General features: G+C 50.8%; 2 protein-coding genes across 2 annotated transcripts; both read left to right on the forward strand.

Moving 5' to 3' along the window:
* Positions 1-14,900: 14,900 nt before the first annotated feature.
* On the forward strand, positions 14,901-15,481 carry LOC128152400 (60S ribosomal protein L7a-like). Its single transcript, XM_052810620.1, is given in 4 exon segments — positions 14,901-15,150; positions 15,153-15,271; positions 15,274-15,404; positions 15,406-15,481. Coding segments are annotated over 4 exon segments (576 nt in total).
* Positions 15,482-55,609: 40,128 nt separating this feature from the next.
* Positions 55,610-57,873, forward strand: CITED4 (Cbp/p300 interacting transactivator with Glu/Asp rich carboxy-terminal domain 4). The gene is made up of 2 exons (XM_052811609.1): positions 55,610-55,719; positions 55,990-57,873. The coding sequence occupies exon 2, from the start codon at positions 56,002-56,004 to the stop codon at positions 56,614-56,616; it is 615 nt and encodes a 204-aa protein (XP_052667569.1). The 5' UTR covers positions 55,610-55,719; positions 55,990-56,001; the 3' UTR covers positions 56,617-57,873.
* The last annotated feature ends 4,696 nt before the right edge of the window (positions 57,874-62,569 follow it).

Here is a 62,569-nt window from a genome sequence, read left to right on the forward strand (position 1 = left end):
AGACCAATTACATGGTTTTATGGAAACGGATTTTGTCAGACTAGCATGGTGTTTCTTGAGGAGATTAAGATTGCGTGATAATGGAAAAGTGCTTCTAGGTGAATTTCTGACAGAGGTGTCTGAGTTGGTGCCACAGAACAGCTTTCAGGGATCAAGTGCACAAGCCACATTTTGCACACAGTAAATGGATGATCTCAAAACGGAATAACCACTTTGCTGTTTTCCTGGCCAGGTCTCAGCTTTTCACATTTGTTACCAGTTTCCTGGAAAAAAGTCAAATCTGGAGCACTTTCCAGGACAGGCGTAGGGCTCTGCACGCAGCCTTGATGTCCAGTCTCCCCAGAGGCCAGGACAAAAAGCCCCGCGCTGGGTTCCTCAGTGGCACTCACATCTGCAGGGATGCAGGGAGAAAAGCCACTCTCTGGGCTAGCAGGAGGTACAGAGCAGCAAATCTTTTGTTGGGACACAAGACAGATTCTTGTCGTGGTGACAGAGAGAAGACCACTGAGCCATGAATGGGGAGCATAGCTGGATGTCTGTTAGAAAAACACCATATACTTGGTCAGGTTGAAATGCTGCTTGGACCTTGGCCTGTATTAGTCTGGGCTGCAGCCACAGTACTGTAACCTTTCTGGGTGAGTGGGATGGACCCCACTGAGTGACTTGGGGCCGTACGTGAAGTGTTCAGAGGCAGCCCAGTGACTCTGGGATGGCCCCTAGGTGCTTCAGGCAGATCTCAGCAAGGCTCAGAGACTCCCAGAGGGGTTGGAGTGGGAGGCTCTAGTATTTCTCAGTTTATTAGATGTTAGATCCTGCATATAATGCTTTTTCTCATTGTCCTGGGGTCTCTCCAATAATGAAGACACTGTATAATATTTGCAGATAGAGCAATAAGTAACTGACAGACACAAGTCAGGCAGCAGCACATACCGGTTGAATACTTTCAGGAGAAACCAACAGTAAGAGGAACGTGGAGATGTGGCAGACAGCCTGGTGTCCCTCTGCATGCATTCAGTGCATCCAGCAGCCACCACCTGCCCAGATGCAGCAAGGTCCAGTTTTGGTCCATGCAGGGGCTGATGGCAGGGGACCCCTGCATGGGTGCTGAGAAGACAGGCTCAGCCCAGGATGTTGTTTATCCTCCAGGCACAGCCTTCTGTTGCACAGGTCTGCACTTATCTCCCTTGGCCTGTCTGCCCCACAGACAGCAGTAGGCTTGGCTCCATGGTCCCTCCAGTGTGGCTGACCCCAAACCTCCATCACTGCCTGGCCCAGTCTCCTCACCACAGCTGTGCTTGAAACCTCCTGGATGAAAGACCTCTGAGGCTACATGGAAGAGATGGGCCCATGTGCCATAGTGACAGTACATGGTACAGTGTGCAGGTCACCAAGGCACAGAAGTGTTAGCTGGGAGGAAACTCTGGAGATCCCCAGTCCAGCCTCCCATTTGAATGGAGGTATTGCTCTGTGTCATCCTCCATGACAGAGGATGTCACCCATGGCTTTGTTTAGCAAAATATTTGAAAGCCTTTGAAAATCTGCAGTGGCAAGAGTCCAGAGATAAAGTGGTAAATGGCAAGAGAGAAAGCATCAGCCAACCTTCCTGCAGAGATGATGGTTAACAGTTTCTGGAGCAGCTCCCCCTTCACTCCTGGGCTGTAGCACTCTGTTGCAGACTGCACTGGAGATGGGCATGGTGCCTCATGATGCTGGAGATGTCTCTGGGCAGTAAGGCAGAGCTTTGCTCTGTTAGGAGCTGTGCAGTCACTGTGGACACTCTGGAGAGACCATGGTCTGGCTCCTTGATGAAGTACACATGTATCTGGACAGATGAGGAGCCCACGGAAACCACAGGACAGTGCTGATGTACATTGGTGGTGAACTCAGCCTTAGGCACGCTCAAGGTTTTCACTGGCAGCAGGACAAAGCAAAGCATGAAAGGCAGGTTTGGCAGAGATAACAGGATTGCTGTTCTAGTGTTTTCCTCCCAGTATGAAGAACAGCACAATAGAAAGCCAAAAGTGTGAGAGGCAACTAAAGGAAACCAGTGCATGAATGACTAGCACTGGGAATGCAAGGATGCAAGGGAGACAGTCCATAGAAGGACTTGAAGGTGAAGGCAGGTACCTTGTACCTGGCAGAGCAGGGATGGAGATGTCAGGACGGATGTGAAAGAGGGATTACACACGAAAGCAGGAAGACAGCATGGTCCTTCAAGCAGTGATCTGGGTGGGTGGTAGCATGATGCTGGTCAGATGAAGAGATACGGCAGCTGTAGTAACCTGGGCACATGACAGGGAGGACACAGGCAATTGTGCTGTCAGTACATGGACAGGAGCAGAAAGGTTGCACCACTGAAATATTAGACACAAAGAACCTACAGATAAGGTACTGCCTGGACACAGGGGCTCAGGAGGAGAGCTGGGACAATCATGGCTTCCAGGGTAAAACAGGCAGGACAGAGCTGGCCCTGGTGACTGAGGGTACCCAAGGTGGTGAAGATTAAGAGCTCTGAGCAAGTGATGTTTGACTTGAGCTGGCAGCTGATCATCCTAAGTCCCCAGTCAGGGCCATTGGGACAGATCCAGTTTCTTCCCAGTGAGAGAAGGAAATCAGCACATTGCATACCCATTAATTGCTCACAACTAATGAGCCTTACGGGGTGAGAGCACAAGGTCCAGCTACTCAGAGGTCCCTGTCCCATACAAATCTGGAGCATCAAGGGAGCAGGAAGGAAGAGAAGAGGAGTAAGAGGAGGCTGAGGCAGTTGGTGTCCATTAGCCCTTTGCCCAGCCAGTTGGAACTGGTGCAAGAAAAGCACCGTTCCAAGGGGTGCATCTTGAGTCCACCTGAACCACCTTAGGGCTGTCCCCTGCCACCTGTCACTGCAGTGTGCACACCAAGGCAGAGAGGACTGTATCCTCCTGCATCCCCACCACCTTCCCCCCTTCCTGGTCCAGACTCTGCTCAGGTGCAGCTACCTGCACAAACCACTTCACAAGCAGGCTGCAGGACTGTGCTTGTGCGCTGAGGAAGGTGCCTGGTCCCGCTGGTCTGTGCCACCCAGCAGCACTCAGACACAGCCCACAGGGCCAGGCTGTGGTAGTAGAGGTGCTGCTGAAGTCTGGGCTGCGCAGGGAGAGGGGGTCTGTGCACAGACACCTGTAGACCTGAAAAGTGATGCTCCCTTTCTGACAGAAGCAGAAGGGATGTTGTGAGATACAGGCTAATTTCACAGCAGGACCCAGCATTTCCCTGTCCCCAAAAAAGAGAGGAGACAACACCAGGAGAGAAGGCAGCTGGGAGGGGTTGAAGAAACCCTTGCTTCACTCCAAAACTTTTTCCCCACAACGTCAACTGAGCAGGAAATGTTGCTAAAACCCCAGAGAATCCCAAACACCTTTGGGGTTTTCCCTTGCCAAGAGAAGTGATTCCCAGTGCAAAAAGTGTCGCAAAGGCTGGCAGCCCAGATGCTGAATGGTGCTTTCACTTCCAGATCTTGCTGCATGCCACATCCTTTAGTAATCTAGACCCTGCACAGCAGACACTTCTTCCTGGGGTTTCCAGCCAGCAAAGGTAGGAGGGGACAGACCAGACAAGTATAATTTCTCCTATTACATCCTGTGCCATGTGGATGGTAATCAGAGTTTCTTCTTGCACTGACAAAGGGAAAGAGAGGTTACTCTCAATGGGATTTTCAGCAGGGCTCAGCACCCACGTGTTGCTCACAGCATGTGATTTTTGCCCCTTGGAGTTATGGCCGTAGCCCTGACTCTGCACTAATGCACGTCCCTGCATTCACCTTTCCTTGCTGGGGGAAGGGGCTGCTCCACAACCCTACCTCCTGCAGCACCTTTTAGAGGCAGCACCCAGTTTTCTGTCTCTGTAGCTCCTGGAGTGGCTTTCACCCACTCCCCAGTTCCCAGAGGAAGGGGGACAGGAGGTGTGTCTACTGGAAGGTGTTACTGAGCACTCTTTTTATAGTCCATTTAAGTCACTTCTCATTACAGTATATGTTTATATATGCTTATAATTATATGCTCAGCACATAGATGAGCATAGATCTTTCCACTCCAAAGGCACTGCAGAAATGGCACTTGGCTAATCCACTAGCCAAGGCAATATCTGACCCCAAGCTATCCTTGCTACGGTACCTGAGCAAGCATGCTCCAGTGAGGACCTTCAGCAGCTCACAGGGGAGCAGGACGATGCATGGCAGCACCTTTGCCTGTGACCTTCTGGGATTGCATGTGACCGTGCTGTACCCAAAAGTGCTGGGGAGATGAAAACAACACAACAAGGATCCAGGTTTGGTTCTTCTTCTGCTCGTTCTGCCTTGAGCATGAGCTGGTGGTACCATGAGCACCTCACATCAGCAGCACAACTGGAAGCTGCAAGGCACAGTCCTTGCTGTGAGCAGCTGTGGGAACTGAGCTGTCAGGCTTTCACTTTGCCCTAAACATGACAGATGAATGTGCACCACCCCACAGATCACCTCCATCCTCCAGACCCCCATCCACAGCAGCCCAGCAGTGCACGCAAATTGGAGTCACCATGAGCAGACTCCTTCCCACCTTGATGTCTCCAGCACCTTCTGGAAATACCTCTTTTTTTCCTGGGCCTTCCCTGAGAGCTTTGCTGTTGGGGTACAGCTCTAGAATCAGCTCCAATTTCATGGTCTTTCTTAGCAATCAAGTGGTGGTTCGCTCCTGTGAGCAGGTCCCTAAACCAGGGTGTCTGTGCAGACAGTATTACGCACGCACACATACACACATGGCAATACAGAGCTGTTTGTACCAAGCCAGCAAAAACTCATGCCATGAATCTGCCAGCTGAAACACAGCAAAGCAGAGCTGTGAATCACTTCTCAGCTGCAGGGCTCTCAGAGAGTAACTTTTAGTACCTACAACCACATAATGAGTAAAAGCCTTGAACTGGAAATGCAAATAGACATATAATTTATATTTAATAAGGCAGTTAATGTACTGTGTGTCCAGTAAAGTACCATCCAGCTCCTATCACCCATTTATTGAGGTTACTCCACATAATAAATTCCAAATGAGTGATAATGGCTGTATTTGGAATTATATTAATAACTGTACATGCATATCTGAGGCCAGAGAGATGAGGGTATAGCAAGTGCTGCACTTGCTGTGCAGGCATGGCAGCAGGCGGGCCCATGAGTATTTTGGAAATTTTATGTAATTGCCATCAGCTCCAAATGAATGAATTAATCGACTCCCCGTGCACCCTGGCAGAGGGGACCTGCTCTCAGGCACTGAGCCAACCAACATCATGTACAACTGACTGATGTAAAGGAAAGACTTAAAGGGAAACATTTTCTGCAGTGTTTCAAAGTCTCCTACCCAGGTCTGGGTGGGAGACTTGCTTCTGAATACATCTGTGCATGTATCTGACTTCCTAGGTTGTGTGCAGTTCGGAGAAGAAAACCTGTAATTTCAGATACCCTAGAAGCAAAAATGTTTAAAGAAACCTCAGTTAAATTAAGTCCTAAGGGGAACCAGGAAATATCAAATTCAAACTGAAAATAAAGGTTTATTTTGAGCACTACCAAAAAGCTTAGAAATAAAATGGATATTCATTTTTTTAAAAAGCACAATACAGTAAATGTAATTTATTGAATGATTTGTTTCAATAATACATTTAATTTTCAGTACTTAAGTAAACACATTTTGGGGAGAAGTGCCAGATGAAAAATCTCAATTCCTTTTAAAATCTTTATGTTTCTCTAGCTCAGTGATTTGCTGTCATAGACATGGACTGAGCCTATATCACTTCTTTTGGTCATTACCAATGAAATAGGATTTCATCCCAACTATTTTTGTCTTTGTCTCCTGCACCTTTGTCCACAGCTGGCAGCTCCTGCACTGCTGCCGTTCACTCACCCACCGTTCAATTCACACATGTATGGGAAGGCACTTGCACCGCTGTGCGCACTCATATGCACTCATGCATCTTCATGGCAAGCCAAAGGGTAGGGGAGATTCTCAGCCTGAGCAGACATGAGGTCAGGAATATTTTAGGAAGGCTGATAGTCATCTTCTACCTTTACTGATGGCTACTTAGGGTCTGCAAAGCCCAAGAGTCACCCAGTTGATCAGCTCAGGGCTTTTAACCCAGGGTACATAAAGGACTTCAGAGAATTCCAGAGTTGGTAGAAAGGGTGTCTGGAGGTCTTTAGTCCAACCTGCTATCACCAACACTATAGCTTAGTTTGGTCAAGTCTTTAAAAGTCCAGGAGCCCAGGCTGAAGATGTCCTCACCCTGCAGCCCAGCTCACATCTGTTCCCATACACTGTCCCCACACAGGACAGACTGCACAGCCAGGACCTGACGTTCACCAGCTGCCGTTGGGCTGTGGGGAAAGGACAGGACGGGTTCAACTCTGCGGCTTCTAAAGGGTTAATAAAGCAGGGCCAGCCCTGCCTGCAGGAAGCACTGCTGGAGTTTTGCTATCTGCCCCTGCCAGCTCTGCTGGCCACAGGACCATATATTTCCCCAAGTCCCTGGCACACTGCTGGTGCTTTGCAGTGGATCGTCACCCCATCCCTCAGAGCTGGGTCCCTCAGAGAATCGGGAGCCAACAGGGCTACAGCCATCAAGTGTGTATTTGCTTGGGCAAGGCGGAGACCCCTCCTACCCAGAGCAACCCCCTGCATCCCCCTTTCTCAGCCCCTGCTCAAGCCCTGGCTGCCAGCCCGGCCGTAGTCCAGCACGCAGCCCCACTTGTCGCTGAGCCCTGCAAGGGCTGCTGGGCTGGCGAGGCAGGCAGATAGAAATGCAAAAGCCCAGTCTCTGCTAGCACCAGATAATAGTTCAAAAGGCAAGCATCCTTTCTCTTTGCTCTCAGTCTCCCTCTCAGTTTCTTTTAAGCACAAAACCAGCACCACACAGACACACAAAAAAAAAAAAAAAAAGAAGAAGAAGAAGAAAGGGAGCGGGGAGGAAAGAAAAGAAAGGGGCGACTTCCAGCCAGGCAATAAAATGCCATCTGTCTCCTGATGGCTCATGTGACACTGACAGACGTCCACTGCGAGCCAGAGCCAAAGGCACGGCAGCCCGTGATCCTGTCACAGCAGGAGAGGGAGCACTCCTTCCCCAGCCTCCCCTCTCTCCTGAACCCATCAAAAGTTTTTGAGCCAGGAGGAAAAATAAATCAGGCTGATCCTTGCTGCCCTTCCCGCAGGGAAACATGTCCAGGGTGGTGGTGGAGGTGGCAGTGTCAGACTTTGGAGAGGGGGCTGTCTGTGCCATGTGACTTTTCACCAGGCTGGGATCCCCTCGGATCCACCTGTTTTCCTCTCAAAAGCAGCTCCCAGAAAACAAAGGAGATGAACAGCAGGCAGCCCACCACCCCCACACAATCCAACTGCTTAATTGCCTCGAGGGAAAGAGCCTCGCTGACCCTGGGACCCTCCTAGGCTGGAAAAGCAGAGACGAAAAGGGAGTTGTATGAGACAGACGTGCTGCCGTGGCTGCCAGTGACCTGCCGTGGTCTGGCCCTGCAGACACTGCCACAAAGAGGGAAGCTGCAACTCATGTTTCCTGGGAGCACAGATGTCTCTAGATGACATAGCCACTTCCCAGAAAGAGATATGCCCCGATTCGGTCCCAGAGGAGATGGCGGGGAAGTCCCTGTGCAGTGGGTGGAAGAGGAAAAGCCCCAAATGTTCCTGATTTCCCTGGATTCCCAGCAGTGATGGTTTCAGGAGAGCAGGCCTTAGCTGGGTGTTGGAAGGTGCAACCTTCTTGCCCCACATCCCGGGCATCTCTGGCCTAGCAGAGCAGCGCAGACCCTGGGAAGCTCAGCACCCTCTGGCGAGGCTGCCCTGCGTCTGCTCATGGCACCCGCTGAGTGGTGGTCCTGGGCAGGCTGGGCACGAGGCCACGCACCTGCACAGAGGCACGACCACCCTCGTGCCAGCCGGGGCTGTGGGGCCAGCACAGCCGTGAGGTGTCCGCACAGCCCTTCTCTGGAGCACCAAGCCCACCATCAGGAGCCAGCAGTGCAGGCCGGCACACACCTCCTTCCCCATGAACCCCTTCTCGTTCCCAGCCTCACCATCCAGGCCACTGCTCGCCACCCAATACGTGGCAGGACCTCACCGGCTTGGCCAACTTGGAGCTGAGTTGCTCATCTCCTAAACCTGTCTCCTGGGAACAGAGTCACAGAAGGAGTCACCGGCCATATACAGAGCTGGGGGGATGACGTGGGGGGGTGCGGGAGACTGGCTTCCCCTGCCTGCCAAGGGACCAGCAGGATGATGCTAAGGTTCCACAACACCCTTGGACCCTTCTCCACAGCCATACCGCCCGTCAGTACTCGGGCATGGTTGGGCACCCTGTCAGGTCCTGAGGGGAGCTGGAAGTCCAGGGCAGCAGGAGGTGGACAGCTTTCACCAGCCCAACTGCAAAGTGTCAAGTCCCTTTTGCTGCTGGCACCTTCTGGAACATGCTGGGCCCCTGTCCCACCTCCAACAGCCAGACCGAAGCAGCCTGTCAGTGGCTGCTGATACCCTGGTCCTGCCAGATGAAGCCACCAGAGAAACACCACCACATTTCACACTATGTCACTCCCTGCTGCCTTTAGGGACAGCCGTGGTCATTGGCATTGCCAGAGGGATGAAAGAAAGGCTGGATACATGGCTGTCTCTTAAGGGTGGGCAGAGAAACAGCAAGATTGGCCCAGGGCAACCCAGGACAATGCCAGGCCATGGGGCACAGCGCCAGGGCAGCACCTCTCTCCCTCGCTGGCTGCAGCAGGTTGGTGCTGCCATCAGGAGAAGCCACCATGCAGAGCTGCTGCAATGAGACTCCCCAGAGCACACCATGAACTTAAGCTGTGAAGCCTGGAGGACCCTGGTGTATCGCACATGATTTGCCAAGCAGACCCGCAGCATCACCTCCCCCAGCTCCTGGTCACAGGTTTGCTGCCCACCAGCATCTTTCCACCTGTTCCTACACCGTTTCACACCAAAGGCGGTCTGTCTGGCTGCTGCAGCTATCCCTGACCCCACAGTCATCTCAGGTGACACCTTTAGTGACTCCTAGCCATGTCCTGCTCCCCTCGATGCCTGCCCTGGCTGTGCCTCCAGGGCTTTGTCAGGAGGATGGTGCATGTGTCACACAAGGGGGACCAGGGCTCAGGGCTGTCTGGGGGACAGGGAGAGCATCAGTACAGGAAGGGCTTTGAGCCAAGACAAAAATGGTCACAGGGTGCAAAAGGCCCTAGAGAGACCCTGAAGAGTTTATTATGGTAGCAGAAGAAAAAGCTCTGATTGTGTTGTGAAATGATGGTGTGGGATTTCTTGGCCTTAGCCCATGGGCTACAGGAGGGATGGAGACAGGCATTACTGCAGGTGGGGCTGGGAGGTGTGGGGCTGCCTCCACCCCAGCCCCACAGGAGCCACCGTCCAGTCCTGGGTACGGAGAAACACTCTGCAACAGCCTGGCCCTGCTGTGTTTAACCTGGCTAATGATTAGCTAGATAGGACGTGGCCATTCAAGGGCACAGGGTGAAAACAGCCCTTCTGCCTTTGCTTACACAGCACACACAGCTGGGCCATTCCCACAGCCAGCACCCAGAAAGAGCGACAGCAATGGGGGAAATGCCAGCTCGGGAGCAGCATCCAAGGGCTTGGGCTGGGAGAGCAGCCCAGAGGATGTTGCCCAACCTAGCTCTGCTGGAAACTTCCCCCAAGCAAGAGCTGACCCCAATGTACACAGTTGCGTCTCTCTGCAGAGATGTTTTTGCATCCAAAGGCGAATCCAGGGAACTGGGATCTCCCTCTTTATCCTTGTGGCATCCATCAGAACTTGAGTCAGGAGTTAATGTGAAGCTCTGGGGTCACAAAAAAGGCCTCCTTGTGTGTGTCACACTTGGAGGCCCCACAAGGTTTGCTACAACACCCTCTTACCTGCCCAGAGAGCAGGTGCTTTCTCCTCCAGTGCCAGCTGCAGCAGTTTTACAGCAAACTCCTTCCTTTCACTTCCCAGTTCAGCCTCCCACATCCCCAGGATCCTGCCTGAAGTTTGCACATGGCTGCTGTGATGAAGAGAAGGTCTTTGATCAGAGTATGATAACATCTTTGCAATGAGAGAGTGTCAAAACTCTGAGAAAATAGAGTGTGGCCATGGCTGAAGGGATCCCTGCCTACCTGAGAAACACCCCTCCTAAAATCTCATCCAAAGCCACCCTCTGACCAAAAGCTGAAGGCATCATGTTCTGTGCTTCCCCCAAACCTGACAGCAAAATGTCGGAACCAGGAGGCTGAAGAAATGGACGGACTTCTTTGCCTGAATGCACATGTGCTGCACGTGGTGGGATCAAAGGGCCAGACAACGCCGGTGTGAACCCTGCACAAGCAAGGACAAGAGACCATCAGCCCTGAGACCCTGCCTGCCCCACCTGCCCACTCCCACTGCTCCCTGGCCCCGGCACCACGCTCCTGAAGACTGGCTCTTGGCTCAGCCCACCACAGGGTCCAGCATTGTCAACCTGCTGGGTTGGCACACTGCCTGCCTGGAGCTCTGCTCTACACAAACGTGTCTGTGGGACCTATCTTAGGAGCCAGTTGGAAGGAGTAGTGCATGGCTTGTCTGTGGCACTGGAGAAGGAGGGGATGTCTCCCAGTTTTGGAGACTAAACACAGGACATGTCCTCTGATAGGTATTCCTCTCTCTTAATGTGAATGTTTTAACACTTGGACTAGCACCTAGGGGTGGGGTGGAATCTCTGTCTTTGGAGAATTTCAAAACTTGAATGGACTGGCCCTGAGAAACCTGCTGCAGATTTTCAGCCAGCTCTGCACCGAGTAGGAGGCTGGACCAGAGACCTCCAGAGGTCCCTCCGAAACTAATTCTTTCTGTGATCCTTTCAACCCCCTGAACTTTTGTTCTTTGCTGGCCAGATAAAAGAAATGGGCCCATCTGTAGATTCCTAAGGCAAGTTTGGGGGAACCCACGGACTGGATTTGACTGGCTGTAAGTACAGTTGGGTTTGTAGTGTGGGTTTTGCTTTGCATGGCTCTGGGAAAGCCAAGGCTTTACATGTCTCTCATATATTCCTCCCACTCAAGTTAGAATTATTCTTCTTGTGAAGAGGAAACCACTTAAAATGACTCTCACAAGTGCTTCTCATCAGCTTGAGTGAACAGAAAAGTGAGTATGAACTGATCTTAGTTAAATGAAGTCCACTTCAGTTGTCAATTAGGGGTTCAAAGCCACTTAATTAATACACTTCAGCTTCACCTCCATATACACAGATCCAAAGAGACACCTTCCATCCACTTTCACTGCTCAGCAATTGAACAACCCTACTCAATCCACATGATATTTGAAGACCTCGGTGAACCTCACTTAAGCCCAGATCCAAAATCCTGTTCTGATTCAGCAGACCCAGGACAATTTCCAGCATTTCATTAGCCCTTTGCTCCACACCCAGCAGCCAGCATCTGTTGAAATGGCTTAGAAGCAGCAGCAAACCCCGGGTCTAGAGATCTCATAAATTTTCATATGTTCTTGAGTTTCCAAAGCTCTCTGCTTTCTCTTCTCTCAGATCACAGAGAGCTGAACCTGCTGGAGACACATGCCCCAAATCTCCACACAACACTGGCAACCGGGGCTTCTGATTAATTTTTTTGTGTTGTTTTGGCTACAACTACCCATTCCACATCTGCCCCCTCAAAGGATGATGTTAGTCCCACTTCAAGCAAGAGATCAGACTCAAGACTTCCCAGGTCCCTTCCAGCCAACATTTGTAGGCCAACAAGTCCTGTTTCATAGCAGTGCCTGCCTTCCGAGAGTTGGGAAGTGTTTCTCTACCCCATTTTTCCTGCCAGTTCTTGGTCGTCTCTCCCAGAAATTGCCCAGCACCATCTCCTCCCTTTGCAAGTAGCAATAGCAGAGCACTAGCAAGATGTGCTTTCTTTGGGTGTGAATATGCATAGGTCTGACTTGGATGTGCAGAAGTCTGGCTGCATCTCAGATCCATACAGGTTCCTGCTTCCCACTGTGCAATGCTCAGTCTGCATGCAGTCGGCTTTCTCTGTCCCTCTGTCTCTTTTTCTCTTTCTTTCCTTCCTTCCTATAAATTCTTTCTTCCTTCTTCCTTCAAGTTCTTTCTTTCATTTACTCTTCTTTCCTTTCTTTTCCTTCCTTTCTTTCTCTTTCTTTCTTCTTTCTTACTTTCTCTTTTTTCTTCTTTCTTTCTTCCTTTTCCTCTGCATTCATTTGAATGACAAAGGTTTCTGATTACAGTCCTCCTGGGGAATCAAACAGCAAGGCTGCTGCTCACTTATGACTGACAGATTAAGATAGATAAAGGGAGAGATTTGTATATTGACTCTGTGTTTATGTAACTCATGTGCAAGGCCTGGCCAGGAGCAAAGGGGGATCTGACCCACATAAATAATAACGAGCAGCATTTTTAAACTAAATCATCTGGAAAATTCACAGACGATTCCGTTGGTTCCTTCTATTGTGTCACCGGAGGGTCATAAATAATTCAGCCTTGCTCAAATATTTATGGAAATCAATTTAGCCCTCAGTCCAACATCACCTCCCTGAGAAAACAGTTTCCTTTCGTATCTCAAGTGCAAACTGACTGCCCTCTGTCCCACCAGCCTCCCCGGGGCTGAGGGCACCTGTAACCTCCCAGCAACATGCCCAGGCGCCAGCCCAGCCAAGCTGACCCTCAGACATCTCTGGGGCCATGGGGACCACCAGGAAGATGAAGCTGCAGGTGCTCCTCCAGCACCTGCCCCCCTTCTGCTGTGACCACCCTAAGCTTCACCAAGGGGCATCTGCTCTGGCCCATGGCGGTTGTCAGCTCCAGAGACGAGGAATGGTGCTTGACAAAGCAGTGGGCATATGGAGAGCAGCTCCTGTGCAGGTGACAACCAATGCTCAGGTCAACGAACACTGCACAGGAGAGACGTTCCCTGATGTGATCAAAGGTCACAAAACAAACTCCCACAGGAGTGAGCAGCCCCGGGGAGCTCCCCACACCCGCTCCCCGGGCAAGGTCCACGGCTCTGCCATACCGGCTGAGGAGCAGCTGCTGTATGACCTGAGCCATGACCTGGCACTTGCAGCTCACTTCCTTGCCTCCTCTCTGGCTGACATATGGCGAGGATTCCCGAGACCTGCCTTCCCAAAAGCAGAGCAGCCACATGGGCTGCCCATCACAACCAGCACCCACACCAAATCCACCAGGCTTCTGGCCCTGAGCACTTCATTGATCCTTCTGGGAGCTCAGCATGTCCATGGGCTATTCCTGTATTTTGATGAAAAACCCACTTCATGGGAGCTGTGAATCTCTTCCAGCACCTTCATTTCACATAAAGAAACAGGACAAATTCCCAGGGTCAAAAAGCTGTCCCCTTCTGCACATCATCCAGGGGTGCAATATGCTCAGAGAGTGACCAGACCACCACACGGATCAAGATCAAACCACCTACCAGCTCACTCACCAGCACAGAAACTGGGGGGCAGCCATACGCAGCCCATGTCCGTATGGAGAAGCCACAGCTCCTCCAGCTTCTGTGTTCCCTCCAGCTCTTGTAAGCATTACCTCTTGGTAGGTCACTTAACTGGCCTCTCCCCAAGTTTCTGGGCCCATTTCTCTCCCCTGGTGCTCTCTGCCTGGAACAACAAGCAGAACTGTGCAAAACCATGACACAGCTGGGTTCCCATGGAACCGTGGCAGACACCAGGACACCTTGTCATGTAGGGTCCCATGTCTGTCCCAGGCAGCAGTGCAATGAACCGGGCAGACACTGGGCTGCGTGCCACTTGGGAACCTGAGGTGGCATGGCCATGTTGCAGTGAACAGGAACCCAAGGAGAAAGTATTTGTGGCGGTTTGGGAGAGATCATCCTCCTGTGTTTCCACTGGGATATTTCTTCACCAAAAGCACGAGTTCACGAGCTTTGGCTTGAGCACCCTTTGGCTGTGAGCACCTGGGGCAGGAGCCAAGCCTGGTGGGGCGAGCTCAGGGCAGACTTTCCAGAGTATGGCCAGGGTCATTGACAGCCATAGAGGTGAAACACAGATGTTCCCTCCAGCCATTCAAAGTGTTTCAGATCCCCCAATTCTTCAGGGTGAGAAACTCACTGTGCTGGAGGAGGAGGCAGAGAGAAGGTGTGACTGGCAGCCTGAGGGGCTGTAGGAGCTGGTATCATTGATGGCCAAGCTCCGCACCCTCTGGGCTGAAAGAACAGCAAAGGCACACAATCCAGTATGTGAAGAGGGTTTGTGAGCTTCTCCAGCCCTAAAACTGCATAAGAAAGGTCACAGTCTTTCTCTTTCCCAGGCCTCCACCAAGCATGCTGCATCCGAGTTTCCTGTGAGTTTCCTAATTAGACAAGGGCTGGTGTGTCCAATCCAGGGCATACACCATCTCGTGGACCCAGACTTCTGACCTCATCTATGACTAGAGCTGTGCTAGAGAAATGTTTTGCACTGGCACTTCTTTCTTGGGCTAAGGATGCTTCTCCAGGGAGCACTGAAGTGGAGACACACTCCTCAGAGCTGCCTTAGAAATCTTCCTCCAAAGCCCCTCTGCTTTTCCATGGCCTCTCATTTACAGCAAGAGAAAAGGCACAGGTCCACAGTGAGCAAAAGGCCGGGGATCCCATTGCTGCACACTCTGAACAAGGTGCTCTGGCTGGCTCTGGTAGGACACATCCCTCCAGAAGCCCTGTGGCTGTGGTAAAGGCAGAGGACCCAGCTGGGTGTAAGATCCAGTGATAATCCAGGCACCAGAAACTCAAGCTCTCTTCTGTAACACATATAACCCATCCATCCTTGCTGGCAATCAACCAGCACAGAGGAAACAGGACAAAACATCAGGCCCAACCACTCATGCATCATGTGAAATGACCGGGCTATGTCAGATTCCAGCACCAGCTCTACTCTTCACAAATGTTGGAGATCTCTGCAATTATCCAGTTCACTGGGATTTGAACAGCCAAAATCGGGTCCTAGCACTGACCCACAAACCCAAATCACAGATCAAACAACAGAAGAAGCAGAGGCTCTTGGCTTGTGTTGAGCAGAAAGCTGCAGGAAAAGGAGACACTCCAGCTGAAGAGTCACAGGTCCTCCAAGCAGGTGTGAGCACTGTCACTGCTTGGTAGAGGACAGAAAAACTCAACTTGCAGTGATGGTCCACAACGGAGACCCCACAGAACTGGTGGCCGTTTGGCATGCTCCATGAAGCAAAATGGGAGCTCCATACAGCACCATCTTGTAGGATAGAGCCAGGTGGGATGACTAGTCCATGGGAAGACTTGCACTTGTGTGGCCTTCACCCAAGTAAGCATGGAAGAGATGGGACCCCTTGTAAAGTTACTGCCACTTAACTGCATTGTCAGATATGATGGGGCCAAGATTCATAGCTCAAATAGCCAAGCTAAAGAAAACAAAGGCTAGAGAAATGACCACCAAGTTGGAATAAAATGGTACCAGTCCTCTACCATGTCTTCCGTACATAAAAGTAAACCCCAGAACAGAAAAAAAAAAAACAAATAAAACAGTGCCACAGACTAGGTACACAGAGCTTCACATCTGCTTTCCAAGGGCTTCTCCTAGGGTCATGTCTCTCAGCACAGGACTGCTAACTCCCTTCTGCTTTTCAGACTCTCCTCTTTCACCCATACAGGACAGCAATGCTGAGGCACCCTCAACACCCATGCACATCCCATGTCTGCACATCTGTAGATGCCACTAGATGAGAGCACCACTGTTGTTCCCACATATAATAGGACCAGTGATCCACATGGGACACTTGCAAGGGTTTGCATGTGCAAAACCTTTACTTCAGGTGACCCTTCCAAAATCACAACCCACTCTCTTGTCTCTGGGCTACCTCAGTTAAGCTGTGATCCCTGCTAGGGTTTCCAAGGTGCAGACAGCTTCAATGGGGAAAGGAGAAAGGGACAATGGAGCTAACCAGAGCTATTAGACCTGCCCCAGGAAAGCTGCAGCAATAGTCATGCTCTGCCTGCACACTGAAGAGCAGCATGATGCAGTTTGCCTGCAGCTCCCACCATAGGGGCATGTCTCCCCCAGCATGCCTGGGCATGGGAGACAAAGGCATCAGGATGTGCAGGATGCTACCAACATGGAAGAACTTCACTGGAAATAATTAGTCCTTGTTAGGAGAAAATCCTAGGGAAATTTTTGGCAAAAAGATGGGTAGAATCCTTTTTCTGTTTTGTGCTCTCCCTGCCTGGAAAAGTCCCTCTCCTGTCTAGCTTTTATGATTTGGGGCCTTGGAAAGTGTATTTTTCTTTGTCAGACTGGTGATTCATTACAGACTGGAAAGAAATGGATGTTCCTGGGCTGCAGGGTCCTGAACTGCCCGACATTTGGGATGCCACCTAACGATTATCCTTAATTCATAGCCCCATTGTAAAGGTGTCTGCCTCTGCAGTCAGTGCAAGGACATCACCTGGTCTCTCTGCAGAGCTGTTCCATGAAAGCATGTGCATTAGTTGTGTTTTATTCAAAAAGGGGTTAATTTGTGCCCTTTTCTCCCCCAAGCACAGGAACACAATCAATCTCAACAGAGCTGCTTGGCTTTCTCCTCCCTTCTCCAGCCGTTACTTCTTGGCTCTTAATAAATTATTCAGCTTTCCTAAATATGCATAGGGGTCTCATTAACAACTAATTTTGCTTATTTAAAACAACTGCATAATCAAACCACTATAGTGTTTCGCCTTTCTTATAGACATGAATTATTCATGTGCTAGGAATCTGCATACAAATTTATTGATTCTTAAAAAGGTGCATTTTTCACAGCCCGGAAAAAAAGAAACCCTGGTTATTCTGGTTTTGAACGTTTTGGCCCAAACTCCCATTTAACAAATCGTATGGTGTTTTCCTGGGAACAGACAGCAGGCAAACCCATAGCATCACCAAATGCACCTGGAATTCCCGAGTGCAATGAAAGGGAGTGTTTCCAACATTGCAATTAATCGTTTGCACAATCTTGACTTGCAGCCCTTTCCCAGAGTGCTAATGGCTTATTGTTGCAGCATCCATTTCACACTGACTTCTTGGTGCCTTTAGGTGCTCCCATAAAAGCCACAAAGAACACCTGGGCAAGGAAGAGACATCTTGCGAAGGCATGCAAAGCCAGCAGTATCACTGGATCCAATGTGGGCTTATCCCACAAAGAAAGCACTGAAGATAAAAATGTGTACAGGTTCAAGAGACAGCATGCACCAATGCGTGCTATCAGTCTTCAGGCCTGCTCAGCCACCACCACTAAGGGACGCAGGGCATTAAGCACCCACACACATGCCCCCGCACATGCACGCCCCTTGATTCCTATACTGGCCTGTTGCATCTTGTCTCATTCTGAAGCTCTTCTGTAGAGTTGCGTTTAGAGATCCATCCCCAGATCCTACATCCTTCTTGCATAGATCCCTGAGGAGTTGGTCCCATTCTGCTCTTAGGCTCACAGAATTACAGAGTAATTCAGGTCAGAAGGGACCTCTGGAGGTTTCTAGTCCAACCTTCTGCTCAAAGCAGGGTCAGCTATGAGATCAGACCAGGTGTCTCACAGCTTTATCGAGTCTTGTCTTGAAAAATTCCAAGGGTGGAGACTGCAAAACCTCTAAGCAACCTATTCCACCATTTGACTGTCCCCATGGTGAAGAAGTTTTTCCTCATATCCATTCTGAAACCATTTTTTCAATTTATGTCTGTTGTCTCTTGTCCTCCTGTCATGCATTAATGTGAAGATCCTGGGTCTCTCTTCCTGATAAACTCCTTCTTCCTCAAGCACTCCTGGTTATCTTTACTCTCCAGCCTTCGAGGCCTGCCTAAATCTCAGGCTGAGATCCAGAGGAGCAGTGGCCTTAATGACACCCACAGCATCAGAAAAGCTTCTACAAACATCTTCTCATTCTCAAAAAGGGCATTTTTGGAGGAGGCTTTGACAACCTCATCCCGTGAAAAGGGACTACAGTGAATGTTAGAAATGGAGCCACGGAGCAGTGACCTACACCTCATCGTAAACAAAGAAGGATTTAGAAACACCTGTGCATCTTCTTGCAGGTACTACCAGGTCCTCAGTCCCTGGCAAATCATACCTGCTGGTGGTTGAAGGTCTGAAGGGGAGATGAAGAGTGTGTCTGTGCTCCCCAGTTGGAGTCCTTGGTATGAACCCCAACACAGACAGCTCCTTCTGAGGTATGCTATGGGCCTCCAGCCTAGAGGCAGGTCCATAAATGCCAGGTAGAATCCCAGGGAATGTCCATTGCTTGTGCTTGCAGGGTATTAGCAATGCTCTGTCAGTTGGCAAGAGCTGCAGGTATGTCAGTCTTTGCAGAGAAGCTTCGAGCTGCAAGTCCCTCAAGACCTCTGATCTTCACCTGTCTGGGAACACTCCAAGCTCAAGACAGTGCTCGCATCTGCAAGCCAGTGTCCAGGAGCTCCCTGCTCAGTTCCTAATGGCTGTAGCAGTATTCATAGGGAGCTTGGGTTCACTCCCAGGATGGAGGTTTCAGCTCATCTATTCCAACACTGTGACCAAAAGCGGGACAGCAGCACACCAAGCCCAAGGGCGTTTGCAGTGCTGCCATTCAAGAAGATCCATCCTGGCAGGGCCAGCTCCAGGCCATGTCCCCGGCAGCTTCTGCATGGCCTCGGTCAGAGATGTCCTGCATGGGGCACAACTGTGTCTCTGTAGCCATCTCTCTGAGCCTCTGCTGACAAAGCCATGGCTTATCTGCCCCATGTGCCATGTGGGTTTCCTCACTGAACAAACATCAGATGGTTCATTTTATTTGTCCCTTGAGAACTGGTCAGGCTTTCTTTTTCTCTGTTTGCTTAGTAAGGGACCAGGTTGCTGTGTTTTAATTTGTCTTCTTACTCTTTCATGATAAAAAAAAACCCACCAGCCACAGGAGGAACATTAGTCTGTAAATGTTTTTTTATAACACAGCAGAATCCTGAGACAAGACCTCCCTTTTTTCCTTTCCCTGTCTGTCTGCATCACTGGCTGGCTGGCTCTTTATCTATTCATCTGCTTGGCTGCAGCTTCTCAGGGTGTCACTCAGAAGCAGCCACCATGTTGGTGGTGAGGACTTGATCCAAATCCCAGCCCCTATCTGTCCTGTGATGACCTGGAGTTTTCAGCTAGGACTTGTTCAGGGAGGACCCAGTGGTGACAGCCACAGATAAGGCAGAAGGAGCTGGCATGGAAAGGTACGCTTTGCACAAAGCATACAGTGGGATGCAGGGTGGCTGTTGACTACCCCCATCCCACACATTTAGCTCAAGGCAGTGGTGTGCTGACCCATCCTTGAATGAGGGGATGGATCTGCCCTTTGCTGGCACTGCAGAGGTGCCAGCACATTGTGTCACAGCAAGGTCACCTCAGAGCTGGCAGGACTACACTGGTTATAACACACTGCTGTGAGTCACCCATGGCTCTGCCAGAGCTCCTCACATAGCACTTGGAGAAGGTAATCGCACTCAGGGTGACCTCTGGAGACCAAGGCACCGAGGAAATGGCAGGTACTTGGAGGCTGTTCTGGATGTCTTCACAACGACCCATGTCCCTATGCACCCAAAAGCCATCACTTCTCCTCCCAGCTTGTGACACCTCCATGATCACAACCTCTGTTGCTCCTCCCCAGATGGCTCAGCTCTTCGGTCCCTCCACCAGCTGGGCTTTGCTGCAGAACTGAATGCTTCTGCACTGTCTGCAGACTGGACAGTGAGGGCGTGTGGTCTGGGTGAATGATGCAGGAAGGGTAGGAAAAATGGAAAGCAGAGATGGAAAGGCACTGGGAGGAATTGGTGGGGTAACACTGGTAAGCTGCTCCTCATAACCCAGGAGTTGAAGCAGCTGAACTGGTTGTTTGTAAACCAGGGTCCCGTGAATCTTTGGAAAAGCATTCCGTTGCTTAAGTGAGAGAAAAACCTTCTTAAGATAGAGTAGCTAACATTCCTGCTCTGATCAAACAGATGAATGATCCCAGGAGAAACTTCATTTAATCAGAACAGCAGGAACTTGACGAAAATCCCTGTTGTACACCAAGGGACATATTAACCAAAATCCTGCTACAGCAGACTTGCAAATAGGCATAACTTTGCAACCCAGGAGCAGCTGTACTGACACCAGTGGGTCTGCTTAAAGTGCATCTGAACACATGTTCTCAAGAGCTAATTTTGTACAGACAGCAGCCCTGAAACAGCAACTTTTGGGAAACATAGCCAAGAACACAGACAACAGGCAAGGAAAAGAGACCGTTTCAAGCCTGGATGCTGAAGAAGTTCTTGGCAGTGTGGCAAGGAGGTTTTGGTTGAAGAAGCAAGTTTGCACTCTTGTTTTGGAAACGGGTAGAAGGAGATCTATGAGTTCAAATGAAAACCGTCTGAAAGGCATTCAGATGACTTTAGTTGGAGAGTGCTCAGGTAGGGACCACAGTCCAACAGGATGAGTCACTTAGCAGAGGGCAATCCATGTGTTCCTTGAGACAGATCCTATCTTGCTCCAGGAGTCACAGTCCTGTGTGCAAAGAGCCTCTATGTCAAAAAAGTCCCATTCACTACCTTGAGATTGAAATCTGCACTCCATGGCCCCATTCCACCTTAACAGGAGAGGATATAGGTACAAGCACACTGGGTTCACACAGACCACACTGCTGGTGGGCACTAACAATGAGGACAAGGAACATGGAGTTTCATGCAGAGGTTAACATGCCTCCAAAAATCAACCTGCATAAATTGTACGAGGTACCTCTGTTGGACTTGGGGTAACTTCAGGTACCCCCTAGAAAAACTTAGAGGTTTTCTTCCTCTTTAAGGTCAAGCTTATGTCTCAGTTTCTGTGTCTTTGGTCTGTCTCTGTTCCTCTGTTACAGCCCCCTGCATTTTATGAGAGCTAAGTGCATCCCATGATTGCGGTGCAGAACTGGTAACCAGGATGCCTGGGTCCTGCAGAAGGTGGAGAAGGTGCCGTCCTCGACTTGTTGGGTGAGAATGAGCCTGTCACCTTCCTCTTGCAGACCTCGTTTTCCCAGATGGAGATGGTTCTATTTACCCACATTCGTAAATACAGTTTTACAGCCTGGGTTAATGTTGATTTCCAAGTGACTGCACTAAAGTCTCATCCAGTCCTTAGCACCCATTCAGAACTTCCCTCTTTCCCAGCACTTCACAGGTCAACTGCAAAGCAACACAGATACATCAAGAAGCTGATATGGGTGGTATCAAAGCACGGGTCCTTCCTGCAGCTGCTCTTCAGAGTGTGTTCCCCTGGGACCCATCCCTCACACAGCATTGGAGAGGAGGAGACCACTTCACTGCTCTAGGCACCTTTTACCCATCACAGCTGTACTTCCTGGTGCATATTCCAGATCTGCTCTTCAGAGACAGGTGTCTGACCTGCTCTTGACACCTACATCCAGGCAGAACCCAGCACACACACACCCATTCCCCATCTACCCGTGGCTTAGTAAAAGCAGATGAAATCCGGGAACGTCATGAGAACAAACATACAAACAGGTCATTTATTGTTTACGTCTTTGCTGCATGTGTCTGAGTAGCTCTCTGTTGGACCCTGGTGGGTGTGCGCACTGGTACTGCCCGTTCACAGCCTGTCTGCCTGCCCGCAGCCGTTGCTGCCCTCTCTGCCTACCCCATGGGAACAGGGAGCGGCAGGGAATGTCTGGATTCCATAAGAAGCTGACATACTCATATAGGCAGTATTAATTACAACTCTTAACATTTAATTATAGGTTCCCTTGGTTTCCACTGTATATTTACAGCTGAAAAACCTTGCTAATTGCATCTGTGTTTTCATAGCTCAGACGTGAACTCACGCTTTAGCGATGGCAGAACTACTCTGCACGTTCCAGACCAGCTCGTGACGTTAACAATCTACCATCCATTTACAGGCACCTAGAGAGAGCCAAGAGGAGGAGCTGGGTGTTCCCCACTGACCTCACCCCCTGCTTACAACAGCATGTCCCAAAAATGGCCTCAAGAAGTTTAGGAGAACAAGAATCTCCTTGAGATCAGCAGAGGAACAGAGTTGCAGAGTTGAGCCTTTGGGACCAGTAATCCACAGGGAAGCTGGGACCTTCAGGGACACAAGACTGCTCCAGTGGAGCTCCTTCTAAATGGACTGCAAAAAAGATCTGATCTTATGCAAAAATATGCAGATGGAAGCTGATTGCTCTCAGTCACACCCTGTGAACTTCACCGAATGCCCACAATTTCACAGGGATGCATACAAGCACAGTGCAGCAGGGACAGCACGGAGACTTGTAAAACTGAGTCACACTGTGAAATGTCCCAACCATGTCCCTTCGCTGCAGTTCCCTGCTCCCTTCCTGTTCTCTGTGGTGTGATGCTGCCCATGCTTGGGTGGAGGGTATAAGTTGCCACGATGGGTTTGTGCTGCCCTTGGAGCAGCGTGGTTCCAGGCCTGGAGGGGAGCAATGGCAGGGCACAGCGAGAAGGGAGCATCCTTGTTTCTGCACTCATCCCAGCACTCTTCCAAGAAGCTGGACCTGCAGAGCTGGGTCTGAATTAGGACTTCAAACACCTCTCTGAGCACTGGATATCTATTATCTCTGCTGTGCGGAAGGCAGCTGCTTCCTCCAGCCAAATTAGGGGTTATGTGACCCAGCACCAAGAGCCCACGGCACCTTTTGTAAGATCGCCCATTTTCCCCTGAAGGTCCTCCTCCTTCCCAGAACCAGGCATGATCTGTGCAAATGTGCCCTGTCCTGCCCTCCCCAAACACAGACAGGAAAAATGCCTCACACAGAGCCGCTCCCTGCCTTCCCTGGAAGCCAAGCTGCCATGGCAGGGATGTGCCCATGGGATGAGTGTGCAGGAGCTCCACTCTACGATGGTAAGGAGCTGAACCCAACCTTGGAAGGCAGGGAGCAGCAGTTGCCCTACCCGGCTTCCCAGGACAGCCTTGCCAGGCTCTAGCCTCTGTATGCCCTTTCCACCCTGGTGCTGGGCATCACTAAAATCACCCGGAGATGCTTCCTCCAGTCTTTTCCCATGGATTATGCCAGCCCTGACTGTAGAGGGCTTGGAAATCTCCATCTGTCCTATCACATCTAATGCACAAGCACCAACTGGCTTGAGGGGAACAGCAGTAGAATAACCAAACTTCCAAACACAAAACAATGAGCCTGAGACTGCCCATGCTGCTTGGAGCACACATGCTCCCAGCTTGGCAATATGCTCCCATTAGCGAGACCGTGTCACAGCAACCCCTCCACAGGCTGCCCCACAAGTGGCAGCCCTGCAACTCCTCATTCTGCAGGCAGCACCGGAGCTGCTGCATCTCTTAAGACAGCATTGAAAGAGAAAGGACTAGTGGTATTCATCTCACAGAGCTTAGTCCTCTGTGGTTCTAGGCCCTGCAGCACCTCTGAATCCTGCACATCACAGCACCAGGGCTGTAGTGACAAGTATATCTTCATTTCTGTAAGGGAAGAAGGAGAATACGCCCAGCACGGTAGAAATGTGACCGCTCCCTACTGCACTCTGCCCTACTTGGAGACAGACAAGTTAAATCCTACAGACTCCTGGCTCGTTCTCCTCCTACTCTGCTTTTGCTCAGGCTAGCACACCAATATCAACATGCAGAGGCATCTGCATCACCTGCTCAGCATCAGCTGTAGCTGCATAGGGTTGGCCTCAGAAGAGCTAAAAGATCTCTCTGCAGCCAGGAGTCTTTTAACTAAAACCATCTTCTAAACCCCACAAGGGACTCAGCCCCTCTGAGATAGCAGGGGGATGAATCCCCACCACTGGGCTAAGCAGTGTGTGTGGGTAGGTAGGAACGCAACAGCCTCTGTCCCATCATGCTGTGTGGCAAGGTGGTGGATGTGGGACCAGAAGCTCTGCAAAGCAGCATTGTCCAGGCTGGGCACTGGGCTCAGCAGCATTGAGACCACGTAACAGGACAAACCCCAGGCCCTCTGCATGCCTCAGTTCCTCTGTCTCTAAAGAATGGGAATAATGTTAATTCACTGTTTGGGGAAGTGCTAACCTGGGTGTGAGATTCTGTGCAACTCTTGTGGGTCTTCTTGAAAGATCTCCTGGGGACTGTCTCCTAAGACACTTGAAGCTGAGGGTGGCTGCCATCTGAAGCATGGCACACTAACCTAGGAGAGCTCACATGGAAACCCTGGCCTTTGCTGTGTTGGTCATCTGGTGGCACCGAGGAGGGGAGGTTGTCTGATGTCACCACTGGTTTTATGAACTCTTCAAAAGAAGCATCCTCACTGTCTCACTGAAGAAACAAGCTGATGCACAACCACACCACTTGGGAATCCAGCTCTCCTCTGGCGCTTTCTTGCCCAAGCCAGTCCCTGGCAGGCAGCAAGTCAGATGGTCACAGCTGGCCATCGCTTAACCCATCCGCTGTTTCCCGAGGACAGATCCTTTGCATTTTGGCTTAATGTCACAGCGGAGTCATCCAGCCCTGGGCCACATCTGTCCAAGCACACAGCTGGTGTCCAGTCCTTAGGGCAATACACAGCCATGCACTCCAAGACAGAGAGTAGACATGCCTGGGGCATAGCACACAGACTGTCCTTAAACAACAAACAAGCAATTGGCCCGGGGACAGATGGATCTTCCCCTACCATGTGGCATCCATTGGTTCCTCTGCAGCTTGGAGAGAAATGCCCCATATGACAACGACTGTGAAAAGGCATCTTAGCCCTGACATCTGGGTGGAGAAAAAGTAAGGAAGAAAGTATCAATTCCATCCTGCAAACCGGGGTCTTCTCTCCAGCTTGGCCTCAATGCATACCCCTTGTTATTGTTTATTTGGGTTATACAGGTGCAGGGGCATCAGGGTCTGCTTCTCTGCTTTCATGGCCTTGGGTAGACGGCCCTGCACATGCAAGGGCAGGGAGATAGGGCCCAGGATGTGCCTCACTGGAAACCCTCCCAGCCTCCTCTTTCTGGCTGTGCCCTGATAACAACACAGGCTCCAAGTGCCCCAGTGCTGTTTTGCATCCCATCTCCACTGACCCACCAGCCAAATGCCTCGCAGCTAGGATGCAGCCCACAGCTGTCTCACAGAACTGCATTCCCTGGGGCAGGCTCTGTGGCTGCAAAGGGCCAGCGGCACAGGTGGGAGCCCCACACCCTGTGGGACCTGAGCAGTGACTCTTCTGGGTACAGCAGGTTCTCCCTGCCTCACTGGAGACCTGCACATGGGATCAGGCTTCAGGGGCATCACTGCAGAAAGGCCAGCCTGAAAATTTCTCACCAGAGCTGATAACAGAGCACACAGGCGCACATGCCTCCCTCCATGGAGAACCACCCCAGGGCAGCTCCACATGCTGCATGTTCCAGCAAAACACATCTCACAGTTCAGCAACTGTGATGGGATTTGCACAGGGCTGGGGAGGAACCAGAGGAACCACACCAGCTGTGCCATGCCAGCTCCTGCCTGACTGCCTCATCTTAGCCACTGATCCCAACTGCTGCTAGGACATCTTGGATCACTGCAGGATGCCAGCCAGGGGCCACTTTGCGGTGTAACCATCCATGGGATGGAGGTTTTGGCCACACCTGCCTAGACTCCCATCCAGCTCCCAAGGGCTGCCTCTTTCTTCTGCCCTGCCATGCTCCCAGTAACTGCGATGCTGTGCCCTGCAGCCTGTGGTCACTGGGAACAGCCAGGTCTCCACCATCAGAGCACCTCCTCCCAGCCATGATCCCTCACGCACAAGCTTTTAACTACTTCCTTGTGGCTCAGCCTATTCACATTCACCATGGCCACAGACTTCACACAGCTAGTTAACTAGCACTACATGGGCTGTTGCTTTGTATTCAAAATTGCAGGATGCTTGCTAAGCAAGGTGCTGTCCAGCTTTCATTAGAGCCAAGACAAGGACCCCTCTGTCCTTGGGAGGATCTGGATGAGTCCTCACCTGGCTCGCTGTCTATATGCAAGCTCATTCTTTAGCTCAGCCAGTCCCAAGGGTTTTCATTCCCATTTAGGGGAATTATCACATTTGCCTGTGTACGTTACAAGCATCAGAATGAAAGAACTCCATCTTAATGGGATCCTGCCCCTAAAACTTTTTCTTCACAGCAGTCTCTGTCTGAGCCATGCATGAGTACTTGGAGATCTTCCCAGTGTTTACCTGGAGCCACAAATAGCTGCCATTCAGCTGAACTACATGAAGTTAAAGCCCTCATTAGATATTTCACCAGAGCAGACTGTGGAGGCTGATCCCCTCTGGGTGGGCTGTGCCCCCCACACCCACCCAGCCTGCAGCGCAGGAAGGAGCCAGACCTTTGCTCTGTGTGCTGCTCCCCACCTGGCGAGCAAGATACCAGAGTCCCTGTAGAGGAGAAAAGGGGTTGGACCTTTGGCCCTATAGATCTTAGACCACTGCATTGCTTTGGGTTGAACCAAACAACAAACCATCTCATTACATGATTCAAACTACTGCAAGTGACTTTCCAGGGCAATAAAAGGGAAAACTACAGGCATTGGTATAATCCCAGTCAATCTGAATGTTGGGAAATGAAATAGCGCATGAATTTCATCACTGACAGCCACAGGACAGCATTAATTGTTGATTCAACTTACAGGATCACCGAAGCATGGGCCCAGCACATCAGGTGTCTGGAATGGTGGAGACCTCTGATTCATGTGCAGCAATTGCCAAATACGCCATCCCACAGCTTTACCAGAGAAGCCCTTAGAGGGATTCAGGGACTCCTGCCTGTTCAGGGATTCCTCTGGAAACCAGGATGCAATCATCTGCCATAGAGCAGAAGCAGAGGGCTGGAGGGTGCCAGACACCTCCCATCCAGGACCGGTCAGATTGCTCATGAAAGAGGGATTCAAAATTACGGCTGGACGAGAAGGGGCCTGTCCCTGCCCTGATCAGTGCTGTGCATTTTTGACAGCTTGAGAAGTCACTGGCTGGACTGTGAAAAACTCCTGTTTTCCTGCACCCCACTGGTGTCTGAGCTTGCCCAAGATGCTCCTGCCTTTTTTTGACTTAACCTGATGAACAGCTGCCCCTTTCTGGTCTAGTTCTCAGCAGGACTTCAGATGATTTGTAATGAAGGAATTAAGGCCAGGATTTTTAAGTGAGCCAGAGCGAATTAGGAGTCCACAATCTACTGAAGTTCAAACCTGTTGCTTTCTGGAAGAAAACTCCTTTCAGCAGTACCAGCATAGTGTATGACTTTGCTCCCCAGAGATGCGAACAAGCCCTTTGCTCTCCAAATGGTGATCAGTCCCACTGATGGCTACACCCTGGCTGTGCAAATGAGGTTCAACATGTGCCCGGACTTCTGCTAAGAGCATTAAAAACCCACATGATAAAAAGCTTAGATGTCATGCTATGCTGCATTATGTCACATTAAGTCATGTGATGTCACCCTACATTATGTCAGATCACAAAGCAGCTGTGTCCTGATGATTCAGTCATTGAGGCTGAAATATAGTCCCCCCTCCCAAGGCATTCAAGTCTGGGTGACATATAAAGAACACAGAATATTCTGTAATTCTCTATTTTCTAGGTGCAAAAATGAAATTTCTGAGAATTTACAAGAAAATTGTTTATTGGTACATGAGTTAACATTAATACAGAGAAGACCCTTTATGAAAGTGGCCATCCAGTGTCAGGTAGCATTTCCCCCCATTGGTCATGTCAATGATACAGCACACACTCCCAGTCTCTTATACAGATGAAATTCTCTGAAATCTCATGGAGACACTACCTTTCAAGAATATTTTCTCAGGAACAATGGACCTTGTTGCCTATTGCTCTCTCTGAGAAATTTCCTTCTGCAATAGCTATCACTCCTCCTGTCATTCAGAGCTGTGTCACCCCTTCTTATTCCCAATTAACACAAAGCCATGGCACTGTCATTAGGAAAGCTCATCTCTTGGAAGGGCCACTGCAATTTAAACCTAACTTTAGCCCTGACTTTCCCATTTGCTACAGTTTGTGCATAATTAGCCTCTGAAAAAGTTTTATAATCAATTTTCTAATCTGGACAACGAATCTAAACAGATGTTTCTGGCTGCTCTCCAGCCAGAGGTCTTTACACACTGCACATTTGCATCTGGTCTGCACTGTGCTGCTTCTTGCAGGTGGGATTGATCTGTGAGCAGGTGAGGTTTTCTGTCATTTTTCGCCAGGCTGCACCAGAGCTGTGCTGAGCACAGCCAAGGAGCTCCAGCATTGTTGATGAGCCGGAAAAAAGTCACGATGCTGATTATAGTCTGTCAGCTTCCCTAACCACTTCCAGCAATTAGATTTAAGGACTTTCTTACTAAATTTACAGAAATTGCTTCCTTCCCTCCTGTTCCTTGGAGCAGAATCAGCAGAGCCTGATCCCAGACCTGCCCACTTGCATTGTCAGGACAAACGGTTCCTGATCCAGTCAAACTGCGCCTCCGGACCTGGTGCAGCCTAACCGGGCAGGCACCAGCACCGAGCTTCCCTGGGACCCTGACCTTTACCAATAACCCAAGCAAGAGGTAGCAAAGAGATTTACCTTCAAGCCAGGTGCATGTAATTTGGCAGGTGAAGCAACATCACCTCACCCGCAGTGGAAGCTGGGCTCAGATCAGGACCCGGGTGGATTGCTGCTAACAGATCCTGGGGGATTTATCGACTAATTGCTTCCTCTTTCCCCTCAACCCCATGCACTCAGTCCTCTGGCAATTTAAACTCCTCTAATTTTGAAAAGGCAGGACCCACCCTTCCCCAGCCCCTGTGACACAGCCCCTTCCCTTGCACCGGGGCACTGACTCTGAGCGTGCAAACAGCCATTGCACAGGGCTGATTTGGCTGAACACAAAGCACTCTTTGCAAGGTTATTTTTCCCTGAATTAGCTCAGCCAGCACTGGCACAGAGGCAAGCAGGAACATGCCACCAAGGGCAGGAGCCCTGGCAGGGTCACAGAAGCCTACACTTAGATCAGTTCCTGCCATGTGAAATGGATGCATGAAAGGGAAGATCTCTGTAAGGGACAGTTCACCCCCTCCCTGCCTGCACTCTGTGTTCCTTCTCTTCACTGTGTCCTTGGCATTACACAAGCTGTACCTTTCTGTGGAAGAACACTAATTTTTTCCTCTTGCAAAGTGCCAGGCAGCCCCGTGACACTAGCAGGAGGCAGAAATCTGTACCAGAGTCCTTATCTCCCAGAGGGTCCATCCCTAGGAGACAGGTCAGCAGCCATCCTGCAGAGCAGTATGATCCACAGTGTGTCCTTTGCATATCAGACTCAGAGGGTGAAGAAACAGAGCTTCTGGGAACATTTCCAAATCACAGGAATAGCATGAACCCACCCGGAGCCTGAGTGGATGAACACGGACCTGCCCAGGCAAGGGCTTCCTGGACCACTTGGGCTGGAGAGCGTGGCAGGAGGAACCTGAAGGTCTGCCCTCCTGCTCAGGTGCCGGGTTGTTAAAGCAAGTCCTTCTCACTCACTCTGGTGCAAGCACCCAATAATGGAAGGTTCTCTGCTGTGCAGTGCTGAAGTTTGAAGCAAAGTCCCCAAGGTGAAAAGCTGAGGCTGGACATAGCGAAGTCTGGGTGTTGAGGTCCTGCAGGAATAATCCATGCTGTTCCCACCCCAGGAGTAGTGTGATGGGAGGACAAGCAATGAGCAAGGGGCAGGCAGTGAGTCCAGAGGGCTGGCACGACTGAGGTGCAGGAACACCTTTCCTGGACAAGTGCATATCTCAGTAGAAGGAGACCGTGAATTTTCAAGTATGGACACAAAAGGTAGACTACCCCAAATGCTGGTCAGCACAGAGCTGGCTCTGAGCCTGCTCTTTCCCACACACACCATTTGCACGGCAAAGAGGGGGCAGTGTGTCCAGCAAGAGGCTGGGATGTATTTCTGTCCTCCATCTCTATTCTTTAAACACTCTCCAAGGTCCCCCTCCTCCACAGCCTTCCCTGGCCCATTGCAAATGCAAGACCTGTGTTCCCAGATTCCACTAAAATCTTGAGCTCAGTTTTTTCTGGGCCTTTTTGCCATATTTCTGTCTTTATTTCCCCCTCTCTTGTAGCTCCCTTTTCCGGCACAGGGATCTAAAGACCCTTTATAGGAGTAGGAGGAGCAGCCAGCAAAAGCAGGGGAAAAGGCCCTTAGACCACTGGTGCCAAGACAAGAGGCAGCGGTCCCTTGCCCCTGGTGACCACAAAGCTGATTCAGTAGCTGTGGAGAATGTTGCTCAGAGGCGGGGTACTTAAAGATCTCAATTAGCTTCAAGCTCAGAGCAGACAGTTTTTGGGGGAGCAATAATGTGACATGAAATAGCAGCTGAACAAGAGCTTGCAGTTACAACTGGAGAGCTATGATATACTGAGCAGCCACAGCCAATGCTTTTAAACAGATCGGTGGGTCTTAAGCTTGTAAGGACTGCCATCAGCTCAGCACCATCTGAGCTGTTACTTCTGGAAGTAGACAGCTTTTCATTTTGCTTTCCAGTGATGTGAAAATATTTGAATTTTTCCGTGAGGCAGAATGAACTCTTTGTCTCCAGGAGGTTTCTCACCCCCATGGGTATGAGCCAGCCACATGCCCTGGCTGATTCCCACTCAGTGAGCTCCATCAGGGTGAAAAATGGACCAGACGTAGGCACTGAGCTTTCCTGCAAGAACCACTGCAGCTGGCTGGGTGTCTGAAGGCACACACTTTGTTGGCTATGAGACACCGCACACCTGTATAAGGAGGTCAGCCTTTGGGTCACACTGTGGCTCTTGCTCATGACATTTGTCTCAGTGACCGTACAGGGAGACACTAACAGGTCTGGAACCACGAATGACAGGGAGGAAGTGGATGAGGAACAGTTAGTTAGTCTCCATTTCCCAGTCCTTGTCCACAGCCCATCTTTCCTCCTTCCTCTCCAGCACGCCCTGGACTCCACCAGAGCATCAGCCTGACCTGTGCTCCCCACCACCACCCACCCATCCAGCCCCTGCCACAGCCCTGCCTCCTTGCCCCCACGCACAGGATGGTGTCTGCTCACCCAGGATTCACACAGCCCTTTCATTGTCCTCAGGCAGCTCACATGGGCTCTTGCACAGGCAGCCCCAGACTGCTGGATTTTCCTGGGCTTGATAGCAGGACTCTCATGTGATTAATGTTTTTTTGTTATTTCTTGACTACTGGGAGAATGGTGTTCTTCTTCCAAGCAGCACGAGCCAGAAACTGCAGCTTCTGCAAGTATCGTGTCATTTTAGCATTCCCCGCATGGCATGCATCTGCATTCCCTCTTTAGATTTGTCTTGCACTGAGAAAGCCCCTCTCATCAGACCTGACCTGCAGCACACACCTTGTAACACAGTCCCAGGGCACCACACTCCTGAGGTCTCTCTGAGCTCTCCTGCCTTTCCTTGACATGAAGCATCCTACAGTAGACACAACTGGGGAGCCTTCCTATGCCTCAGCAATAAAATAAGGCCATAAGAGGCTGAGCTCAGCTGGTCTGAGTCTCTGCAGTAGGACATGATGAGCCCGGGAACATGGGTCTGGCCAAGAAAAAGCCACCTCTCTTGGCTGGCCCCAGCAGTGGCTCTCAGGGTTTGGTGACTCACACTGCTTAAAATCAGAGCTTGCCTTCCCATATGAAGGTTTCAGCTGCCAACTGTTGGACCATGTCCTGCCTCTTCCTACAAAACTGAGGAACCACTTAGTGCCAGGGACATTCTCCCCAAGAAAACTTCAAGGTTGAACAACAAAGCTATCTCAGCTCATCCTGTTTCTTGCAAGGCGAGTGGGAATCCAGGATCTCCTGTGCACTATTTTTCCATTAGTGGCTCTGCAAAGAAGAGACTATGGTTGACCGAGAAACTTGGCTGTGTGGTGATGTGCAGAGCAGAGCAAGTGCCACTACCACATCCCAGGAGGGAAGTCTAGCTACGGTAGTTCTCATTCTTTGCTTTTTACTTGTTTTACTTAGCACACATGTTCAGCTGGCAGGAAAGCTCTTTATCACAGTGACTTCCCTCAATGACGGGCTCAGAAATCCTTCCACCTTCTAACCTTGACAAAAAACAAGCAGAAACTCCAGTTGTCTTCCTGTCTCATCAGCATTCCCTGAAGGGGAACCTGGTCTGTGGAAGACTCCTGGAGGATTGCCCTATACCTCCCCTGCTCCTGTCCCCATCCTACGCATTGGTCCCGGGTGGATGCTTCATGGGGAAACGTGATCAGGTCAGAGCATAGCCATGCCTGAAGCCCCAGCACAGGGACCTTCTTCCCAGGAGGACCACGCCGTGGAACAGCTTTTTCTCTGTCTGTGCTAGTTCCCCAAGTTCACTTGTCTTTGGAAATGCAGTATTTATAATATAGAAACATTCTGTCAACACACATCAATTTTGGCAGGTTTTCCATTTTAAAAACCTGTCAATTTCCTTCCCCCTGCCCCTCCTGATCCCTAGTCCCACCTCAGTGTGGTTTTTAACTGTAAACACAGTGCTGCCACTTCCAGCCAAACAAAAAATCTGAAGTCCTCATATCATCAAATTGGCTTAAAGATCATTTAAAGCATAATTATTAGAAATCATGGGAAAACTGGGTTGGTGTGCTTTGCCATCTATGCTTGAGTCTGAAAAGGTCACATTTCTGTCCAAGTGTCTCCACACAAGACCCTTTTTCCTAAGTGACAGCTGAGATTCAGTTTGGCATCTCCTGTGGATGGAGCTTCCTTGGGGACCAGAACTTGCATGAGTAACAACATTGTTTTCAATTTGAGCCCCGGGGCTTTCCAAATGCAAAACCTCAGGCAAGTTCCTCACAAATTGGCATGCAACATTGGCTTGGTGCTTCCTTCTGATTCAGGCTCTGCCTGATACAGCAGAAACCAGCAGCATGCTCTTGCAAATATGGAAAACCATAAACTGGAGTGCAGTAGATGAACCGTGCCTGGCAGGCTGAGGGAAGTTATTATCTGCCCTACTTGAGGCTATGCCTGGAATACGGGGACCAGTGTTGGACCCCAGTTCAGGAGGGAGGTGGGGAAACTGGAGAGAGCCAGGTCCAGGGAGCTGGAGAATAGGGCTAGAGGGAGAGGCTGAGTAAGCAGGGCTGAGCTAGCATGGCGAAGAGGAGGCTAAGGGCAACCTAACAGCAGCCCACATAGAAATGGAGATCTTCATCTCATCTTCATCTTGGAATTTTTCAAGACTAGGCTAGACAAAGACACAGCCAGCTTGATCTAGTGCTGGAGATAGTCCTGCTCCAAGTGTGAGGCTGGACTGGAGACCTCCAGACATCTGTCCAACAGCACCTCAGTGATTCTGCAAGCCTCCTTGCCCCTGCTGTGAATCACCCATTACTCAGTGCCACTCAAAGCTTCCAGAGCTGCCAAAAATGTGAGAGAGGAATCCAAATAGCCATGTCCATCATAGCCATTGTCAGGATTAGGTATTTTATCAGTCTCCCAGACTGCAAAACTGCCCAACAGGAGCAAAATATTGTGGAGAAGTATTGGGGAGGCACGAAGAGTACAAAAACTTTTTTTTTGTGGTGGCCACAAATGGACCAGGCAGATCTTCACAGCCTGTGGGAGGTGAAGGGGAGGAAAAGAGCAGGCAGAAAGGGGAGGGAGGGAGAAGGGGAACAGCCACAGGGGTGTGGGTGCAGCAGCAGCTGCTTTACTTACTGCTCGCAAAGTCTTAGGAGGCTCAAGGAATGGTTTCCACTCCTGCCAACAGCTGTGACTGATGGTTTGTCTCCATGGCAAGGGCAGCCAAATCCCTTTGCAAGGTGGACACAAAACAGAAGTGGAATCAAAGGTGCAAGTCCCTTCCCTCTCTGTGCCCTTGTCCTGCGTTTCTCCTAAGGACCACCACAGCATACACACCCCACCCCTCTAGACGCCCAGAGACGGTTGTTCCCTTTCTCCTCCATCGAATATTATGCATGTTACACAAAGTGAAAAAGATCACCAGCAGGCCTTGAGAGAGCTCAGTCTTCCCGTGTCCCGCTTTCTGCTGCTCAAGCCATGGAGATGAGGACTCAGTCCCCAGAAAGGTTCTTGACAAGGGAACCAGGCAGAGCACAGCCCCCCCTCACCTGCTCCCATGAACACTGTCCAGTTCCCCCATGCTTCATACTCAGCTGAAACTCCTGACAATTGCAGCCTAACACTACAAATCCTTTTGATGTGACCCAAGTGCATTTCCTAGTGAATAAACAATCCCCCTCCCCTCTCCCAGCTGGATCACCAGGAAGGTGAGGCTCATCAGCTGGATGGGCATGGTCCAGTCCCCCCACCTTGGCTCCCCAAAGGACATTATGTCCCTACATCTCTCACCAGAGACCTGAGGAGACCAAGTGCTGCCCATGATCCCAATGAGTGCTCACCTGAGCAGTCCCTGTGTTGCCCTGGGAGAGCAGCCCAAACAACCCATGGCAGCAGCACCATGGGGATGAGGCTCGGGGCCGGTCCTTATACCTACCCCAGCCCCCAAGGGAGAGTTCCTATTTGGGCACATCCCCAAGTATGAGTTGCACAGTGGGGCCCAGTGCTCATGAACCAGCCCTGGAGTGTGCCTACCTTCCCCAGTCTGCCCCGCAGCAGTAGGGCTTCTCTACACAGCCTGGCAGTAGCAGCACCAGCTCCCCCTGAGGCCCACACATCTGCTGCCCCGCCAGCCTGGATGTCACTGCAGAAACAGCTGTGGAAAGCCAAAGAGATGGCAGCGCTGGAAGCAGCCAAAGCAGACCTCAGAGAGGGTCCAGAGCTTGGCTGGAGCCTTCATAGCATTAGTGTAGCCCCAGACAACCTCCAGCAACCTTGGAGCCTGGTGAGGAGAGCACTGGGTGACCTGGTACTTCCCATCACCTGCTTGTGAGTCAGGTACAATCACCCCTGACACATCTTCCCTTCCTCGCTGGGAGCTCTGCTGCCTCAAGGGCTGTCAGCAGGAGCTGGGCAGTGGAGCCAGGGGACTGATGGTGGAGTGAGAGGTGGTCCTTTCTCCTCACCTCTGTAGTGATCTCAGTGGGTGCAAACCCACTGGAGCCACTCCAAAACCACCTCTCCAGGAGTGCCACCTCCTGCATCATTCAAAGCAGTATCTTCTCACCTCGGTCAGAAAGGGACTGGGACTGTCCACAGGAGAACCTCGTTGTTGGTTCCTAGCACAAGTCTCTGAATGCACCTCACCCTCCTCCTGCCTTGGCCCCCAGAAAGCCCACCATGTCTTCCCCACCTGCTGCTTTCTAGAAACACTGAAATACAGCCAGTCTGACACGGAGCAACTGGGCTTGGCTCTGCCACCCAGGCTGGATGAAAGCAGCCAGTCCCTACCTCAGGAAGAGGGGGGCTCTTGCACAACGTGACCCCCATCCATCCCTGCCCCACAACACGCACAGCTGCCTGTGCCCCCGAGGACACTCGCTGCCTCTTCCCCTGCTGGGGAAGCAGCTTCCTCCTTGCAGAGCCACACAGGAAGCACTGCGGTATTTATAGCTCTCTCTGACAGCGTCTTGCACAAACTCGGGGAAAAACCTACACTCAGTCAAAAATCTACACTCAGTCAAAAACAACCTCTGTGCACCCAGGGAGCTGGTGCCACGGGAGGTGTTCTCAGCACACTCCTGGACCCACAGGTCCAGGGGAGGAGGTTGTAGGACCATCTCCACCATATGGATGGGATGAGGAGCCTTTCCCAGGACTACTTCTGCTCTCCTCTGCTGTTGCCTCCTCGCTTGCCTCCTTCCATCTCCATCTCCCACCATCTGATCCCTCTTCTTCCCTCCGCCATCTTCCTCCTCCCTTCTCCTCATGCTCTGTGTCATAAAAGCAAGCTGCTCCCCATCTAGCCAGATGCAGTGAGCAAGGAAAGCAAGATGCAGAGGACACTGCTGCACAGGAGGGAAGGGCAAAACCTGCTGCCCTGCATAGTGTGAAGGAGAGCGGAAGAGTCAGAGCAAGTCATTGACAAGTGGCAGCATGCATTCATCTCTCTGGGCCATGGGGAAGCTGCGTAGAGTGCAAAGATCCCTTCCACCAGGGAGTTCAAGATGTCAGAATTTGTCCTTGATCTCAAATGGGAGAAAAGACATGGAAACAAAATTTTGCATTCATTATTTTAGGTAATTCCAAGTTTCCATTTCTATCCTAAACTTTAAGTGATTTTCTGCTATCACATAAAGCAAGAAAATGTTGAGATTTCAAAACATCCACTTCAAAAGGAAACATGGAAATGTTTCAGTCCAAAAGAGCTCTGAAACAGGTTCAATTACAACTCTGAACTTTTCTTTCCTGAATGAATCCTGCTTCACTTGGCCCAGTTCCATGATTTCTTGGTAGATTTGTATAGGCTGAGGCAATACCAGTTCCAGGAAATTTTTCCCAGCCACTTTTGGCCCTAACAGGAGTCCACTTCAAAGCCCAGCAATGTTCATTTCCAGTTCATTTCCATCTGACCTGGGGGTATCCTCGCCCTTAGCTGTGTCCTGCAATCAGCCCTCTGAGCATCCTACAAGACAAAACGGGTGATGATCTTCCTGGCACGTCACCACAGAAGACCCCACCAGTACTCTTTTCCCCACTTCTCTCAGTCCTACAGCTGGCCAAGCTTGCCCAGCAAAGCTCTGCTGCAGATGGGAGAGGCACACAGCCAAGATTTTCCACCTTTCATCCCAGAGGGATGCAGGGGCCACACGGAGCCCATCCTGGACGTGCTCAGAACAGCTAGCCCCTTGGAGGAGCTAAATTGCTGCACCCTTCCCAAGGCTGGCCCTCATCAAGAAGGCTGCAAGCCAGCCCTGAGGTGACCCAGTTGTGGCTTGCTGGGCTGAATCTGTGTCAAGAAGTGCTGCTGCTACCTAAAAAGCATGTCAGGTAGCCAGTGCTGCCTCAGGCACAGGAAAATAGTGCATTTGCTACATCGCCCAGCAGAGGAGACAAATGATTTATTTCTTGTTCCTCCACCATGAACATGGAATTGGTTCTTCCAGCCAAGCTGGAAATGGTCCGCATGGGCTGGGTCCACTGCAGCCATGGGCCTTCCCGTCTCACTGAGCTGTTCCACCTAAATCAGACCCATTTCTGGGAGGCAGGTAGGTTCTCATGTTTAGCAAACATGCTGTGTATGAAAGCTTAGTCCACCAGAAAAATGATCTTTGCTCATTATTCCTGTGTCCTGGCTCTGCAGCAGCACAGCTTAAGGAGAGCATGCAGAGAGAGCTCCAGCAGCATCGTCCTGTGAAGGAGAGACAGCAGCAGCGTCACTGTGCAGGGGTGCAGAGACCAAAGCTTGAGTTTACTTTCCAGAAATTATGTCTAAAGCCTGTGATGAAGGTGCAATGGGGGAAATGTTTACTTTAAGGTCACTATCTGTTCTGCAGGGCTTTCAAACAGTGCTTGCTGTGGATCAGAAGGGATAACTGAAGAAAACCCTATCTTCCTTTCCAGGGCAGGAAGAATTCCCAAGAAATCAGCAGGATTGACTGAGACCTGGCATTTAGTAAGTCTCTGCATGCAGCTGTCATGATTGTGCTGTTTTAAGACCATTTGCTCCTTGTCCCAACTCTCACAGCTCCACTGACACCCCTTGTTCACTCCCTCCCAAATACCAAGGTGGCACATATGCACCCTGCAGAGGCCAACCAAGCCTTGCTTTGAGGAATTAACATTCATCCCATGTTTCTCCATCAGCATTTCCAGGCACTGGTGGTTGGGCAGTGCAGCTGGCTCCTGGCGCTGCCGGCAGACAGTGAGCACAGCCTGCCTGCATACAAGAGGCACGGCCACAGCAGGACTAGGTGCACTGCTCGCTACCCTCCCACAGACATTTTGGAGGGGCCACAGAGCTGATTTTGCATGACAGATTATTACAGCACTGCTTCTGAGGATGTCAGACCTATAGCAGTGCTACTGGTTCAGGAGTGAATCCCAACAACTTCCCATGCTCATGTGAAATCAGACCATGCTTAAAGCCCATCAGGACAGGTCCAAGAAGTTTCCTTTCTGGAGAGCTACAGTCTTCGACCTTGTTAACATGCAGTTTTCAGTTGCATTGGAGCCCAGAGCTGGTTACAGGCCATGTGGCTGCAAAGGAAACACATTCACAGGATCACCAGATATGAGAAAGAAAAAAAAACCTCAGTTGTTTTCTTAAGCAGGAAAGGAATCAGGAACAAAAGGCCGATGCAACCTGAGTGCCAGCCAAGTGAAGGCGACTATAACGGCTCAACTCTTTCGTAACACTCTTCCCACGGAGGGCAGTGGGGAAGTGTGACACAATAACAGCGCTCAGCCCTGCACTGCAAGGGCAATGCACGCAGCACCATGCATGGAGACCTGCACCCTCCTCTGCATCAGCAGCTGCTGGTTCTTCACATAACCACCAATACTTCTATCGCTGCTGTATTCCTGCAAGGCAAGACAGGATTTCTATTCCAATATTGCAAAATGCTGGATCTTTGGGAGGATCTAGGTAAATGCTCAGCACTAGGGCATCTCATCCTAAAATATGCATCTGTGCAACTCCTGACATTAGTGCCTTAGTCCACAGGGCCACTTAACTGTGATGAGGGGTCGCATGCTCAATCATTACACACCTTCAGCAGCTGGAGATATGGGAGAACTGGACAACCTTCTGCAAGGACCAAGCACGTCTGAATCTGAGCCACCCTCAGTTATCTGCTCTGGCTGAGGACTTCCTCCTCAGTCATTATGAATGGTCATTCACAAAGAGTGGCCATTCATCTCCAGGGGAGCATCCAGGGTTGTATGCATGCCTCTGAAAGCATGGCTGCAGGAAGCCATGAGGGTTCAGCATCTTGTTGTGCTTCTGAGAAAGGAGATAGCTGATGACTAAGTCCATCTGCACTCTCTCCACTCATCCCATCCCATCTGCAGTGTCAGGGGCATCAACAAGGTAACCAAGAAGGACTACACCAAATAGCATTTTACTTTATGGGCACAATATATGAAATATATATGAAATCTGTGCTACAGCTCCTGAAATCTGTGCTACATCTCCATATTTAGGACCTTATTTCAATAAGCAGGACCCATTGTCTTGGCTGCAATGAGCTGACAGTTCCAATATCCCAGCAGGGAACACGGGAAAGGTTTTTGATGTGACAGAATTAAAAACTGGCATAGATTTTGCCATTTTGCTAGTGTCATTCCTCAAAGCTGAGCCCACGGGGGCTGCCAACAAATATACCATACATCCTCCTTTAGCCTGCTGTCCCTTTCTCCGTGAATAGGTGCATATGTGCATGCATATGTGTTGTCTGAAAATTCCCGCCTGTGTTTGGGAGCTGCAGAAGATGAAGCCCTGGAGCCCAGGGAGCAGGTTTGCATGGTCCCAGCTTCTGCTGGCAGTGTGCTGAGATGATCTCCCTTTGCCTGTAAACCATTATCTCTCCATCCTCTCTGGGAAAGACCCAAGCTGAGGCTGCATCTTGAAGATAACTGCTAATATGGGAATATTTACACAGGTCTCTCTCCTGGAGTGAGGCCAAGCTGTGGTTTGTGGCCTACAATAACAAACGTTACAGCAGAAGATAGTATTTGTTTAACTGCTTGTTCTGTCAATACTGTAGCTTGCAAAAGCCCAAAGATTGCATAGCCAGAGCTGGCGACATTTCGGAAATCATCTGTTCTTGCACCATGAGTAGGGGCTGTTTTGCCGCGAGGTGGGACTCTGCCAGGCTTCGCTCCTCTCTGGAGACTGGGGGGTGGGAGGGTGGGTTGGGGCTGTACCTGCTTTCGAGAATGGAAGGCTCTGCTTCCCTATTACACTCTGAGCTTGGAAGTCTCTAACATAAAACTGTGTCCTGGCTTGCCTGGGTCTGACCGTGCTTTCAGCAAAAGCCTCTACACCCAAGGTCTTACCATGTGAAAATCCAAAGCTCTGGCTGTGGGAAGGTCCATAAGCCAGACAACTCCTATCAAGGTGCAGCAGTGTGAAGCCCTGACAGCTAGAATCACCAAGATATATGGCCTTCTCAAAATGCAAATAATGACAAGTCTCGGGCCACACAGCTATCTGCACAGTCATTTTTTCTGCCCTGGAGGAAGCTCCTTCAGGATGCCTAGCACTCCATATGGCAGCAGGCAGCTTGGTGTTTGGTCCTCTCTTGGCCTGAACTGTAAAACTTCCACGTAATGAGTAGCAAAGGGCAGATGCTCCACGCTGGAAATTCAGCAGACCCTGACCCAAGAGACCCTACAGTCTTCTTGGACCACAGAAGTTCATAGACTGGACTTGGCATCACCTTGGGACTAGAAGGTACCTTGAGTGAAGACAGGTCTGCCCTCCAACCCAGGTAGCTCAGCTATCCTTGCATTGTCCTATTTTAAAGTTCTTGCAAGATGAAGAGCTGTCTCCAGGAAGAAAGATCTTCCTTGGGTCTAATGTGAATGCTCCTTCCTGCAGCTGAAGCCCCTTGGTCAGCTGCTGGGCACCTGAACATGGCAGAAAGATCTGTCCTTCACCTTCACAGCAGTCCTCTGTGTATTTGAGGACTGTTCTCCTGCCTGCCTCTGTTGTCCTTTCTCCAGGATAAACTGTCCGGCACCTCCAGCTACCAGGGCTCTGCTGGTGATTGCTCATCTCAAAACACTCTCCAGTTGCTCCACATCTTTCCTAAAGTGCTGGGCCTTCAGGAAAACCCTTCTGTAGGACTTCCCCATTCACAGCCACCCTGTTAGATCTGCTCCACTGTGCCAGGACCACATTAACCAAACCACCATGCGCGTTTGTGGGGTTCCAGCACTGCAGTGCTGGCTCAGCTACCCCTGTTAGACACAGGTTCATACCCCATCTCAGGGAAGGTGCAGCAGTACCCAGAAGTCCCAGTATAGGGTTGACCCTGTGGCCAGAGGCATGGTGAACTCTAAGAAAACATTTAGCAGACATCCTTGCATTCATTTCAGCTCCTGCTCTCTTGCTGATCGTTTCCTCAGCATCTGGCCACAACATGGTGCCAGGTGGAGTATTATCCATTGATATTAGTATATAGCCTAGAGCCCTGAAATGTCACAGGTTGCAAAAGCAGAGCAAATAAGAGACGGTGTGATTTCTGGAGCAGCAGGTCTAGCAGGTAGCTGTGTCTGTGGGCTTCTGCCAGGATGCAAGTAAGTTCTCTGGTGAAGTTTGGGAGGAAGAGGTAAGCACAGCATGGAGCCAGCAGAAGTGGGGAAGGCAGGCAGCCCCTGGCACCCAGGACTGTGTCTCTCTGCAGAGCACTTCCACTGCCTCCTTTGCAGCCCAGTCCCACTTTCCTTTCCTTTCTGCGAAAGGTTTCAGGTTTCCTTCTGGGGTGGCTTGAGTTTGTTGTGAACCAGAATTGAAGTGTTGAGCTGGGAAAGCTGTTGGTTTCATTGCTTCTCAGAATAGCAGCTCTCTTTTTTTTCTAAGCCTTATTTATAAACTGCTGCTGCTTGGGTCTTTTATGACAAAGATAGTGAGTTCAGGAAATCAGCAGTGGTTTCTGTTATCTGGAGCACAACCACGCGAGAGTGGGAAGAGGGTGTCACACTCCAGGAGCCTGTTCTTGGAAACTAGTATCTCATTGCTTTGCCCCTTGAGAGTCAGATATTTATAAACCCTCACATCTCTTCTTCCTGCTCCTTGCTGTCACCAGCTTCAAAAGTTGCTCATACTTCTAACCCCGCAAAAGTAGCCAGTGGGGGAGGGCCACCTCTCTTCCCTTCCCCCACTTCCATGTGTAATTCGTTGCTCGCACATTGCACAGACCAAACACCACGGTTGCAGCAGTTCAGGTCGTCTCCAGTGGATATTCCCACCTACTGGCATGCTTTGTCTTGGCCTTGGGGGTAGCCCATTGCCCCAGGCACACCTCATGTTCCCCTTCCCAGGCACAGCCCTGGTCCACACCAAACGCTGACGTGCCCCACACCTCTTGGGCAGCACAGGCCCCAGCCAGAGTAGAGGGATGCAGCCAGGAGGGGCAGGCAGATGGACAGCACACGGGGCACCGGTCTGCCTGAGTGCAGGCCGACCCTGGGTATCACAGTGGTTGGAGCATAAGGGCATGGGCACGTGTGGTGAATCCAGCTGCATAATGCAGATTACAAATATAACAGTGAGACATCAGCAGCAGAACACACCAGGGCATCCCCCACAAGAAGAGAAAGTGCTCAGAAGCTCGAGATCTCAAGAAGTCAGAGAAGCAGGGCCCAGAACCTGCTTCGCAAACTGCAATACAAGAAAGATAGGGGCTTACTGGAGCAAGTCAAGTGCAGGACCACAAAAATGAAGGGACTGTAGCATCTTTTATATGAGGAGAGGCTGAGAGAACTGGGACCCTTCAGGTCCCAGAGATGTTCATGCCCTGCAGCACAGAGCCGATGAAGACAGAGGACCTTCTGGCCCAGGGAGAGGAGCCTACAGAGGGGAAGGAGAAGGCAGTGATGCCACAGCAAGGTTTGTTGAGCTGAGTGATTTAAGGGCTTGCAACAGGCTGCCACTGCAGAGGCCACCTGTGAGACCTATGTTTCCAGTCCTGCTGTGACAGCGAGGATGGGCAGCCCCTGTGAGCAGTGTAGACCTTTGCAGAGGATCAGACCTTGATCTGAAGGGTTTGGAGCAACTTTGTTCTAACACAATGCTCTGGCCAGAGCCCTCCAGGGTGCAGCCACAGACTTTACTATGTCCCAGGTACAGTGTCTTGAGGCAACTGCCCTGGGGAGAGCAGCTGAGTGGGTGCTTGTTGCCCGCCCAGGCCTGAGAGAGCAGCAAGTACATTCAGCTACCAGAAAGGCTACCTGTGCATGGACCCCCTCACCTGCATTGCCTTCCCCTTCCCCCCAGCATCACCTGGCCCAGCTGTCCTGCCATGGCCCCCTACATCCCCAAATCTCAGGGACCCATATGCTGCACAGAGCAGTCCAAAACACAGGCAACACCTGCCACATTCCTGAGCAGTGACACTGGGTCATCCAGTCAAAAGCTTAAAAGCATTCCCCAGTGGCCATAAAATGGAGACTATGAAACGCACACCGAGATTTAGATGAAACCATGAAACACATGCATCTCTCATGCTGCCTACGGTGAATGGTGATCATTCCAGAAGTGCCTGCAAAGTTTGTGTGCTAAGAGTGTCACCTGCTCCCTATACCTTGAGAAGGAAACTGCATTGCTCCTACAACTTCGGGAAAGGAGATCTTAACTGAGAATGCTGGGGAAATCTGTGCAACTTGGATCAGCTCTTCATGTGGGGAGATCAACAGCAGCTCTCTGCCCCCGTGGACCATCATGGAGGCCCCACATCCATGGTGGACCTTGCCAGACCTCTTGAGTCCAAACCCAGCATCCTTTTACCTCACAACCTCCAGCTGAAAATTCCCAGAGGAGGTCCCAGAGACCGCCGGGGCTGTACTGCCCTGGATGCAGTATGTCTCCTGTTTGTTTCTTCTCATCCTGGTCCCACCAGCCTGGTGCTCCTCTTTGCTCAGTGCTGGGGGAACTCAGCTCCTGAGGTCCCAGGGCAGGGCCCTTTGGACCTTTGCATTGGGACTTTTGTGGCTGAAGCACAGCTGGCAGTTGACCGCAGTGCAACCAGGGCTTGAGAGCTCGTCCAAAATGCTCTCCAAGGTTGAGGTGTATTTCATGAGATAGAGTGGGACAAATTAATGCCACATATCCAGTGCAAGAAGGAGATCTTGCTTCCCATCCCAACACCCTTCCTCCCTGCTTGTCTAGTGACAGCTCCAGCACTTGATGGACCCCTGTGTGTGCTGCTGGAAGTCCCTAAAACAGTAGATAACTATCCCAGTGAGAAGGCAATTCACCTGCCTGCAAAAATGCAGTCGTGGAGCACAACCCTATGAGTTGTTTTCTCAGGACAACACTAAAACAGCTACCACACCCCAAGAGATGGGAATGCCTTCACAGTGCTGCTGGAAAGCACAGCATGATCAAGCCACAGTCACCTACACAGGGACACAGGTAGAGTTGTGGTGGCCCAAGTCTCACCCAAGACCTCCATCTCTGTCCAAGGTGATAGGTCTGTAACTCCACGCAGAGATGTCACCCAGCCTTGCACTGGGTGTCTCCCAGGGGCTGTCATTTTCTAAGATGGATTTTCTTATTTCAGACCCTCAACTTTTCCCTAAACCCACTTCAGGCTCTCAACTGTAGACCCCAGCTCAGACCTTGCCGAGGGCAGAACTGGTGGCACTTGGGCCTTGGTGTCAGGAAATGAGATCTTTGAGGGGGTGCCAGCGTGTGACTGATGCCGTCTCGTGTGTCCACCAGGCAGTATCAGAGAGACCTCGGTGACAGGAGGACCTCAGAGTCTGGCCTCTTCTCCACTGAGATACACAGGAGCATCCCTTGAGCATCCCCCACACAGGCCGTGCACATCCCTGTCCATAGACTCCACAGCAGAGAGAGACTGGGCAGGGCAAGTAGAGAAGGGAGGGGAAGGAGGGATGCCTTCTGTCCTCCAGGCCCCACTGCAGGCTCACCCCCCACCAAACACTTCCTTGAGCATTGCTTCAGCTCCTGGGTGAAAAGGCACCCACGGATCCTCAGCGGGATGCTGGCCTGTGGCCAAACTGGTCTCCCAGGCAGGAGATTTGACACAAAGTCTGGCTACTCATTTTCCTCTCCTTAACTCCATCCCGTGATTCCAAGTTCTGCATCCCATATCAAGCCAGGGACCTCCTTGCCCAGCTTTTGGCTGACCACCAGCTGCTCCCACCTCTCCTGTACCCCACCCCATACCCACTAGCACCAACTATCCCAACACCACCTTCTCGGGCGGGAGGAACACAATGCAGAGCAAGGAACTAAAAATGCCTTTCAAAAGCACACAGCGTGGCCCGTGGCAAACAGGAGGACGGTTTCTCTCCCCGCCTGGCACTCCACTGCTTTCACCAGCTTGTCCCTTACACAACAGATGCCTTCAGCAATCAGTGTTCCCAAAAAGGGCAATTGCGTTTTAATCCTGACAATGGCAGCAGCAACACGAGCTGTTTTCCTAACATCACATATGCCGATAGCTCCTATGGATTTCAGTGGATACTGGCCAGGAACGTGCATTTTCGGTTAGCGCGTTTTCAGGTTACTCCCAATAAATTGATAACTCACTTAAGCATCCAGACCATTTTCTTCATGTAAAAAGAAAACATGTCCACATGAGAACTGGGCTTCCTCTGGCCACAAGCCCTGCTGCTTTGGCCAACCTCCAGGCATCTGGCACATGCCCACTGCACCAGGCCAGCAGTGTTGACATGACAAGATGACTAAAATCCAGGCAGGTAGCAGCAGGACGACTGCTTGGTGAGATATGCACAGCTATGGTTTTTTCACCACAAATACCAACAGATGTTTTCTTCTTTATTTCTGAGATCAGAAGGAGGTACTGCTCCCTGTAAGCTTTTACCATGATAAAAAGCAGAATGGATGATGCAAGAAAAATTGCTTCTTTATTTCCTCAAAATAAAACAAACATTTTCACTTAGAAGTTTTTCCATTAAGCAAAAAATACATATTGGTGAAATCCCTGGTTTAGCTAGCAGTTTTTTCTGCTGAAGCTTGGCCTGAGTAGAAATGTCCTGTCCAGCTCCAGAAAGAAGTTGTTGCAGAGCAAGGAAACAGCAATGTCCACCCCAAGTATCTTCTCCCCAGAAGTGTCTACAGCCTCACAAGGTGCTTCAGGCTGTGTCAAGGGCCCTTGCAGCAGCCTGTTGTCAGCTCTTTCCCTTCTTTATATAACCAGCAGTTTCTCATCCCTCACACAGCAGTGACTCACCCCCACAGCTCTGTCCCATCCTACCCCAACCCAGTGACAACTCAGAGACTGTCATCAGCCCACAGCTCGAGCCAGGGTCCAGCAGAGCTCACCCCTGATGCAGGAGGGGGCCAGCTGGAGGACAAAGCCCAGGGGCTTTTCTCCAAAGTCCAGCAAAGCCCCCTGCCTGCTGCAAGCTCAGCCCTCACCCGCCATGTACAACCCTCCATGCACAAAGCTGCAGCCACACATTACAGAGCCTGAAAGTCTCCTCTGACAGCCAAGGCTGTGATGCTCTGCCCTGGTTTTGGAGGAGGCTGGTGGGAGGGCAGGTCCCCAGGTGGTACTGGGGGCTGTTCCCAGTGGCATGGCCCAAGAGGAGTAGCTCCTGCTGGCAGCAGCCACAGGACCAGCACAACTGCCCATGGTCACAGCAGAGCCAATATATGGTCACAGCAGAGCCGACATCCAGCCACACACACAGGCACTCTGCACAGGACACCCTCCATGCTCTGACACCATGTGATGCCAATCAGGTGACGACAACGCAATTTGTTTTCAGGAATACTGAGCTGATGAATAACAAAAATAGGAACCCGACAAACAGGTCCCGGTGACCTGGATCCCAGGCAGCTCTCCCAGGACAAAACTTTCAGTTGCCCTGAGTCACCCACCCCATTCCTCCCCTGGCCACGCGAACTGGAGCTGCCGGGCACCCAGCCCACCCGCAAGCTTACATCTTCCCACGGCTTCACTGTATTCCCTGCTCAACACTTGGACTGGTTAGAAAGTGGAAAAGCACTTGGGCATCCTAATGCATTCAGTGGAATGAGAGGGGCAGGAGTGAGGTTGCAGAAGCACCGTCATAGCTATGAGGGTCTGGAAATACCAGGAAGAGCATCATTGCTACATCGACCCAGGGAAAACAACCACTGCCATTTGAAAAGGAGGTTGCATAACATGAAGGAAAGAGAAGGCAGATAAACAGCAACAGCTATTTCTGATGATAATGCAAGAAACACCACACTACAGCCCCCCCCCGAAGACTCACCACCACAGCCCTGACTACCCCACACCTCCAAACACGAGACAGTTGCATGAGGCAACTTCAGCAGACCAGAGAAACCGCCACCAGCTAATCTGCCTCAAGACAGCAGCAACACAGGCGCCAAGAGATAAGAAGAAATAACCTAAAACCTCTCTGACTCCATGCCTCAGAGGACACTGTGCCTTGCAGAAGCAGTCATTCAGGTGGGAAGGTCCCACTGCTGTCCATCTCCACTGGTCCCACCACCATGTGCCAGATCCTGGGAGGAACAGGGACAGGGCATCACACGGGGACCCAAGCCTTGACCCATGATGCCTGACTCAATAGGCTCCTCGCCAGAGAAACCACAGCACTGCTCTGTCCATCTGTGCTTCAAATCCAGCCTGAGGGAAATTATAGTGACCAAGACATCCAGAGAGGCCACACAAGGAGAAACATATGCCCAGGCAGCAATGCGAGCCAGGCCTTGGGCAAAGCAGCTTCTTAACCTAAAGTAGACCTATGGGCTGCTCACATGAGAGGCGATTACGCCTTGGCTTGTCTTTAGCAGGGAAAAGGACGTGCTGGGGTACCTGGACAGGACAGTCATGGGACTGAAGGGACCGTGCAAGAACAGACCCCTGTGATATTGCACGTGGACCGTCCCTTTGACACTAGAGCTGGCCCGGGGTCCTGTCTCACAGCCCGTGGACCACAGATACCATATGGAAACCTGGAAAACTCCAAGGTGGAAAGGAAGGATAGAAATGGGAAACACCAATGGAGCACTAGAGAGGCCCGTGCAGGCTGGTGGCCCAGCCTGTGGCCAGCAGAACAGGATCAGTGCCTCAGCTTCCTTGGCTGTGGCGAGCCACAGGGCTCTGCTGGGGAGGGGTGATGGCATGGGTAGGAGGTGAGTGGCAACACGTGCAGCTGAGGCAGGAGCTGGTGACGTGCATGGCCCTGTACCATGTCAGAGGCTGTGCCGGCAAACCGGTCTGGCAGGCTGCCTGCTCCTGCCATGCTTGGAGCAGCACCCAGAGCCATTTGGGCCAGATTCAGGCTGCATGTCCATGGCTGTGTAGTGCTCAGGCTGCCAGCTCTCTCCAAAGTAGGACTGATTTTCTGTTGCCAGACCCCACACGGGAGGTCCCTGAGGGCTCGGGAGGTGATAAGTGGGATCTCTGGGCAGAGTGAGGACAGGCAGCTGGGTGGACTGGGGGTGAGGTACCATGCCAGCTGTATTGGGGTTGGCTCTGCCTCAGGACTAGAAGCCTTTTGGCCCTTGGAGGCTAAAGTGCAGCCAACGCCTGCCATGGTAAACCCAAAACGGCTGCATTGGCCCAAGTGCAGTAGAGCCAGGCAAAGTTGCAGGGCAAAGAGCCAGGATGCTGAACAGGACCTTGCCAAGTCCCACACTGGCTCTGCAGGCATTGGCAAGAAGAGGCCAGACCCCACTGCCCCCTCCTGCTCCCTGCCAGCAGCCTGGCCCCAACCCCGCAAGGACATCCAGGGAGGCACGTGACTGTGCCGGGCTCGCCTCCTGGCCACCTTCCCCGAGACTGAGAACAAGGCGCTGGCGTGGAGCAGGGAGTGGAGCAGGAAGCAGTCGGCACAAGGGGTGCGTGGCAGGCCCAGAGGAAACCAAACAAGAGAAAGCAATTGAGGAAGCTCGTGTCTCATTCGTGTGTGTCTCAGCCAAAGTCCAAAGCAGGAGGCGCTTGCAAAGGACACTGGAAAAATTCCAGTGATGTTATCTGCCCCCACAGAGCAAGATTAGCCCAAAGGAAAAAAAATAACAAGTTGTTTACAAGCTGGGCAAGCCAGCTCAGTGGTTGGAGCATGCCAGCACTGGGGTCAGCTGCTGGCCTGGCTCCGTCTGCCACTTTGGAAGAAACACCAAACCCCTCCATGCCCTGCTCTGGTCTTAATCACCTTTGCACCGTTTAGTGGCCCTGGGAGGTGAGACGCTGCTGAAGGGGCACATGGTCCCGCATCGCTATCAGTGCATGCAGGAAATCACGCGTCCCAGAGTACATGTGCAGGGAGCTTGCACGCAAGCCACCTGCACGCTCGGCAGGCTCCCACAGAGCTGAGCAGAGGCACAGCATTCCCTTCTTTGGCATCTTTGCTCCCGAATCCCAGCAGGGTTAATGGAGAACCCAGTTTCCCTGGAGCTGGCCACCAGCTGCAAACCAGTCATGCTTACTCTCAGTATTAACAGTCCCTGCATCCAGCGGGGCTATCAGGGAGCAACCTGCCCTTCGCCCTCCTCCCCTGGGCTATTTGCACTGCTAGTCTCTGCCTAACACCTGCCTTTTATGAAGTGTTTCCATCTAAATGCAGATGAGGAATCACAGGATAATGTAGCATCTGGATTCAGCTCTCCTGGAGGACCCTTTTACCATGCAGAAATCGGGGAAAGGGAATTATGAGTTGCTCTTTGGTGCATCCTTATGTTGCTGCTGTGTGGCTGCCCAGCCACCAGACAGGGAGGCACCATTAGTGCCCCATGCCTTGGAGAGCCATGCTGTGCCCCTCTTGGGTTTGTTGCTTTTCCTCCATGTACTTTGTCTGGGTTTTTTTTAATCTTAATGAAAAATCTTTTCTGCTGGACACCCATGGTTGCTCTCAGTGAAACCCACGCTCACCTCATCTCTTTCCTGTGCATCATCTAGGAGGCATTTGCTCAAGGGAGCTCCACACTGGCACAAGCCTGTTCCTGCCCCACATGTACTAATGCATCTACACTACAGAGAGAAGGCACAACGCCATGACTGAGCCAGGCAAAGTCCTCCCCTGTAGACCACGTGTGGGGTGACAACTCCACAGACCCATCACCAAGCAGGTAGTGCCTGGGGCACCTTCCCAGGAGAAGCTGATGTGTCCTGCTGCAAAGCCCAGGGGAACTCAGATCCACCATGCCTCCTTGCTGGGCTATGCTGGGACCCATGGCCCTGATGGCACCACAGATTCTCCATGTTCTGCGTAGGGAATGGTGCTTGTCCCCTCACTTGTCCACATCAGACCCGTCTGGAGACAAGAAATAGGTTTGGTAACAGGTGCCTGAATTAGTTTGCTGTTGACCAGTATCCCTCTAGTCCTCTTTGTCAGAGACTCCTGTAAGACACAGAGTTACACTCTGTGTCAAGAAGCTTAATATTTAATTTAACTTCTAAATCTTGCCCTGTTGACGTACTTACTTAAAGCCAAACTGGAGAAACTGCATCAGAATTTGCTCCTGGTTCAGTGTTTATAGCACCATGGCCCCTGCTGGACTTCTCAGCTTCAGAGCAGAGGTTTGCAAATCACTGTGATCATCCTTAAACAAACAAAAAATGACAGTGCATTGCATGCCTTTCTCATCTCCTGATTGCCAATAAACGAATCTAATAGGAAAGCACTACATGTGCAGCAGAGTTTCACTAGGATCCTTTTAAGATATGGTAAGGAGAACTCCAGCAGCTGATAGTGAATATTTGATTAAATTGGATGTCCCAACATAGTCAAACATTAGGTAGAAAAGCTTTCAGCTCCTTGGCGGCGCAGGGAGAGGCAGTTATGTTAGGCAGTTATGGAGGTTATGTCCATGCACCCGCCGACAGGCCTTGAAGGAATCAGACCGTGGTAACCCTTCCACCAGAAAGGGAAAAGCGGATGGCAAAGCCTGGCACTGCAGGGTGGGCTCTGGGGCACTTTGAGTCCAGCAGATTTGTTTAGCCACCCTGTGCCTGGTTCATGGCTGCTGTTTCTCTCCAGGACCCTGTACCACCAGTGAGGAGCTGGCTATGGGTTGGTGAGCTGCTGTAGCAGCTGCAACCCATCCCCAGTGCCATCTTCCTCAGGGACCCCTCCTTTTTCAAGTGCCCAAAACGTAGGGGCCATCTTTGCATGATGAGGGGTGGATTAATTGAGGACAGAAGGTTTGTGGAAAAAAAGGCAGGTGGGAGCTAGTTGCTGCCACATGTTATGACTGCCTTGATATTTAATAGCTGATCCTCCTGTACACTGTGTGCCCTTGTCATTTTCCACCCTTCATGGAACAAAATGCGTGCTTTAGTGATTCAGATCTGGACTCGTCCAACCCAAGATCTTCCCAAATGCCACAGTCAACCAGCTGCTGTGCCCAAGGGAGCTACTGCAAGCCAACAGCATGCAAGAGGAGCAGCTCGCCTGACGCTTGGCATCTTCTGGAAAAACAATACTTCAGGAATCTCTGCGATACAGCTGAGACGTCCAAGGAGTTTAAGGTGATGTGAAGGTGATTTGTGCATACTGCTGCCCTGCATCTGCCCACGGCCAGACCCAGGTACAGCAGACAGTCATACCTGATGGATCACAGTTTAGGTCACACCTCTGCAGATTTCCAGCCTCCCACTGCGCATTTCTACTCAGTGAGTGGGGGACTGCAATAGGGCTTCTTCTGGACATCTGTCCCTCAAAGGCAAGCTTCTCCCGTAACAGATGATGTTTCAAATTGCTTTAGCTTCTATCTGCACACCCCAATTGCTTTGAAACTTGCAGGAGCTCTGTAGGGCCAAGCATTGACTTAGCTGGGTATCCAGGAGTCTTTGAATCATGGGGTTCCTCAGATCCGTCCACCTACACCCAAATACATAGCTCATATTGCTACTCACATTGTTCTGCAATCTCCATGCAAAGGTTAAGTCACACCCCACAGCAGTAGGTGGGTTGTAAACTGACATGCATAGTGAGAATCACTTGGTCAGAGGAAATTCCTCAAAAAATCCTCTACCTGCCCTCCATTCATCAGTACATCTTACATCCTACAAAGCTCTTTATAAAAATGTTCTTCCCCCCCCCCCCAACAGAGGCTCTCAGACTCTTGCAAAAGGGGGATCTTGGACCATAGATCAGCAATTGGAATTAGCAAGAAACAGTTCTGACACATGCAAAACATTGCGAGATGGAAGCGTTCACATTTCTGCTTACAAAAAGCGCTTGCCCGTGCCACCTCTCATCCCTGGGGGGCTTTGGGGACATGATTTTACCACAGTAATACCACTGGAGCTGTGCAGTGGATGCACGGTGATCAGGGATCAAATATGAGGAGGGAACATCTTACATAAACAAAGTCATAGGTAACACAGACTAGCTGTACATCAGGCTGCAAGTACCCTCCTAAGAGGGAAATGAAAAGGTCTGCAATGTGCTGGTGATCAGATCCCTAAACTGATGCCCACCCACATGGATGCCTTGACCTGGAACACAGGCATACAAGTGGTTCTTCCAGATGCCCAGTCATGCAGAACCAAACTGGTGCCACTGGAGCAACAATTTGATTAAATTCCCAGCCTGGGCAATCTACCCTTGATAACACAGGGCTGATGACACCAATACAGCCAGACTGGGGAAGTCCCATGTCAGGAAGCCGTGAATGACACGGTCCTGGAGGTGGCTTATGTGGTGACTTAGGTCAGGGCTGACCAACTGACAGCCCCAGGGCTGGATCTGATATACACTGGCAGTTTATCTGCTTTCCCAGAAAGGCCAGTCTGTCCATGGGCTGATGACAGATGCCAGTGCATGGGGAGATGGAGGAGAAACTGCAAACCTGGGGTTAGATTGAGTCATACACAGTGCCTTGTAAATACAGCTGCAGTGGTTTGGAGCCTTGAGACCTCAGCACGACAAGGAACCACTGCTTGTTCTGGGCCAAAAAGACCAGTGAGAGAGATAATACCAGGACTAGTCAGCCCTTTCCTAGCAATGCTCCCCAGCCATTGGCTGGGCAGTGTGAAATGCAGCAAACAAGTCTACACTGGTCCCTGTAAAATAAAATATTACTCCTTCAAGAACAGGAAGTCCTCACGAGACAGAGCATGGAAAGATGGCACAGAACATGACAAACATGGCTGTGGATCTGTGGACACCTCTCGCCACCGCAATGCCTCTCATCCCCACATTTCCTTCCTTTTCTGCAGGCACTGGTTCCTCCCAAAACACCCCAGGTTATGCTGGCGAAACATCTAGGGGACAACGTAACAAGCTAGATCAGAGAGCTGATCCCAGCCAACATAGCTCCATTGCTGGTCAAATTATTTTCAAACTGGATAAGCTGCTGATCTGTCTTACCTTTCCCAAAGGAGAAGGGACATAAGTCAGTGTAGAGATGGAGGGGACTTCCACACTTGTGTTCAGCAAGTGTGCTCTCTCATCTGCCAATTTGTTTCCAAAATGATGGGCCATTTACCACCCTTGGGGTCTTCTGTAATGCAAATGGCTGTGGAGAGCCCCTTCCCACCTATTACTCCTGTCCAAGAATTCCTGCCCCTGACCAGGACTTGTGCTACACGCCACACCTCTCCTCCCAGTGAGAGAGATTTTTATGGCTGGATGCATCTGCAAAGATGAGGGCAGACACTCCCCTTGTATTTGTTCCTCACCTGGGTGTGCATCTGCATGTGAACTCTCAGGCAGGCAGGTATATGTATGTGAGCATGTGTTTATTAGCACTAAAACATGCATTTGTCAAAATCTCTAGAGTTAAAAAACAATCATTACGTAATTACATGAAACAATTAACCAACTGATTCATCAGTTAGAGGCTCACCAACAACACCTGAAACCCATCCCGGCCACTTAACAAGGCAGAAGGTGGCACAAATAAGAGCAACTCCCAGAATGTCCTGGAGGTTAATGGTCCTGTGCTCTGTCCAGGTAAGAGAAGACACTTTCTATTCCTGGCTGCTCGCATCTGGAAGCTGATGGCTTCTGGGCATTATCAGCTCTGAGCTGCTGGTTTAAGGTGTTTTGATATAGAGATATTCCATATAAGTAACCCTTCAGGTCAGTACTGTGTGGTTAGGCACTCACCCAAGATGCCTGTGCTGCCTAACTTCAGTCCCTTGCTGATAGTATATACTTAGACCTCATTTCTTAAGTAATACAGTTTTCAACAAACAACTTCTTCAGCAACATTTGAAACACTTTGTTAGCACTTCCTTCTGCTCAACAGGGTCAGTGAGCACAATGAATAAGCAGAACACATAAAATTCCATGAAAAAAAACTGCTCCAAGTCTCCAGAAAAGATCTGTCTGTTATTACCAGAGCCATTATCTGTAATGCTGTAGTTAAAGGCTGCACAGGAGAGCACAAAAAGATAGAATGAAGTTGGGGAAGCAAGTTTAACTTTACCATCACTTGCCTTCCAAGTGGGTAGCCATGCAACACTAGTATCTTTAAAAAAGAAGTCTCTGGGTTCCTTCAAAACAAAAAATAAAGGGGAAAAATCACCACTGTGCTTTCATATGCTACTGGAAAGCACCACATCCTATAGAGAGCACCAGTGCTGCTGTAGTCTAGGCCCATGGTAAAATAATTTGGCTAGCATGGCTCAGTGGGTGAGCATGTGGGTTGCACTGGGACCCTGTGAGCCAAAACTCAACTCAGAGTTGAAAGACACTGCTGCAGACAGAGTTGTGGCAGCAAATCTCTGCTTGTAACATTCACCTTGCTACCAGCTCTGTTGAGAAAGTCAGCGCATCTTTGTGGGAAGGGTGCTGCTGGCAGAGTAACCAACCAGCTAGTTGATGCCACTAAGTAACTAACCTCAGTCACCTTGGCTGGTAAGGTCTCACTACGTGGTAGCATCCCATTGCTGACCCTGCAACCAGAACTGCCATCAAGCAAGGACTCTTCTCGTAACAGCCAGCACCCTGCTGCGCCAGGGCACATGCTGGCAGGGGCCAGTGTGCAGTAGCCCTGGAAGCACTTGACAAAGGTCTGTGTGCACATCCTTCAGTATGAAGTTTAGCACAACCCCCACAGTGGGTAGCTGCACCCCAGCCAGCCGTGTGATCAGGCAGAAAGGCTTGGTCAGACTGACAGTGGGGGAGAGGAAGGCACTGGAGGGGTGACTCTCTCCAGAGAGCTGATCTTATGCCGTTTGCAGTATCAGAGGCAGACAGGGTCCCTGCTCAGGAAGCAGAGTGAATACAATGCAAGCAAATACAGTTCAAAATTAGTGCTTCCCATGAACACATCACCATTCCCAGCATGCATGGGCTGGGAGCAGAAATGATCTGCCTGAGGTTCCCCAGTCACCCCAGGTCCAATCCTTACCCCAAGGCACCTAAGTGGGGTATTGAACAGGGATGACCCAAGTTTTCTGCAGCTGAGTATCCCTGGAGGAATCGTGGTGCCCATACTACACTGAGGGATCCCCAGCCCAGCACGCTGGGGACACTATCCCTTGTTCCCAACGCCCTCCATGCCCCTTGCTGTTGTTGATGCTGACATGGAAAAACCGGATGGTGCATGCACCATCTGTGGGGGTGGTAACACCAGGCAGCATGGCTGGACCTTGGCATCCTGTTCAGGAACACAGTGTGCACTGGGGGGCTCCTCACTCCCAGTGTGGGTATCGGCGGGAAACTGGGGGCGCTGGGCTGGGGGCCCTGGATGCCATCCATTCCTTTCCTCCCCAGCCTGCCCAAGGTGTCTCGCACCTCGGATCCAAGAGGAGAGGGCTCAATCCCAAAGCCCTGACAGTGGGGATTTGCCAAAATCGGTGCCCTACGTGCTGGAGGCAGCCAGTCTCCCACAAACTGGGCTGTGTCGTGACAACGAGGCGTGTCGCGACCACGGGGCGTGTTGCGGGCACGGCTCGGAGAGGCCCACCAGCAGCCGTTCCGTTCCGTTCCGTTCCGCGCCGGGAGCGTGCCGACCGGCCGGGGAAGCAGCCGAGCCATTGTGCCGCCCGCCCGCCCCGTCGGGGGCCGGGCAGCACCGGCAGGGCCGGGCAGCGGCGGGCCGCGCTCCAATGGGCGGCGGGGGGCCGGGCCGGGCGGCCCGCCCCTGCCCGCGTCCCTATAACTGCCGGGAGCGCGGCGCCCCGTACACGGCGAGCCGAGTCGAGCCAGGGCGGCGCTGCTGGTGCGCGGACCTGCTGCCCGCCGGAGCCCCGGATCGGTGCGTACCCGCGCGGGCAGAGCCCGGCTCCCCGGGGCGGCCGCGGGGCGGTGTGCAGGGGCGCCGCGCTGCGCGCCGCGCTGAGCTTTGTCCGCCAGCGGTGGGCGGGCGGGCAGCAGCTCGACTCCCAGGGAGGGTGCAGCGCGGTGCCTTCCTCGCGGGGCGAAGGTGGGGGGTTCTCCGGGATCCTCGGTCGGAGCCGGCTCGGACGGGAGTGGGAAGCGGTGCTGTCCCCGGAAGCCTTGCCCTGAGCCGTGTGTCGCCTTGCAGGGGCCTGGAGCCATGGCTGAGCACATGATGATGTCCATGAGCCACGGTGGCACCGGGCTGCAGAGCTACCGCATGGGGGTGAGTGGGCTGCAGGGACCCCCGCAGCACGGGCAGCATGTGCTGAGGACACTGCCTGCCGCCAGTCAGATGATGCCTTACGGAGGGGCTGGCATGGATGGTGCAATGAGGCCGCGACCCAACCTCAGCGGACAGATGGGCCACCACCAGATGCAGAATGCGATGATGTTCAATGGCCCGAGTCAGCAGCAGCAGTACATGGGGCCGGTGGGCACCCAGCAGCTAATGGCTAGCATGCACCTACAAAAACTCAACACCCAGTACCAGGGTCACCCGCTGGGTATGAGCAACGGGCCCATGGGAGCTGGTGCCCAGCAGTACAGAGTGGGGCCAAGCCAGCACCCAGGCATGCAGCACATGCCCTCACCAGCGCTGACCTTGAACGTTATGGACACTGATCTCATAGATGAGGAGGTCTTGACATCCCTTGTCCTGGAACTGGGTTTGGACCGGATTCAGGAGCTGCCAGAGCTATTCTTGGGACAGAACGAGTTCGACTTCATTTCAGACTTTGTTAGCAAACAGCAACCCAGTGCCATCAGCTGTTGAGGGGCTTTGAGCTCCTCCTTGTGTCTTGGTGTTTTGAGTTTGTTTCTAAATTCCTTCTCCACCTGCCATCCTCTTCCCTTCCCCTGCCTTGCCCTGTCCTGGATTCCTAACCTCCCCAAAGAGACAATCATCGGACACTGGCTTGCAATGGATTGCTTTTCTCTTCTGTGTGGTTTTCCTGTGTGGGAGTTCCTGGGGAGGGGGTGTGTACCCCAAACAGAGAGCAGATCAAGAGCTCTTGCTGTAGAGCTGCCTCTAAATGGCATTAACAGGATTTCTGGCTTAAGTAGAAATAATGGACTTACGACTTTCCACAACTAGGCTTTGAGCGCAGGAAGCAATGGGCAGCTGGCAGCACTGCCGGTAGCTGGATTGCTCAAGGATTCTGTGGTGCCAGCGAAGTTAAAGGATCCCCTGAGAGAGGATTGTCTCCCTGGTGCATGGTTTGAACCAGTTTCCCCTTGCAAACATGGGTGGGGTTAGATATTTGTTGGGACTTTTTACTGTGACAGTAAATAGGTCTTCAGTCTTGTCTGTTCAGCTCAGAAAGGGGGCACTTCCCCTCCAGCAGGCTTTTTTCTAACTGGCTGAGCAAAATAAAGTATGCCTTGGGGAAGGGTGTGCGTATGTGCCTAAATGTTCATCTCTCTGAAACTTCGGATCTCTGACCTGTACAGCTAATCAACTGTAAAATCTACAAAGCATTTGAGGTTGATTCAGGCATAAGGCTTAAAGCTGCAGTCTAGCTCCACTTTTTTCCACCTCTGAAACCAAATAAAGACCATGTAACTGTATATTCCAGATCTAATCTTATTTATTTTCCTATGATTATTTATTTGCAAGGAGTTCTTTTGTTATTTGGCTTTGGGACTGCTGGGAAGGATGCATGGAGAGTACTGCAGCTTTAAGATGCTGGCTTCAAAAAAAAGAAAGCCTGGGATAGTTTTCAAGCTGCTCTGCAGATAGTCACTTCAACCTGAGATCTTTGTGCTGAACGCATAGGACTGTAAATCCAACACCTTTCTGAATGTGATAAAGATGACTCGATTTCTAATTCCCTTACTCAGAAAAGGTTAAATGTAAAAGCTAGTGGGGTTTTGTTTCCTCTGCTGTCTCTTGTTTCCAGGCACTGTGCAAAGCTCCTGTTAACTCCTAGTTGCTGCTGCCCCCTGCTGCTGACAGCTCCTGGCAGCTGTCACTCGACAACCAAGTGAGAATGTACAGATGAATTTGCAAATAAAAGCTGAAATATCTCCAGTGTGCATTTGTTCAGTGCTTGTCTCTGGCCCAGGTGCAGTGTGGTGTCGAGCACTGGGGAGAAGTGTTTTCTTTGCTCCCGTTGGTGGGCTGTGGATCCAGTCACTAGTGTCCCCCACCTGACACTGAAGTTGTAAGGACTGTATTTCTAGTTTAATGGTTGGACTAAGTCAATCCAGTGGCTGGGAGGATGAGATGCTCCTTTTCTGTACTGAGGGCAAATTCCTAACGTGGATGGTGCTGCCTTGTTGCAGAGTGGCTGCTGTTGCTTGCAGCCCTGCTGCTGGCTGTCCCAGGGCACTCAGATAAGTGGGTGGTGACTCCTTACACTTCTTTCATATCAAGTGCAGCTCCAACAGCTGGGTTGCAGCTCTGCTAGGAGCTCTCTGATACACTTTTCTACACCACAAAGACTCTAAAAATCAAGACAGCCTTTGATCTCCTACTCTTCCAGAGCTTAGGTTTTTCTTTTTAAAGGGTTCCCAGCCAGTCCTTTTGCAGAGTTCAGGAATATTCCCATGTGTCCCTTTCCTGCCCTGCCCTGTAGCAATGGGACTGTGGATGCTGGTATTGGAGTGGCTGGATCACTTTGACCGCACTTTGGATTGCCTGTCAGTGTCCCCTGGCCTTGTTCCTTGCACAAATCAAGAGCAATTGTTAAATTCCTGTCCTGTCCTTTTGGTAGTCGTGCCTGTGCAATCTGGAGAGCTGGTCAAAAAGTAAATGGCAGGGTTGTGTTGCAGGTGGGAGAGCCCTGCTTGGGCTGTCAGCTCTATGGTGATGGGCTGTCTGAGACCTGGAAGAGCTTTGCCTTCTCTGTGCATCTGCGGAATAGCAGATGGCTTGTTCAGCAGGTCGTAGGTAAGCAACAAAGAGTTAGCAACTGGATTTATTCCTCAGAGTAAAAGTAGCTGAACCCCAAAATAAACAGGCATGTTCCAGGCTGTCAGTTGTAGTTGGGGGGGATGCAGACTGTGTGACACACCATTGTGGCCTATAGTGTCCCAGCTACAAGTGGGGAGCTATGTCCAGCCCACAGATGCAGGACTGTCAACTTCAGCAATTTCTGCAGAGGTTTCCCAGGAACAGGAACACATTTCCCTGTAAGAAGCACTTGGCATTTGATGCAAACTAGACAGAGGAACATGTCTGTACATCCTCTTTGAGGGCTGTTCAGTACACCGGGAAGGGGGCTGTTGATTTAAGTCAGAGCAGGAGAGCTGATATTACCAGAGATGTGGAGTGACTGGGGGGTTCCCAGTCAGGATTTTCTTAGGAGTCTGTGCTAGCAGGCTCAGTTGAGATTATTTCAATGTCAGCTTTCATACAAATGCAAACTTCAGAGCAGGAATTAACTCCTTGGGTGTGTTACCTCTTTATTTCCCCAAAAGATACTGCTAATTGTGGTCAACTTCTATGATTTCCTAGATAAGCCAGGCCAAAACCACTTATGATTTCTGCTACAGGCCTATTGTTTCTGGCTGGGTTAGACTGGATGAGTCCAGTGATCACCTCCTTTATAATGCCTTCTTGGTTTAGGTGCAGTTTGGACCACCATTCTTCGTGCTGCCTGCTTAGTATGCCTTGCATCAGGCACACAGGACCTGCTACAGCAGTATGAGCTGCAGCTTGGATGGCTCTAGTTCTCCCTCTCCACTCGGCTTTACGGTGCAGCCTGCCTGTCCAGGTCCCCTGGCAGGGTGGCTGGCACCACGCAGTGAGCAGAGGTGCCAGGTGGCACAATGGGGCGACCCACCTGCCTGGGTCTGCAGACAAGTTGCTCAAAGTCATCAAGATCACCAAAAATGTAACAGGGTTGAGCTCTGCTTTTCCCACCTAGCTGACACTGACCTTTTAATCCAGCAACAGGCAGGAGGGCAGCAGGGTGATGCTCCAAAGCACTGGTATCTGTAGGGGCTGACAGGCACTGCAGAGCACTGCAAACGGTTGCTGAATGACAGTGCCAATCAGTGTGCGAGCTTTGCGGACTTAAGTGAACTGCTCATGTGGAGAGTTTGTGTTTACAGACAACTGCTGGGAAGCACTTCTCCTCTGAGATACCAGGAGTCTGTTTTGTGTGTTGGGGAAGAAGAAGGGTTCTCCAACCCCACTGTCTAGTCCAGATGGGATAACTAGGACACAACCACCCTGTACCCTCACCTAGGCTAGATCCTCAGTTATACTCCAAATAGATTTTGTAGCTATGCTTGTGAAGACCAGGTCTTGAGGCAGCCTCTGGGACCATGTGAGTGTGAAAGTACAGAAAGTCAAGGCATTTCTCTACATCCCTGTCTTTCACCACATGTGCTCTCAAGGTGATGAAGTTTGCTGATAGTGCTCGGTGATTCAGAGTAGCAAAGATGAAAGTCCAGTGCAGAGAGCTGGTGAAGGATCTGCCAATAGTGAGTGACTAGGCAATAAGATGAGCAATGACTGTTAAATATGAAATTATATATGTAGGGTTGATCTTTCTTGACTTCACACACAGTGCTGGGCTCTAAACTAGCTACAGCCACTCAAAAAATATCTTAGCATTACAATGAATGTTCCTGTGAAAAATCTCGGCTTGCTGTTCAGGAGGAGCCAGACAAGCAAAGGGAAGGTTAGAAATCATTAGGAGAGGAATAGAAAGTGGTATCAAACAGTGAATGCCCTACAGTATCAATACAAAATTCAGCTGCATCCTGTGCACTGCCCACACCAGCGAATTGTCCAAAATTCTGGTCTGTTCATCAGAAAAATGATAACGTAAAACTAGAGAAACTGTAGAGAAAGAGGAAACAACTGAGGCAGAGTAATGTTTCTCAAAAGAAGCCACAAAATAGACTGGGACTTCTCAGTCAACAAGAAGGCTGGGTAACAGAGGTTTATAAAATAAAGTGAAAGGGGAATGTGACTAGGGAATTATTTTCCCCAGGTGTAATGGGAGATATCTGCTGATCTCTGCAAATTTAGGTGGCAGGGGCCAGGCTCAAATGCAAGTGAACAGAGGTATCTCTGCATGCAACATGTCGTTTAAACAGTGAAGCTCTTTCTGACAGCATGGGAGGTGGGGGTACATAAACTCTTCTGTGTGACCAAAAAGCCAGTTGACTGTTACGAACTGCTAAGAGCAGACCAGAGAACACAGCAGAGGCCATTGCTGTAGGCCACTGTATGTCTGCATGGTTCACTTCCACCTTGCACACTGAGTGCTGTCCTTGTCCTACCATCTTCCTGGCTCAGAGAGGATGGGGTGGAAATTGAAAAGGTTCAGAGAAGGGCAATCTCTGTCTGAGGCCCCACTAACCACAACTCTTCAGAAAGTATTTGAGAAGGGATGCAGTTGTTAGTCTTGTTCCCATGCAAGCAATAAGGCATCAAAGGAGACTGGCAAGTTGCAGGTTCAAAGCAAATTAAGGAGGTGGGGTTTTCTACAATGAATGGTTGAGCTGTCGGACTCTCCTCCACAAGATGTTGTGGATATGTGAGGTTGCTGAGGGTTTGAGGGATGTCCAGACAAGTTCCTGGAAGAGAAATCCATCAAGGGTCTGTAAGCACATAAAAATTATGTCTGGCTTAGGAGGCTGCAAGAGCAACAGAGAGTTAAGGGCTGGAAAACTGGCCAAGCATGCAGTATCATGCTTGCTTGCCTTGTGCTTATCTTCTGCTGAAGGCATCTACTGAGGACAATGTTTGGAGGCAGGATATGAAACTATCTGTCAGGTCTTTTGGCCTGACCCCAGACACCTCTTATGCCACAGGATGTGATAGGTGCTGAGGGACATGGCTTTGAAGAGCAGATAGGCAAAAGACCCAGGGAAAAAAATCCACTCTAATAAAAAGATCCTGTTTCTGAGTCAGAAAGTCTTTGATTCAGGAAGTCTTTGAGCCACAGATCAGTGCTGGAGAGTGAACCTGGGAAGGACCACAGCAAGTGGGCCAGCATCCCCTCTGCCCTAGGCACTGCTGTCAGCCACAGGCTGAGGCAGTGCTGTGCACCCCAGGAACCTGTGGTCTGACCAAGCCTAGGGGTTACCCATCTGCATGTGTACCTGCTCTCACTGGCCATAACTGGAAATCTGGGCATAAGCCAGAATAACACTGCCAAAAAGAGACAAAGTCCCATTTACAGCCAAAGGGATTGAGAACATCAAGTGAGAACTGCCAGGGAAAGTCAAGTCAAAAGCCTATCTAGCCCTACCTGCTCTCTGGGATTGGGTGGTCTGGGAGGAAATTTGGGAAATCAAGTGATTGTACATGGTCCTTCTCACGATGCTCCTTCACAACTTTCAGAAAGTAGTAGTCCAAGGAGTTCTGGTTATGTTTTTACCAGGTTAAATACCCTGCTATGGACCTACCCAGCCTATACCTGCAATCACTTTTTAATTCATAGGTACATTTTACTTAAGCAATATCTTGTGCCAGTGAAATCCAGAAGGGAGTTATGAAGATGTAATCAAGCTTTTCATAAGAAGCTTAAGCTCTGTAAGCTCCTCTTCATTTTAAACCTGCCACCTACTCACTTTGTTGAGTGTCCCCTAATTCCCAATCATTTCTTGGCCACCTTCTCCACACCAGTAATGATTTTATAACTCCTGTGATGTTCCCTCCTGAGTCTCTCCCCATTCAAGAATTACTTTGTGTTGTAGATCGTTGTGATCACCTTCTTCTGTCCTGTCTCTAGCTTTATGGGATGGGGAAGGGAACAGCACTG

The sequence above is a fragment of the Harpia harpyja genome, chromosome 16 (genome assembly GCF_026419915.1).
Source record: "Harpia harpyja isolate bHarHar1 chromosome 16, bHarHar1 primary haplotype, whole genome shotgun sequence".
Lineage (NCBI taxonomy): Eukaryota > Metazoa > Chordata > Aves > Accipitriformes > Accipitridae > Harpia > Harpia harpyja.

Coding starts and splice junctions, on each gene's coding strand:
- CITED4 (XM_052811609.1), top strand. CDS start 56,002: ATGGCTGAGCACATGATGATGTCCATGAGCCACGGTGGCACCGGGCTG.